At 39.4% G+C, this 72089-nt stretch overlaps 1 protein-coding gene across 1 annotated transcript; it reads right to left on the reverse strand.

Annotated features, from left to right (window-relative positions):
* Positions 1–4156: 4156 nt before the first annotated feature.
* Positions 4157–30789, reverse strand: CHODL (chondrolectin). Its single transcript, XM_059823280.1, has 7 exons — positions 30699–30789; positions 14736–15048; positions 13814–13971; positions 10616–10663; positions 10149–10232; positions 8337–8439; positions 4157–4274 (listed from the first exon to the last, which is right to left on the reverse strand). The coding sequence occupies exons 1-7, from the start codon at positions 30787–30789 to the stop codon at positions 4190–4192; spliced, it is 882 nt and encodes a 293-aa protein (XP_059679263.1). The 3' UTR covers positions 4157–4189.
* Between the last annotated feature and the right edge of the window lie 41300 nt (positions 30790–72089).

The raw sequence follows: 72089 nt of genomic DNA on the forward strand, positions 1-72089 counted from the left end.
CCCAAGCACAGACTTAAAATACTGCGACTTCATCTCATAAAAAGTAATGTTTTTTAAAATCATCTGACAATAATGAGTATCAGCTCTTCCTGGGGAATAAAAAGTAATAGGGTCCCTTTGATATATTTCATGCTTGTTCTGTACTGGTGACTTTTAATACTGATTTTGAGCTTTGTATAAAAACTATCATGATACCCATTACAGCATTCTAAAGGGAAAAGAATATGAAGGAAAAAAGGGTTTTTTATATTCTTCTGCTCTTTTCTAAATAGATTTCTATTAAAATATAATTATCTACTTGTTGAAATGCTTTAAATTCAATGGTGTCTTAATGTAATATGACACATTTCCTTTATTTCTGTTTTCAGCCTAGTGTAGGAATTTAATATATTTTTAATTCCAAAGTACTGCCTGAAAATACAAAATGCATTCTAACTTACTGTGTATGTGTATATGCACATAGATGTTCGATTTTTGTAAGGAGCTCCCGCATTTTGTCCTTACAACGCTAAATGCAGATATGAAGTGCTCAAAATACAAGGCTAGCTTACAAAAACAGGTTGGCAATGACTGATAAAAAATATTAAGACCCAAACTGTTTTCAGCTCTTCATAAGCATTAGAGGACTAGGTCCAAGCCAAAATATTTAGCTTTATCAATACATCTGTTACCACAAGGAACACAGACAGATGTAATCAAGCCAGAGAGAAGTTAAAAGGTGTTTTAGACACCTTCTTTCATATACACCACAGTTTTTAGCATTACAATGTTAAAGTTGCAAATCCTCTCTTTTGTAGTGGACTACTGTTTCTCCTGTTACTCTCCTTCACTTAAAAACAGCCACTGAAAATAAAGTGCATTCTGCTATCAGTATAAATTGATTCAGATGAAGCAATTATGTTAAAATGCTTAATTAAAATGTGATATGATTTCTGCATTATTTACCATACATCACTATTGTAAATGGTGTTTCAGTCTGTTAATGAAACAGAAGAGCCAACTCAAAGCAGATCCAGTTACTAGAAAATGTGCTTCCCAGAAATACAGTAATATACTTCTATTTATGCACACTTTTTGCTTCCTAAAATGCAAAGCATAGATGTATTTTAATGTACATATTAATAAACCATCCCCTCAGACTAAAAAATTTCCTATTATAAACTCTGGTATAGAAACATACATGTAATATAGACTAGTATAGTTAAAAATAAACATTTTATTTCCACTGATTTATGTCTAGATAAAACTAACATAACCTTAGTCAACCACATTCTAGCCTTCATTCATCATCCATTACTTCATTTGCCTGCATATTAACCTGGGGAGAAAACAACTGTTACTATGTTAAAACATGTGGGCAGAATGGATTATTTTCAATTGAGTCACAAGTCCAAGATGCTTTGAAATAGGCAGTGAAAGCTTGATGCTGACTTACACTTGCTTGCACCCAAAAAGTTTAAAAGATTAAAGAAGGAAAGAAGAGCTTTCTATCTCAGATGCTTCTTGCTTGCAAAAGGCCAAGATCACTATGGAAAAAAAGAAAAATTGTATTCCCTGGGGAAAATAGGGGTGGTGGGCGTATGTTTGTGAAATGCCAAACTGAAGCTATGCCATCCATCTGAGGACTAGCTAAGATTTACTGTTCATCCTTCAGTTCCTTGCCTCACCTACTGCTGCCATTTGGAAGAGATTTAGAGAGGTAGTGAGCAGAAGGCAATGTGGTCACTGCAAGGAAACCACATAGCTGTACGTAAAAGTCAACAAGCTTATTCAAAGTGGCTCTAGTTGATGAAAGCTGTCACCTGAAATTGGAAACAATTTTCCTTTCTCCATTCTATAGAGTTTATTGTGAATATGAAGGACAGAGAGGGTTGGAGTTTTTGTTGTGGGTTTTTTTTGTTTTTCTTTTTAAATAGCAATTCTGTTGCCACTAGTGGACCATGTCATGTAAATACCTGATGTTGTTTTTCCAGAAGCCCCAACAAAATCCAAAGGAAATCCCAGCATAGTCTAATTTCTAGGTATTCTCTCTGCAAGTGTGAAACACACCTATCTTTCCCCCTTTCCTCTTTTACCCTTACTCCTGTCTCCCTTTTGTGTGTGGAAATAAGGGAAATAAAGATGAGAGAATTTGTGTATGTATGGGATTTTTATGTTTTGCATGGAATAGAATCACCTACTTAAAGGTAGAACTCATAAGACTGGAAGTTTGATCTGCACTGTTTGCAGTCTTCTATGTAGGATTCTTAAGATTGTTTAGATTTTACCTGGTATATAGGAACAACATCTTAAGTGAAGGAAATACATGGAAGGAAACTATTTCCTTCCCCTACGCAGGTGATATCATATGGAAATATTTTGTCCCAATAATCAGTATTTCTTATTTACATATAGAATCTGAGTTCATTATAGTAATAGCATTGCATGCCACTTTCCATTCTTCTTTCACACAGAGTTTTAAGACTGGTGCATGCTGATAACTGCCCAGCAATTGCCTTCACCCTGTAAGAAAGGCATCTGAAGGTACTTGCATTCTCCTAATTGCTGCATGGAGATGACTTCTGTCACTTCTGCTGCATTAAGCAGAATATCAATTGCTACACCTTTACATGTCCTTTGGAAGCACAACATATCAAGAAATAGATTTATGTAAATCTTCACTCTCCCTCCTTCCCTATTTTCTTTGGGGAATTAATCCTTCAAGACCACAAAAAAGAAGTTTTTTATTGCAACTGTTCCTAAGAAAGAGGAATCTCTTGCTCTCAGTTGAGTTAAGCAATACTGAAGTCAGGAGAAAAACAATTCTGGTCTTGGTAATCATGCAGGATCATGGTATTTTCTCTCTACAAAGGAAATTGAAGTAAGGGATTGAGCAAAGAAGGAAGTTGTGACTGACTGGAAGAAACTACAAAATGTTGTAAGTAGGAATAGCAATACTTAACCTGAACTACAGAAGAAGGCTTCTTCAAAGAGAAAGTAAAAACATGGCATAACAGCAACTTTCAGATGCTTCCAAAAGTACTTCAGCAATAGCATTGCACAATTAGTATTAGTGGTATTGAACTTTAAATGGTTTTGCTTTCTTTCCTTTACTCAGAAAAATTGATACACATTTGTCTCTGAAGTTCAAAGCTATGGTCAACGTTAGCTAGCACAGTGTAGGTAACCCAAAAAGTAATATGCTTTTGCTTCTGTCCAGCTCCCCATAACTTTCACCCAGTGGTAGTTTTGCATCTGTGTTAATGGAAAGCCAACTAGCTTGAATACGTGCTCTTGAACTCTTGCTGCAACTGCAGCAAAACCCATTAACTATCTGTTACAGCACCAGAAATCAGCCAGAGTGCTATTGCTACCACCCCAAGATCTACTTCTAATGACTGGCAAAACCATTCTTATAGCACAGAAAGCTTTTAAGGAACCAAAAAGAATGGACATTAAATAACAACTAATGGATGCCTTCAAAGGACACCTCATTAATGAGGTATCACTTGCCAAGTGATTTATGTTGACCTTGGACCAATAGGACAAGAAGTTATGGTCATTCCCTGGCAAAGTGGATTGACTATATGACATCAAATTCTTTTATGAATCCTTGAGTTTTGCCACATCAGATCAATGTCACAACATGGTGGCTATCTCTGCTAGTGACCATGTTAATATGTAATAAAATAACTTGCATGCCTGAGGATCAAAAACTGTGTTAAGTGAGCAAATAAATACTAAACAAATATTTTGTATCAAACATTTATGCAAAGATAAATAATTGTTACACTGTAAAATTGTCAGTTCCATTTACAATACATCAGCTACGTTACAATGCATGAGAGACTAAAAGAAACAAAGAGGGTTTGTTTAGCTACAATCAATCTTAAAACTGATATACATTGTAGATATTTCCCCATAAAAACTTCAAATGCTCTGTTCATTTCATTGCTCACAGCTAGCTAACTTACATCTCTTAGCAAAATAAACACATACCCTTTATTTAGCATGGCATATTTTGTTACTGAATTAATAATCAAACGTTATATAAAAATGATCCGAACATTTGCCTCAAGGGGGAGCTTACAGTTCATTCTTGTAGATCCTTTGCATTTTCAAGCCATTCCAAGCTAATGTTCTTTGATGACATTATAATACAGCCTGACTGCAAAATGTTATTTTTGCTTTGTTTTCAGTCAGTAAGTCATTATACCTCCATGCTACTGTCCTTCCTAGGCGTCTTTGAAATCCATAGCGTGGACTGGTTTGGACTGGTTTTCGTTCTTCCTTTACTGAAAAATAAAAATATAAACTATTTTCAGTGCATGTGTGCCTTGGCAGTCCTGATTCAGGTTTGTGATCAGACCTGGGTATTTCATCCCCTATTTGAAGGCCATCTTTGTTGCTTTCATAGCATAGGTTCCCCATCCACAAAAGGGTCGTGCCCATGCTGCACCAAGCACAGCAGGGCAGTGGTTGGTTGAGGTAAGCAACTGTTACCAAAGTTACCAGACCACCCTGCTTAGCAGCGCTCCTCCCAGGAACTGAACTGACTTGGCCCATTTTTTTTATTTTTTTTTTTCAGTTCACATTCAACCACACCTACTCATACAGAGTGGTCTTTTCAGAGATGGGTGTGGACACTGTTTGACCAGGGTGGTGGGAGGCTGGGTGCTTCCCTTGTCTGGGGGGACGTATGGGGGACGGGAGCGCACACGCCCCAGAGCCCGCGTCCAACATGCTCAGGGTGCAGCCCGCCCGCCCCGGGGGGCTACCACAACCCTGCCCATGCACATCCTGGAGCTGCACCCCCATGACCGCGGTACACTAACGGGTACCAGTGTGTACTGGTATGCCAGAAAGCCTCTTCCCTTCAGGGTTTGACCTAACTTCTAATGAAGTAATGGCACATGAATCAGACTCCTAGCATGAATGACTGGTAGAAAGCTTCCTTAGGTCTAGTTTTCATTCAAAACTGTCAATAGTAGTTTTTGTGTTTGGGGTTTTTTTAATAAAAAAGATATAACTGGTTCCAAAAGTATTTGCTCTGCAACACTGCAAAAATGTTCACTCTAATCTTTACAGGGAGCCCTGTAAGTTGATGCCAGTCTTTCCATGACTAGCTACGACTGCCACAACACACCACCTTTCCTCACTTAGATGGCAGATGACAGTGCAGTGCAGTCTATGGAAAAGAAAAGGCACTTCATGAGCCACTGCAGCTGCATTTCAGTCAAAATGTTTTAGTCTCTGGCTAGAATATTTCACACCGATTTTTTTTCCAATTAAGTAAAAACCAGAGGAGATGTAGACCTACATAATTCTGTAAGTTGGAAACCTGAGAGTCAAGATCCCAACAGTCCTATACATTCAGTTTTATTCCGTTCCTGGTGTGTAAATGTAAGTGAGTCTGAGTTGATTTAAAATGTACTTTGAGGGAGCTGGACGGTACAGTAGTTTTTAGTTCCTCCAGACTTACCTCTGAAGTCCTACAAAGTAATGCATTATGTACCTGAGCCCATTGGAGTAATTGAAAAGACTCCCATTGGTTTCAGTGGACTTTAGATCAGGCCACAATGCTATAAACAAAGCAATTGTAATGAATCAAGTAGCTCCAGCACTTTTTTCTTTAAGAAACTGAGTCACTACTTCCTTCTAGATTAATACAGCAAAAGCAGGCATATTTTGTAAATTAATGATGAAATGCTTTGAATGGAGAGTCCTTGCCACACAGCAGGAACAATTTCTAAATAACTTGAATCAGAACTTTAGCTGTGTAAAATGAGCTTATCTTCAGGAAACCTATGCTGATTTTCAACAGCTATACATCTGGTTCAAGAAGTAGGTTTCAATAAGAAAGGTAAGGAAGATGCAATAAATAGCTTGAGCATATCGCTGTTTTGACCATCAAATGCAATCATAGAAACTGAGAAATATACCAGGTTGGAATTTAAACTTTCTGCAAGGCATTCAGATGATAATGGAGATGGGTCTTTGAAGCAGTTTCTCCTTGCTTCCCTGGAAGAAATGAAAGGGAGAGCATCTAAGCATGAATGAGCTGATCATTTCTACTAGCTACAGGGAAGATGTTTTGCTTTGCCTTATTACTACCCTTTAAGAGCCCAACGCCAGGCAAAATTAGTCATGACCTTTCAAGCTAGGCATGTCCTGGTTGGCCATGGATTGTGGCTTTCAGAGGAAAGGTCACCATGTTGTGGAAGCCTAAAAAAGAATGAGAAGTCAGGTTCATTTGGAAAGTTGGGGATCCCTCCTTCCCCAGCAGGACAGAATCCCTTTCCTAAATCTCTACAGTGTCCAGATGATCAGTTCAGGCAGTTGCCTCTTTTTTTTATTTGCTTTTTACCCAAGAACTGCGTATTTGTGATGAACCAAAATGATTTGCAAGGTAGGTCATATGTGGAAATATAACTGAAAATAGATGGGGAAATGTATTTTAAAAACAAAGTTCTGTTTCAACAGATAAAAAAGAAAATACTTTATTTTTGGTGATACCAGAATATCCTCTTTTGACTTAAATGAATTTTAAAGAAAATTTGTTTTAATTTCTTTAATTAAAAGCTTTGGTGCAACCCAAAATGAACATTCTTAAAAAAACACCTGTTTTGATTCAAATCCATTTTCTCCCTGATTTTTGTATCATTTAATCTACCAAACTAATCGGCTAACAGCAGAAGTACAATCTTCCAAGCTGAATTTCCAATAGCCATATCATGCAATTTTCAAGTCTTGGAAGTTCAGATGTATTACTTCTGGATGAACTGCTATAGCATCAAAGGCCTGATCAAAGCCCACTGAAGTCAACACCACTATTTCTATTGATTTCAGTGGGCCATGAATCTCTCATAGTTTTCCCAGGAGTATTCAAGAGCTGAACCTTTCTGGGGAGAGAAAGAGCTGCCAGAAAAAGTATGAACACGTATGTCATACTTACCAAGAAATCCAGATCCATTGTAATAAGGGGTTCAGATTTAGATTACTTATGTAATTGCTATTGTTATACATATGATTCCTTTATTACTCTTTTTGCTTTGAGTTTCCAACCTTCTACAGTCCCAGCGCTGAGGTGTGGATACAACCTTTCACAACAATGAATTTGCTTGCCATAAGACAGGTTGGAAAGTGCACATTTTCCTTTTCTTTATAGGAAAGTGCATAACATAAAGACACAATCTAGTTTATGATGCAGACCTCATAATATCTTTTCTTTATGTTCACTTGTTTCAATGAGCGACATCACTAAGGAGTGCTGTGAACATCAGAATACACTCACTCATATAGATATAAGCAGACTTGACATTTGGAGTGTTTTCTCACTTGAAATAAGGTATTTCAGCTATTTGCAGAAAATGCTAAATAAACACCACAAAGAAAAAATAAAGACTAAATGTGAGGAGGAAATTCTTTTTTCTAATTTCTTAAAACAGTGATGCCAAAATAGTGTTTCTCCATAAAACTTATTTCAGTTTAAACTTTTCTGGATTACATTAACTTGAGAACGCTTCCTGGAAAAAACCTGCAGAATGAAAGATATCCTTGAAATTTTCAGAAAGATTAGTTCAGGAAAAAAATATGTATGTTTTCATATCTTGGTATATCACATTTTGAGAAAGATGAAAAATCCGAAGAATTTTAAAGCATGGACCAGAACATATCCTGTTTCATAGGCTGAAATGTTTCCTGTTTGCATAATAACACAACTGTGTGATACTACATCTATGTTTACATGTCTATTTACTTTATACATCTTCTTTGACAGATGCATGATGTACAAAGGAGTTGCACTGGCGTGTGGCTCAAAACATGTTTTTGCTTTTTGTTTTCAATTTGCCTGCTCCAGTGGCTCATCTGCTGTACGTATAAGGTGTGCACTGAAACATTAAAAAAAAGCTGCTGACCCCTCAGATTTATCCTTGGAACAAGCTGCACTTTTGGTCAGAAACTGAGGTGAGTCCTTGAGTTTGCCCTCTATCCGTGAGGACACCAGTATTCTTCCCCAAAGCCCAGATGCTGTATAGGTGGTACTCATGATGGAGGAGGTAAAGTAGAAGTGCTGCCGGTCGCTCAGCCTGTTGAATGGTCAGCAAAGATACCTTCTTCAGAAACAGATGAAGTCCTAGTGGCAATATACTTTGAGAGACCTCGAACTATTTCAGTGCATTGTGGAAAAGCCTGATGGTGAATGTTCAGCTGTAAACTACTTGGATTTTAATAGATGAAAAAGATGCTTATTTGCATATATGGGGACAGATGTAAGCAGTATTTCAGTACAAATAGCTTGCCAATGGAAACATGAATTCTGCATTGTAAGACCATTCTGGATTAGTGTATTTTACCTTTTATGAAGCATCTGGAAACAGCAGGTCCCAAAAGCCACCAGTATCAACAGCAGTAGTGGTATAGTGGGTATTACAACATAAATTAGATTCGGAATTATACCTACAAGACAAAAAAGTTCTCATGAATGTCTCCCATGTTGAAATACTCTTAACCACGTGAGTAAAAATCCAGAGTAAAATATCAGAAATACATTAACTTACACAAAAGAACATTTATACGTTCCTTCTATAGGATAAGCTCCAAAAATAGAACTTAATAATATCAAGAATAAAATAGTACTTCTCCAGCGATGTGCAAAACATATCTTAAGGACTTAAGTTCTGACATTTTCTATGTGCATCGATGCAAGATTTCCGATTTTGTAATTGAAAATTCAAATATTTAAAGAGAGTACATTTTGCAGCCTATTATTTTTATAGTCCATATATAACCTGTCTACTCAGTTGCCCTTGCGTGTTGTATTCCCACCAATGCAGGACCACAAGAGGAACAAACTGGGCTCTTGTGTCCCCATTCCCCTTAAAAGACAAAGGTACATGGTCCTTGACTAATGAGGAGAGAGCTAAAGGTAGTCCCCTGAAGGTCTCTGGGCAAAAGGAGTAGGAAATGGTACAAGCTGAGACTCTCTTATCTGCCTAGAACAGAGGATGGGGTCTACAACTTCCATAAAGGGTCTGCCTGTTTTTCAGTAAATATATGCCCATGTTTTATAACAGTACAAATTGTGGACACTTTCTTACCCATTGTCCTCTTTTGAACATATTTTCACTAGTAAGAATAAATGTGAATATTCAGGTTGGGTTTGTTTATGAGTTTTAGATACAGAGTCTTTGCATGTTTTCTATAAATATACATAATATATATACACAAAATATAAATATTATTGATTTCAAAATACAGTTAATCAGTATATCCATTCCTCTGGAGTTACAAACAATAGGAACACCAGTTAGGAAAATGGCTCAAATCCAGCCAACAAGCATGGAAAGGGAATGCCTGTTTTCCATAATCCCTGTAATTCTATAAGATCCTGAGTTGCTCCTCAGAGACGTTCAATTCCTTGAATTAAGGCCATGCTACAACTCTTCATGAAACGCAGGACTCCATCCAGGACATAAATTGTGAAATGAAGTAGCTAGGAGCATTACAGCAAGCTCCCAGGCAGTGGGTATCCATTTTCAAAATATCAAGAGCCACCTCTGCTAGAAATCTCAGCAAAGCATTTAACTCCTTTTAGCACGTGGTGTTCCTTAAAACACAGGGTACTTGAGGGAGCTATGGCACAGTGCTTATTCTGCAGATAACTGAAAAATTCATGCCCTATCTGTTAGGAAAGATTGATTTGTGCTTTTATTGTGAGCCCCAGGTATCAGATATAAAAGATAATGTATGCACCATATGTTTGTTACATACGTTGGGGAAGAGGTCGGGAGGAGATGGAGAGAGGCAAGGCACCAGTTACCACAGCCTAGAAAGAGACACTCCACAGCTGGGTGAACACTGGTGAAATCTTGCATCTTGACAGAGACTCACCAGGGTCAGAGGCAACAGTGCAGATTTCAAGGACTGCTAAACTGTAGATGTGGATCAAAGTTTGGGGACACATGGAAATAATTTGTTTCCACAGTTACAAAGAGGACTGACTAAAACTCTTGAAATGTTATTCAAAAGTATATTTTTTCAGGGTACTTCCTGGCGAAATAGACTGCTTCCTCCCACTGACAATAGTGGAAATTGCTAAAGATTAATTTAACTGAATTCACTGTTAATATTTTTACCAGAACACTAAATTCCTATGAACACATTACCTGTTTCAGTAGCAATAACATGATACTGATCTTCTGGTTTGCTTGTGTCATAAGGATTTCCTGCTGGCACTGTTGGAAAAATACCTGAAAAGGATATAAGATATTTTATTAAAACAGTGAGTACAAAATATGGCTGTTATGTTGTTAAATAAATTAATAGTAATTACATCTTAATTTATATTGTAAAAATGAACATTTTCAGGATTAATTACACTGCTGAATATAAACATGTAAACAGGATTTTATTGCAAAATTGAGATTACATCTGGAACAAGAATTATGACCAGTGCTATTCTGAACAATAGCCATGTATTTGTAGCTATTTCTCTCTAAAGGATTAATTTTTCATATGCTCCAGTTCTAAACTATGCCTGTTAAACTTGAGTAATTTTGGAGGTTCCTGTAAGCTATCCTTATATTTACGTCTTTACCATTGCAACTCAATTTAATGTTTCAAAACTTCTTACCATAATCTGGCTCCGCTCTGTCTCCTAATTCTTTTTCTAAGACATTATCTGTTAAATCAATATTTGAAATCAATTGTTGAAGAATGAAAAATGCGTGTAATAAAACAGATGCTTTCATTATTTTGCATGCACTATCACAGAAATAGATACATTCTCCAAAATAATAATTGCTTAATTCTTCAGCATTTAATATTCTTACCAAAGACTATTTGCAAACTAGTGTCATATCACTTCTAGTTCATATTTTTTTGCTTCTTAGAAAAGGCCTATAGTTTATTCTAGTTCCAATTCTTGGTGGCTTCTGCTAGGTTACTGGCTAAATCACTGAATTCCTTAATTTCTTGTGCTGAATAAAACTCCTAACATAGTCAAAGTTTCATTTGTGCAGGCGATCCTAAAACAATATAAGAGAGGAAGAGTCCTTGATTAATACTTAAATCTTATTAACATTTTCAGACTAATGCTTACAGAGTGTTGGCTATGAAGCAAAACACAAAGTAGCACAAGTTTTTGAGGTTAGAGGTCAGCTTCATGTAGTTTGGTTTTGCAACAGGCAGCCCTAAAATACAAATCATGGGCAGTGGGACCTAATACATCACATAAGGAAGTGAAATTACCAAAAAAGGAATGACAGTATCAAATTTCTTGTAATGCATCAGAAACTGGAGAACGAATTCATGGCCTTGAGCTGTGTTGCAGAGGCTTGCAAGTTTACTTATAGCTATTGTTACAACTAAGAGTTTGCAAAGACTACAGAAATAATTACCTTATATTTAAAGGATGGGCATAGGAGTGGAATCTGCATGATTGTTTGAATACCATTCCTTTCTCACAAGCATATATTAACATAATAGTGCTATGAGCCTGCAGTTCCGAGTGTCCTGATAAACACAAAATGCTGGGAGAAATCAAAGAAGCAATAAAGCTACTAGAACAAAGGCAATTATTTCATCTACTGGTAAAAACTGGCTATGTTTGGCCATATATAAAGAAAGATATCAAAATACCACAAAGAACTGAGCTGCTGGCTCTAGACAGCAGAAGAGGAGATGAGTTTTTAATTTGATTGCATAATCAAACCTACAGGAATGGGACAGGAACTAAATGTGGTTGCAATTACCAAACTATAATTAAATTTAAGATCACTGAATGATCAATATGATCTAAAGCTAGACTGAACATCGCAATAGTAAATGCTGTCAAGGGAGGTACTATAAAAAGGGCTTAGAAAAATGAAAGTGACTACCAGAAATGTAGTTGCTGCTTGAGTAAGACTGTCTAATAAGCACTGCCCTGAACTTGCTGCTCATACAATCAGAGGCAGCTTCATCATGGTCATCTACAACCTCTGCGTTTTGGCCTACAACTGGTGTCAGACACCAGATACTCAAAACCGACAGGGAAGTTGTGAAAAACAATGTACTCAGATAACAAAGTGAAATTAATATGCCTGTAGTACTTGAATCGTCCTGGTAAAATGGATGTATTTTGTATTGCAGATGGCTGATGTTGAAGTTATTACAGTGATTTGAGGGGGAAAAAAGGTCACTTGTAAGTCTCACCAGGTTTTATAGAGCAAATGTAATTTTCTTACTAACACTGTTGTACTTTCTTCAGGCAGTGAAAGAAATGTCATATACCTATTTATATACATTTATACATCTACTTTTCTTCTCCATGTGATAGAAAAATACATTTCTGGAGAATAGTCTGTTTTGCTAAAGAGTGCAATTCCAACAACTTGAAAAGTAAATAGCTACAATTCAGCAGTACTGTATTTAGCTGCATAACAATGTCAGTCGCAATAATAATCTACCTATATACTGTTTGCCTTGTTATAGGCTTCATTGTACACTACTAATCTATTTTCACATAGTGAAAGAAATGTAAATTCATTTTCATTGTTACTATTATCACTTTGTTTTCTGCCAATCCAAAATATGTGGCATTTTTTCAGATGGTGAAAGCAATAGGAAAAAACAATTCTTTATCGCATCACAACTAGAATGGTAGTTGACAACTGATCACCATAAGACAGTGATGGTAACTAATAATTTTAAAAACAGGAACAGATTTGGGGGGTGAGGGTGAAATGTGTGGATATATCAAGCCTTCCAAGTCTTTAATATTTGTTTGCAATATTAATTGCCAATAATATCCCCATTAAGATATTAGACAGTGAGAAAGCTATCTATCCACTAAAACTGGAGGAAGAAAATAGCCTGGATCTCTACAGACAGATGGATCTCTACAGAGAGTGTGTTTATTGCTAAATCATAAGTATAGAGAAAGCAGGTAGGAAACTGCAGAATTAACTAGGTCAAATAGCTGCTAAGAGTAGGATTTCATATGCATTCTAACTTTCAGATTAGTTTTTGAAAAGCAGACATACCATAAATTATTTGAAAATATTTACATGATCCTGCTGAAAAACACATTTTCTTTTACTGTAAGTACCACCAAAAGTAGAAACTCTTAGAAGTTCAACTTGAAAGTTTACTTTTCATGTCCTTTTTCTGTTTGCACAAAGTTCTAGCTTATAGTTAGTGTTTCTTCTACTGATATATACAGAACCTATGTCATGTCTGGAAGTACAGCCAAATTGCCTAAGATCTGGCTTTTTCTGTCACCATCTGAATAGTGTGCATCTGCTTTTCATATCTGTAAAACTACATGCATGAATGCAGAATTTTCTTCCTGCTGTTCTGAATTCTGTTTTCTTTCTTCAAGCCAAAACTTTTAGAAACAGCCATCACACTTAAGTTGGTATAAAATGCCAGAGGTCTGCAACTACAAGGATAGTGTAATTATTTTACAGTAGGACAAAGAGATGTCTTGATCATCCTGCTTGATAGAGAGCAAGGGAAGTAGAAAACAGCTGCTTAAAACACTTTGTGGAGAATAAAATAACTAGTGAATGACTTAAATCAAAGTAAACCTGTGAATGCATGATAGTGAGGCTAACCTTGAAAACATTCTTACTGGATGCGGATAGGTTTGCTTAAATTATGACTAGATTTGATATACTACCTCCCTTCTTCGTGTCAGCTCAGCCACTCACACACCAAAAGAATCAGTACCACAGGCAGGTCTAATGGTGTGGACACAAGACATTTGCAGATTCCCTCACAAAACAAGAGGCAATTGTTTGTCTAAGAAAGCGTCCCACCTGTGAAATATAACTTTAGTTTCACCTACCTGGTCCATACTTGCAGATAAAATTGTGCTTCATGTTGCATCTATCATCATTCCATTGATAAAGATATGGTCCTCCCAGACCAGGGTTTGCAGTTGGCTGATGATACATCACAACACAGGCTTCACTTCCACAGGAAGGCTCATCTGTATACCAATTTCTAGTGGCACACAAAGAAAAACTTTCAAATTTTGAAGGTAAGGTTCATTAGGATGCCAAGGAAAGGAGTTTACATCAATGAAAATGTCTCAATCCCAATGGCCCCATCCTCTTCAAAGATATGGTGCATTTCCCACAACTCTGTGAGAGGAGTTTAGGGCCTGGGCTCCACATCTCTGGATCTTAAAAAAAATCTGACTTCTCAAAGCACCTCTGCAGAGATAACACTATCCTGCTCTGTTACCTGTTTTCCTTCCTAGATGACTCTTACCTGTCCTGTTTTCCTGAGTCCTGTGAGCTGCTGCTACTCTGGCCTTTGGCTTAATCAGGAAATTAAAAGCTTTCCAAAAGACAGGATAGAAACAGAACTATTTACACTAAGTAACGTGCATTAATTTACTTGCTGGCTGGCTCTCTGATTCGAGGTGGCCAGAGTCTTGCAGAATTTGTCTGCCTGCTTTCAGACCACATCCTAAATCCTCTACGCAGGGCAGAAAAACCTCCAAAAGCCATACAGAGGCAAATTAATGAGATGGGAGCAAAGAAAATTGTAGGCTGAAGCCACACTATGCCATCCTTTTACAGCTTCAAATTCAAAAGTCTGGTTGCCAGCTCCCCTTTATCTGGAGAAGTTAAGGAGGGATGCTACTAACTTCATGGGGCAGCAAATCTTCAAGCTTCTTTAAAGAAGACTTGGCTTGCCAGGCATTTTACTTTCCATTTCTTTCCATGAAACCTTCCCAATAAGCAGTTTTACAGACTTACCTGAATGGTGAAATACTTCCATCAGCCCACTGGTAGAGGTCAGGGCAAGCACTTGAGGTGGCTAGTCCATCACCACTTCTCCACAACCCAATCCAGAAATCACCATCAGAAATCCCGGAGCCTGATTTAGTGAGGTTTTGCAACATGTTTTCTATTAGCTGCTGCTCAGCTTCACTTTCTAAGCTCAGTAAAGCCCCGCCATCAATTTCACAAGCTTGGCGGGCCTCCTGAAAGCCCACACGTCTAGACAAGTCCTGGAAATAGGCTAACTTGTAACAAGAGCGCTTGAAGTAACTGTAGCACACCTTTTGACCTGAAAAATATAAATATGAGACTGTTTAGAGTATAGTCATGAATATCACAACTGCAAGAAAAAATACAGCACAGCATGCATACAGTGATGGAGAAGGACAGTATATTTTTTTCTTGTAGCCCTGTCTGAAAGGACTCACAGTGATACACCGACACTGCTGAAAAACTTAGCTTTAATTTAAGTTGCAAATATCATACAGTTCATAGGAATCTATGGCTTTCTTCCCATGGCCTGCAAAACTCTCCAAGACACTGAAAATTCCCATTAACTTCTAGAAAAATGTTCTCTGCCTTAATGACTGTACCATCAGGCCCCTCTGTTAAAGCCAGGATCTGTTTGGAGGGCATTTTCTTAACTGTTTCATACTAATGGACCAACTCCACTTCTATTTGGTAATCAAAACTATCTGATCAGGAAAAAAAAAATTAAATTATCAATTTTAGTGGCAAGAAGAAGCTAGCAGTTTCTTGATTCTGCTATATAACCTCGAGAAGGTGTATTCACAAGGACCTCATAGCTACTCTTTGCTATAATGTGTCTAAATACAACCTGTAAGGGTGTGTGGAAGGAGAGTGTCTGCTCCTTTAAGGGTATCTAGTCGATGACTTTTTTCAGTGCAAAAAGGAATAATAAGAAAAGGAACAAAATATACAGACACACACCTGACAGGAACACATAATGGAGAAAAAGACGAGAAAAAAACCCACCTCATCAGACACACTAATTGGTGGGCTATCAAAAAAATGCAGGCAAACAGAACTTTGCAACTCCATAGGGATGCACACCTGGGGACCCGGGATGTTGGGGGCATTGGTGGGCCTATGCAATCTGATGAGGGACCATGCAGGGTTAGGGAATGGGGAGGAATGAAGGGGGAATGGACAGAAAGGGGTGTAAAAGGGGTTGCTGATGTGTAAAAGGGGGGGTGGGGGGGGGTGGGCAGGGAGGGTGTCTGGACGTGTGCCTTCCCTAGTGACCTTCTATCTCTGCCAGCCGACAAGGAGGAGGGGACTTGGCTGTCTATGTCTATATGGGTCCTGCATGTGGGTGCTGTTGAAGGCAGCGCCTCGCATGTGGCAACCTGTGCGACGGCCATGTCAGTGTCCTGTCTGTGTGGCACTGGGACACCTGCTCAGCTTTGCTACTGGTTGAACCAGCAAAGGGGAAAGTGGCAGCCACATCCCTCAGATGATGTGGGAGAGAGGCCCTGGGTACAGGGGTGGGCACGAGCGGCCGGGCAGGAGGGAGTCCTGCGCCTGGAGGAGCTGGACAAGGCGGCCACGCTCTTAGCACAGCCAACAGAAACTCCAGCTATTAGCAGGTGTCACAATACTATCCAGATACCATAAAGAAGCCCTGTGATGCTTTCAGAAAGCACTAGACCTACTGCATTTGCACTAGTTTTCCCTTGCCCTTCAGAGTTACGTCTGTGGAAAGAATCAAAAGCTAAATGATGAAATAATGTTTATTCCTTCTGGTTCTTTGGCTGAGAAAGACACATGCCTTTTTCCTAAAAAGGAAAAATAATCATAATTTTCTTCAGCTAGTGAGATCCTCTAGAGTTTATTCAACATATACAAGATGTGGAATGAACAAACTCACTACCAGCTGCAACTGAACTCCAGTATGTTTATTTAGGGACAGGAGAAGGTTTCTAAATATAAGGAAATAAGCTAACCATCTCTTAAAAAAATCAATTTTTTCAGAATGAAAATTTATCATTGGAGAAGAAAAGTAGGAGAGCTTATTTTGCTAAGTAAGAATTACTGAAGGATACCAAAGCAATAAGAACTACCAGGCATTATCTAGATTGTTTAGAAATCAACAAATTTTATCATTTTACTGGAAAATTTGGCAAGGACAGTATTTTATTGTGCCATTTCAGTTTTGCGTTTGAAAATCTTGTATTTACTCCCACTCTTAAGCAAACCCAGATACACAACTCATATAAATAACCCTTTCGCTTTACCTTTGAACAGGTTTTATCCTGTTTTACCTTCAAAAAAATTGGAATTTGTCACTGGGAAACAGCAACATCATCCTATAACTTAAGCTGTATTTAAGCTTTTTAAGCCAGTGTTTTTCTATACACAAAGAATAAACAAAAAACCTAAAAGATACAATAAAGTTAATTCTTCTTGCTTTAGTGTTGCTTCATTTTTGTATTTAATGACGAGTAGCATACTTCCCATAGCAGATTGCATACAGCACAAGAGATGACTGAAGACTCCTCTATATTTGCACAGAGCATAGTTTCAAGAATTTGCAGAAAATAAGCAGACTGTATCAAAGCTACATGAACACAGGAATGTAAAAACAGGATCATCTCATGACTTTTAGCTAAATCTGAAAGTAATTCTTATTTTTGGGATCTTTTTTTATTGTGGAAAGCTACATTATAGGGGCAGTAGGGATAAAGTATGTTTAGTTTTCTAGTGTTTCCTATGATTCTTGCAATCTTTCTCAAAAAAAAAATCTCTGAAACATTTTCTTTGTGATACCTTATTAAAGTTCATCTGGGAGAAGGACTGTCAGTAAGAGAAGCATCTTTGTGGTCTCATTCTTAGTTAGGCTTGACAGACAGACATAAAAAGTCACTTGTTTATTGGTAGTTAATCTGCCAACATAATACAGGAACAAGAATAACCTAATGTAAGGACAAGCTTGTGCCACAGATATCCATGGAAAAAGCCAGGCTCTGAGATCAGGAAGAGACCACCTATTTGGACTTTCTCTGATAATGTCCTGACAACGTTGTGTATGTCCTGATTCCTTTCCTGCCATTTTCCTTTATTCATATGGGTTAAGAGCCCTGCTATCAATGAATGTAGTAAAAGCCATAGTCCTAGATGAGCAATGGAGGTGAAGAATCAAGGGGCAGACCCTTTGTTAGAGATGCATATAAAATAATGGGTTTCTTCATAAGACTTCTTGGAACAAAAAGAAAAAATACCCCTATTATCAAAGTTACAAAGTGATAACTCTAAATGCTCAGAAGTGGGAAGTGCAAGACTGAAAGCTGCATGTGAAATCACAGCTCATTCCCTTCAACTATAATGCTGCAATTCAAATTTTGTTAACATGATTATTACCTTTTTATTTTCCGCAGAAGCTCTGTCTCATTGACAGGATAGAGTGCACAGTGAAGGAAGAGCTGATCAACATTTTGATCCTCACCCCTGGGTGAGTGACAATGGCTTATTGCCAGAGTACACATATGAACATAACAATGTAAATATCCAAAGGCTAGCACTGAATTATATAGGACACCAACCATTTATAAGGAAAAGGGACTACACGTCTCCCTGTAACTAAAGATTGGATTCAAAGCATTAATTCAAGATGCATATGCAGATTTATGGAGAGTCCTTTGTCCATTGTCTTGTTCTTTTTATTTCCCAGGCAATTTTTACAAATAAACTCTTTCATGATTGCTTTAATTCTGTACACATACTCTTCCTTGACACCAAGTAGTATGTTATGAGCAAGTTCAGGTATCAAAATATCCCTGTCACCATTTCAGTCATGCAGGAATTGTCAACCCACTGAGATGAGTGGGCTGGCCACTACCGATCTCAATTTCTGTGCTGCGCCTCCCTTTCATGGGAAAATAGCTAGCTTTCCATCCGTAACACACGCATCTTCCACATGTGTTTCTCAGGTGGCTGAAGTGCCTCCCTCACTCTCGGTTCTCACGCACATTCTCTGCTCTTCTGTGACTCTCCCAAAACCTGAATCAAAGGGGTCCTTGCTGGCTAACTGACCAAGCTTCTTCAGGGTACTTATCTCCCAGTCAGCTGCTGCACGGAGACTCACGTTGCCAAGTGGCACGTGCTATTTCTGAGCTGCTATAAGGCTCATGTCCACAAGCCATGAGTTGTGCTGCATACTGGTCCAATACGGAGGCTGCATCAGTGTCAAGGCTCAGCTCCATCACCCACACCAAGCTGAGAAAACCAGGTGGGACTGTACAGAGCAGGGAGGAGAAGAACGAGCAGTTGTGATGCAGAACAGCAGCAGAGCTGCTCAGTAGGCGCCATTGCAGCCCCTAATATGTGCCCAGTAACAGCTTGCCACTCTCGTGCACTCAGAGCAGGAAGCCCTCTTGGAGCCATCCAGAATACAGATGTGAAGGCCCCATGTGAACCCAAGGGTTGATCTAAAAGGGTTAGTGAGTTAAAACCTTGAAACTTTGTGCGAAGACTTTTTTTTTTCCCCCTAAACTGACCCAAATAATTTTTGAGAAAACCATTGTTATTGCAGATCTTTGTGCAGGGTTAAATAACTCTAAAATCAAGTATTATAAAGTGAAAGAATTGAAAAAGTGACAATTTGTGTACAATCCAACTCCTAAATTACTTCTCTTTTATTTGTTGCTCTCTACACCTGTGGCAAAATAAATAATTTCCTCCTTACAGGCTGATCATTTGTGCAAGAATATACCTTTAGAAAACAACAGAGAAAACAGCGAGAAACCAAGAAATATTTGGCATTAAGACCCATTCAGTGTGAATGAAGTATGTGATACAGAGTAGTAAGCTTTCTGGAAGAAGCTGTGAATTTTTTTTTCTAGTTAATTTGGTCCCTGTGTTTATGCAATGACCTACTCTGAATCTTTTCTCTCTTCTTTTGAAGGGGACTTTTATCTGCTGCAGCGGAGCTAGTTCAATATGTTAATGGAAATCTGCTGTTGTGCCTTAATAGCTGGCAAATCAGTTGACATTTTAGTGCTCTTCTTGGAGCATGCTGAGATGTCAAGTTTTCAAGCTTCATTTTTTACAGCTTTCTCTCACTACCAATTTCTGAAATACAAAGCAGAAATAATTTACCAGTGAAAAATGACAGAATGGATCACATTGTATAGCAGACAAGGTAAATATGGAAACATTAACTACGGGCTATTTTACCTTCTTCTAACATCTTTGCAGCAGACAAGACTCCACTGTTAATTCTAAAGCAACATTTGCTATTTCAACTGTATAAATTGAATTCCAATTTTTCTGTCACAATTGAATAGAAACTAGATTTGTAAGCAAGTCTATTGGAATGAATTGGGCTAAGATACTATGCAATGTAACTAAATATAGGGAAGTTAGGCCTTTACAACCTTTCCACAAAATCTGCCCTGTGCTGCTTGAGAGACGAAAGAAAACGTGAAGGAAAATATTGTTGCATCACAGGGTATCCAGAAAGGCAAAAAGAAAAGCATTTTACTGTATTTAGTCCTCCCTTCAGCATGAGATCAAAGATCTAACTAATTTAAGAAGATTTAAGAACTCATCCTTACTGTTTTCCCTTACAAATGCTCAGACAAGTGAAGGTTTCAACCAACCCTATCTGACTATCTGCAGATGTGAAGGTGGAATGCTTATATCCTTCCTTTCATGGAGTGTATCAGCTCCTTAATCCTTGACCCACCTTCCCTCACCCAAGCAGAACAGCCCAGACCCTGGTCAGAAGTAGGCATAGAAATAGGCAAAACATGCACTTGGCTTAGTGTCATGAACCTACACCTTACCTTTTCATCAGCAATTGCTTTCTTGCCTGCTAAGGGAAAGTGCTATGTTGAAGCAACAACTAACTGACAGAAAGACTGTTCTCTTTTTTCCCAGTTGCAAAACTGCAAGATTGGGTCTCCCCAGTTTCCTTAATGGAAATGTCTCCAGGTTTGTTCTTTCTACTTCTCCTGCGTACACCAGACACACAACATAGCTCTGGCCCTGTTCCCTCAGCCTTAGCAGCTCTAGTTGCCTACTGCAGAGAAACTGAACTGACTGAAATTCCCTTGCACTCACTTGGTCTCACCATCCTGTTAGATGAAGAAAGCAAGTGTACAGTACTTGCTCTAAGAAGTGCTAGCTACCATTTCCATCCATATGGATCAGTCTTCATCTTTGGGTGTCACACAGCAGCTCCATAGCAGAATGTTTTGATATCAACATTAAAGCAAAGGTAGCTTTTAGCTGAAATACTTGACACTTAGTTAAAACATTTCTGCAGATAATTCTGCAGGAAAAAAAAAATCTCCTCCAAGAAAAGGAGAAACAAGCAAATTCTCAGCTGGTATTTCAATCAATTATGTCTCCATTATGTTTCAATAATGATGCTTCATTAAACAGAAATAATAGGTTCCTTTAGGTCTGTCATGACAGAAGTTACAGCAAAATGTCAATTAGAAGCAAAATGACTCATAAAGTACCCAGCTCAAAAACTCATCTCCCCAGGAGCATCAGGCTCAGTCCTAACTACACCCCCATGGGCCATGAGGGGCACAAAGGTTATCTTGAGTAACAAACATGACTTAGCTGGAGGTTTTGAAAATGTCAGGTAGAAGACAAGCTCCCTGCTGGCAAATCCCATCCTTCTTCCTCTTGAACCTCATAAACTAACCTACAGTCCAGGGTCCACTACCATTAGCATCCACCTAGATTAGGGGGGAACAGCAGCTGCATGTGCATAGCATATGTGAGGAGAGAACAAAGGAATGCACAAAGCCTGCTCTAGAAAAGTCCATTATGTCTTCATATGGTGACTTTTTTCTTCCCAAGATAATGGATTCAGCAGAAAACACAGAGGAGCATTTGGTATCAAGGAATGTGAAATATTTTACACTAACCAGAGTCAGCATAAGGCTGATGGATGCCTCTGAAAATCAAGTAACAAAATGAAGACACAAAGACCTAAGTGAAAGTGATCATCAAATAAAAGCAAGACAGAAATCTACGTAAATTAACCAAAATATTCTACTGGCTAGATAATATTTCTCTGCCTGCGTTTCAAAGACTAGTCTTGGTCTTGAGCTTGTGTCAGCACATTGACGTCAGGCGCTGTGTAACCAGCATGCAGGACACTGGCTACAATTTGTTTTCACCTGTCCCCATGTCACAGGGTGCTCCATGCCAAGTCCCAGTAATGCACTTCAGAATGTGGCCAGTAAGAGGCTAAAAGGTATTAAAATTTCCTAATCACATTTTGATTCAAAGCTGATGCATCCTTTCAACTGACCTTTATATTATCCAGTCAGATTTTGATTGGGTTCAGCTGCTGGTCATGTTTTGATATATTATGTTACTGCTGTTGATGTTATACTACATTATATTTGTGTCCATCTACTGAATTTAATTTGGTTTTTTTGATGATTCATATTACTTTTAAAAAAAATATTACTGTGATAAGATTTCATAATTATGTTCTGTCTTCATTTATGATAAAAGCAAATTGCCATCTTCTCTCCCAAAGTTTGTAACACTGAAGACACATCATTCTCTAGTTGAGTCAGTATTCAAATCACAGATGTTGCTCAGCTCGTGCTTCTGAGCAGCTTAAGGAATTCCATGTACTCACAAATTTGCCATTCAAATACAAACTGCTATACAGATCATATGACAGCCTGTATCTGTACTAATATCTTCATAGCTAACTCTTCCATATCTTAATAGGTACTTTTTCCTCCCACCCCTCTAATAACCAAGTCTGCAGAAAGGAGAAACATTCATTATTGATTTATACTTTTTCTGGATTAGGGTTTATGCCTAATTGCCATAATACAGTTTCTCTAAAGTGATTTTTCTTTTGTGAAAAACTTTCAAAGGTTCCAAGTCCCTTTTAAGCAGTTATATAAAATAATTGAGGGACACATTCGCCCATTAAGTAGCTGTACTTCAGGTAGATATGTGTACAGGCAGTTTGTATACATCATATCATATAGTCATTAGCATGTAGACAATGTCTAAGGTGGCTTAATAGAGGCTGGCCCCAACCTCTCTTAAGCAAAACTCATCTATTAGCCAGACTTCTTACAATACTTGTCATAATGGAGTCCCTTTCTTGCTAAATTGTTAGGCATTAGCATGTAAAAATTATACATGTATAGATAGCATGTGTAAAATGATAGGTAAAAGGCAAATTCTTTCTATTCTCTCTCAAGCATGGGCCAGATAATCTATCTTTAGCCATTAAAGCCATCCCATATCTTATGAATTAGCAAAGATGATGATAGAGGTCCTCAGACACCAGCCAAGCAGCCATCTCTAGGATTAGTGCAACTCTTGCAGAGAGAGAAAACAGGGGACGATGGAATTTGTAAGTAAAAAGGAAGTACTGTATTATACCATTCACACAGACATTTAGTACAGTTATGCAGGATATGAAGCTACACAAGAAGCATTTGTCCCAGTTCAGTCCTTGTCTTCTTTATTTTCTCTTTTGCTATGGGAAGTGATTTTCAGTTCATTTATTGCTGAAACTGAGTTTTCACCTGTATGTCAGCCTTTACTAGTTATGCTATTGTGTTTCCAAGTGCTTTTGGGGACAAGGAGTTGACTTGGTTGTTTCTGAATAACAACTGTTCTCAATAGACGCGCAATAGCTACACTCTTACAAAACCAAGCAATCAGAAAGGAGACTGTTTGTAAAGGAGCATTGGGCAGTGCTGATTTGAATATTAAAGAATATTACTTGTCACTAGCACCTGGATTTTGCCATCTGGCTGAATACAAATGCAATTAAAATGAAATCTGACAGCTTCCCTGCATATTGCAGCAAGATAGCTGGTTAGTAAAATAGGTGGTTAAAAAATACACATATGAACACTGATGACAAGTATCAATCTAAATAGATTATTTTTGGGGAGGTTTGTTAAAGCCTCTAGGTACTCAGAACCTGTACTGTTCTCGGTCTTGGGAAGATGCAAGCAAGGATTCCTTGTCCTGCAAAACATAGATAAGTTTTTCATTGTGTTGAATGAAGCACTGGGAGGATTTGTCTTCCCCAAAGCAGACTACAAGTTTGTCTGGATTTTCAAAATGAGGGACGTGGTGTTTCAGATGCAGGCTTGTTCTTGATGTACTGGGAACTGGAATACCTGCCTGCATGAAAGGCTGCCACCTTCACCAAGCAGTGATAGGCTTACTCACTCATTTCACAAAGCAAATACACACATTTATTTCTTATAGTGAGCTTCTCAGCCCTGGCACATATGGCAGGGATCTTAGGCCACTGATAAAGGAGCTGTAAAGAAGTAGCTTGATGTCTAAATCTCATCAAAAGCTAATCAACACTTCACCATCCATAATTACCCTTGCAAGCAAACATACAATTACAGTTATGTAAATCAATACAGGGTAAGTGTCTTCAACTGGAAAATAAATATCCATTTTTATGAAACAGTTTTAGTCACTGATTCAAGTGATATATTAGTGTAAAAAAAAAAATCTATAAAGTATTTCCCAAGTGCTTCTTCCCCCCCCCCCATCAAATCATTAAAGCCCTGACAGTTTTTCTTTCTTCTAAGTAAAACATACCTACTTTCTGGCGTGAGCTCTGTTTCAGTTATCTAGCACATCATAAATTTAAAGCCTGAGATCCATTTAGCTTTTCCTGTAATAACCGTTTTCCTCTCTTCTGATCATGTGAACCTTATGGATATATATCACAGGGCTGATCATGGCAGACAGCCACTTGCTTCTATAAGGGGCCAGTGCACAACTGCACTGTCCTAGGGGTTCATGCAATGTGCCAACATAGTTGCTAAGACAATCCCCTAAAAATTGCAGGTTGCCTTCCCTTTTCCCATGTTAAAAAGGAACTGAGATTGGTGTCAGACCTATAATTTTCCCCTGTCTGTCTTTGAGAGGTCTATCAACATTGTCACTGTGAGCAATGCAGGCTCCTTGGCATCACCAAGCATGATGAGGACAATGCATTTAGAAACTTAGCGCTGGCATCCACAGAGATGATAGGCTTGCATTTCAACATGGCACAATCTGCATCTTTTCCACTGGCAGTAAGAAAAAAGTCACTATGAGCATAGGACGTGGAGCATAAACATTTTCTTTTGCAATATGTACTCAGGACTTCAGTTTCCCTAACAATGAATTACGTTTGTTAAAAAAATGCAAACCTACCCAAAGTATAACACTTTTCATAGGTATAAATAACCCTATTCAATTCCACAGACACAAGCAGACAGGCCAACAATAACACTCAAATGTCAATGGAATCTATTCAAGCCTATTCTAACACATTGTATTTCCTCTTATTTTGAAAGATCTACACATCTACAAGTCTGCTCCAGGATGTGGATTATTTAGAAGGACTTAAAAAAACCCAAAACAGTTACTGCTGAAGCTGTTAGCAGTGGTTTTGCTTGATTGTTTTCATTTTTCTGAAAAGTCTTATACACACACTAACATAATACATTTTTTATAAATCACAGCCTAAAGATACACCAAGAGTGTTCCATCATTTCAGCTGTTTAATAAAAAAGCATAAATACTGACACAAACACTGATAAGACTAGCAAATTAAGTCCCTTCATCAATAGTTTTCTGTGTAGCTGTGAAGACCAGAACAGATCTCCCAGATACTTTTAAGACAGACATAATATGGTAGCTAGTAAGTTGTTGTTAGCATGTTGTGGAATAGACTTGACAAAAACTGTAGAGTCCGAACGGCTTAAGTATAATGTGTGCCAGCCTAGGGGAGCAGGGAATATTCTTATTCTCCTGTCCCAAACCAGCAGACATTTTCACACATACCTAATTATATACACATCAGTAGACTCCCTCAAAAGGATTTCTCACAGGCATAAATTCAAGCACTTCTGAGAGTTTCTGCTGATTGCTTGTTCCTTATTTTTGTCTCTAGAAAGAAATAGTTCTTAAATCTCTATTTATTAAAATATGCTCTTCATCAATCATTATCCACAGCAAGCGTCATCCAGTCTCTTATTCTTTTTCAGTGACATTTGAATGCCTTTTTCCAAGTAAGTGTATTTTCATGGATTTGTTACCAAGATACTGGTATTTGCCACAGATGTAAGTAAAATTTATTTTTGTATATATGGATGTGAAATTATATTAATTTCCTTGGTTTATGGACTTAAAGTTTCCTAGGGTGAAACACCTTATATGCATCTCAGTACAAGAGTGCAATAGAGTGCCCATCTTTTTGCAGTGGTACCACAATTAAAAAAGAAAGCAACAGGCAAGTCCTTGCTCATCCACCTTCTGCTAAAAAAAGTGGGAAAAGCCAATCCACATGGGATCTTAGAATTGGAGACAGTTCACTTAAGGCAAAAATAGAAGGGACCTTTGAGGGGAGGAGAAATAAGTTAGAATATTTTTCTGCTAGGGTAAATTATCCTTTATAATAAAGTGAAATGGAAACATCTTACAATCAAGAGATTTGAACTACACAGGATGAGACCTGAACTACAAAGTAGTAAAGTTAAGGTATAGAACATGACTTCAACAAGGCAAGAGACTTCTTTGCACCTAGCCACTACACTGGGACAGCACACCAGCCTTGTCTTACTGGGAGCAAGAAAAGCGATGTGAAAGACAAGCAAACTATCCAAACTGTCCCACATGTTATTTATCATAGCTCCCTCCATGGTAGGTATTTTCTCTTGGGCCTGTTAGCCAAGTGGGGTACCGGGGCTTGGCAATCATGAGTTTGAGAACTGCAGTGCGTTCCTCTGTCTTTGAACAAGATACTGAGAAGGAGAAGTTGCATTCCTGGAAAAGTAGCATGCTCACCTGAGACAAAATGCTAGAATTTTTCATCACTCTTTCCTTAGCCCCTGAATAGAGCTGAAGTCTGGCCAACCTGCATGACTCTCCCCCATAGGCAAGGTAAGCTTTACAGGATTGATAAAGGGGGATCGCCTCTTATATAATCCTGAAACTGATTTAAGTACTTTGGTATTTCTGCCCTGCTATAGAAGGACTCATCCACCACCACGCATCTCAGGTTATCAAAACTATTTCTCATCTACGAGTCATAGCAGTTTACCTAATACAAAGTATCATTCCACAGAGTATTATGGAATTTCTTGCTTAGGAGCAAGGTGTGTTTAGTAGAAACATGTATTATATCCAAGAGTCATCACCTCATTTCACTTTAAGAACCTAGATCATTGATTTGTCCCCAAGATGACATTGCTCAGAATAGGTGCATAAGAAGAGGAATTAATAAAGGACTCTAGGAGAGTTAAGTGCCCACTCTCCCTTGCAGTTCTCAAAGTCTCGGCTTTAGTGATTACCAAGACCTATAACTGAACAAAAAGATCTTGTACCATGTGGGCATGCATGCCCATTAAAAGCTTTTCTAGTATGGAACCGAATGCTTGGCATTCACAACAAAATGTTGTGTTCAATACACAACTGTTGCATGTGTATCCAGTAGATGAGACTGGCAGTGTTTTTTCAAATTATACTTTCTCAAATTCTGAGCTAGAAATGTAGCTTAACATTAACAGTCCATGGCCCCCCAAAAAAGTAGAAGGTTTCATCTACAGAAAATACTTGAAGTCTGACGGACAAAACTCAGGTGTAATAAGCAGGCCAAGCCAATTGGACTAAACTGAATTGTGCCTTTTGAGAAAAGGTTTGTTATCTCTATTAAATTCATTACCCATGAAGATACTTCTTTAATTATCTCACTTTACAATATTTTATGACCAACTCAAATCCAGTCATAAGCTGTGTGAATGAACATATCTACATCCTTAAAGTCATCTGAAGCAAATAAGCCTATAGTTTAGAGGCAACTCTTGTTGTTTCATGACCCACCAAATGTTTTTCTTCATTTACTGTTTTATATATCCAAACACTTTCACACTGAAATAGATACATATTGCTTTAAAATACTGTATCAGTATTTAATCTGCTATTGATGCATAGAGATAGCAAAGAGCAAAATTTAAAAAGCCATAGAAATACAAAAAGACAGCAAACAGCAGTCATTAAAATATAACGTCTATGATTAATACATAGGCTGTTAAATGATTAGTAATAAGATTAGCTTGCATCTTTCCTGCCCAATAGATACTTAAAGTAATTGCATCTTTGCAAACTGCATTATCATCACTTCATGTTCTTCATGATGTCATGGGACAGCAAGGCAAACTCAGCAGTTTCTCCTGAGCCTGCTTTGATTTCTTTCTTTAAGAATCAATTCTCTGGCAACACTAGATATTCTGATATGGAGGCTGTGAGCCCTGCTCACAAAACATCCATCTAACTACACTAAAAATTCTAAAGCATTTGTATGACTTCTCTCCGATGATTCCCAGATTATAGATGACAAAGAAATAACACCCAAATGTGAATTTTTTGATACAAATAATAATTTTAATTATATCCTAGGAAAATTAACATACTTGGGAAAAGAAACACAAAAACTTTCCCTAAGGAAATGGCATTTTGAAAAGGTAGACCCTTCCTTCTCTGCCCTCTTGACACTGTGGTCAAAACGGTTGCAATTTTGCAATTATTGCTAAGTCTGCTGCAAACTTACTGCAATAAATGGGAATCTTTCCACAAGGTCCAACCAGCACTCAAGTCACTTTCAGGAACAGTTTCTATGTGAGTGACAGGAATTACATATTTAAGTTATTTGGAATGAGAGCAGTGAGATTTCCATTTATTCCAGATTATCATGATTGAAACATAAACTAGCAATTTTTCAGAAACACATCTGTTTAAGATGTAGACTTACGATGTTAAATGTAAGCCTGTTTAAGTCCAGACTGTTGATTCTTATATAAGATAGACAGATAAACTAGATAGAAGTCAAGTTGACAGCACACACTGCCCAATAATTCAATAGTACTACCTCTTGTTTGAAAGAATGCCAACTACTGCTAGTACTAGACCTATCCATGTGCATGTGGCAGGATAGGGGTGTGGTCCTTGAGAGAGAAAAATAAAGAAAAGGAATATTCTGGCATAAGCGTACTAAATATCGTTGGCTGTTACTGTCTAGAGAATCTTTATCTAATGAATACAACTTCAGCTAATACACCTGATAGTACATAAATCGTTCCTTCTGTAAGTGGCTTCAAGTCCTCTCCCGTATTCTACCAGCCAAGTATTAGCCACATAATACAGTGACATGAGACTTATCACATGCTTTGAAGTGCTTCAGGGAAAAATGGGGTAGAGCCTGTACCCTTTCAAAACCCCAAAGCCTTATAGGCATCTAGAACAGTTTGACTAAGCGGTATACACTATTACACGTTGTTTTAAAACCTGGACTTCTATTCAATTTGTTACATATGTCACTTAAATGCAGAAGCTTCAGCTAAAAGATTAAGGGACTGGATTTCCTCAGCCACACATGGACTCCTGCACTGAGACTACTAATGCAAAGTGCATCTCGTGGATGAGTAATCTTCACTATTCTTTAAAATAAAGAAGTGTTACATAGTTTAACAATTTATATGAATACTAAGAGCTTTGCTGTATCGTATATGACTGTGCAATTCACATTATAACAGAGGTAAATTAAATACTTCAGGGTACACTTCAGGCAGGCAAGCTTTTTCAAAATGTTGGAAGTACTGCTATTTAGCTACTGTTTCCTCGAAGATATAGTTTCACCAAAAGCTCAACAGCACATCTCAGTTCTGCACAGGAACTTGCTTCAAATAAGACATCACCAAAATGGTCAGTGACTGTACCCCATCAGCAAGTAAGGAAATTATCTGAATCCAGCAACGAAATGTTTGCTGCAAAAAAGAACTACCAAAAAAGTTTTCTTGACATGCTACTGTTACAGCCTCTGAAACAGTTGTATACAAATAATTTACATTGTTCTGGAATCAGTTTGCGAAGAGACATGTTCTTAGCTGCATATACAGAGATTTACACAGGTAACTCGTTAACAAGTGCCGTCAAGTGTGTAAATCTTTGTTTCAAGACATGTATGGATCTGCTTGCACACGCAACATGCCTCTGAGAGCCTGTTAGCTTCAGCTTGGAGTGTTTGACCCAAAGTGCAATTAAAAATAGCCTTTTCATTAAACTTAACAGCTTCTGAGCATATGCACTTGTGTGCTGGAAATACACAATGTGATCCTACAGCTCTCAGATTAAACCTAAGCTCAAATGTTAGATACAGGTTTCTGAAGCACTGTCTTCCTCTCAGTTTTGAGAGTTGTAGATATATACACACATAATGAAACTATTTATGCTGTATGCTCTTAAAAGTTTGCTTTTTCCTCCTGACTATACTACAAACAAAGAAGAAACGTTCCTGTATAGATGCAAACAAATCTCAACGTATAGCAGTTCCTCAGACAGACACTGTAGCAAGTACATGCTCTGCCTTTTTAAAGAATTAAACCAGAGCTTCATTGTGCAGGCAAGCAATCAAATCTAAACATCTGCCTGTACAAGACAACACCGTGTTGGCAGGAACTGACTTAAGACGGCAGCAGGAGTTTGACAGCCTAGCCTTCTGCCTCTGAAGACCCGAAACTACGGTTGCTCCCAGCTGTGAGGGGTGCCCAAGTCCCAGGTGAGCCTCGCCGGGCCAGGACGGGCTTACTAAAGCTCACGCTGCCGCGAGAGCTTCTTAGGAGCCGCCGAGGCGGAGGTGCGCCAGGTCAGCTCTCGCGGCGCGCTCAGAAGGAGATTTCACGGTTCGCCTCCAACACGCGGGTCTTTTAACGAGTGGGTTTGGTCCCAGTTCTCCCCCTCCGTGGCTGTGCTCCTGTGCGCGCTGAATTCCCTCATCGGTCCCCGCACCGGCGCCGGACACGATCCGGCCCCGCGACCCCCGGACTGGGACCGGGACCGGGACCGGTAGCAGCGCCGCCACCGCGTCCCCCGCCGCCCCCCGGCCCGTCCCCGCGCACTCACCGCTGAGGACGCGCCCGGCGAGCCCCCCGGGCCCGCACAGCACGGCGGCCGCCAGCACCGCCGCCAGCCCCAGCCCGCCTCCGGCCCCCATGGCGGCGGTCCCGCTGCCGGCTCCCCTCCGAGAAGCGCCCCGGGCGCTCAGGGCAGGCCGATGCCCGCCGGCGGGGAAGGGGCGCCCGCCCGGCTCCGCGCCGCTGCCCGCCACCGCTTCCCCTCCGCGCCGCGGCCCTGCCTATATCTGCTCCCCCCGCCGAGGGCCGGCCCAGGCGGGCGGCCGGGACCGCCCCCGCGCCGCCCCCCGCCGCCCCCCGGCGGGCCCCGAGGGGGGCCCGGGTTGCGGGGACAGGGCCCGGGCGTCGGCCGCCTGCGCGGGGCCGGCGGGGGCGCGGAGGGCCCCGCCCGGCGCGGGGGGCGCGGATCCCGCCGCGCGGCAGCCCGGCTGCGGGCGGGCAGGGACCGGTGTCCGACAAGCGCCCGCCCCGCCTCGCCGGCGGCCGTGGGGCTGGGCGGAGAGCGGCGAGGGTACCCGGTGCGCGGCAGCCGGCTGGCTGCCGTCGGGCTGCCACGGTCCGCTCCGGGTTGGGGCTCTCGGAGGGGCGGCTGCCGCCAAGCCCCACGCTGCCGGGTCCTTCGGGGTTAGTGACTGTCTTACCGGCTGGTGAAGGTGATCAAGACCCAGGTCCGTCCGGATTCCAGATCTGTTAAAGGTTTTATAGACTTTCCCGGCCTGTGCTTTCCCTAGCAGGAATGGAAATGTACTACTGGCAACTTAAAAATGTATAAATATGTATGCATATATACAGGTACATATTCTGCAAAGCTCCCTTTTCTCACTGCCCTAGAAGATAATGTAGTCAAATTCACATTACTGTCACTCTGAAAACACACTGTGGTAATTCTTTTGCACCTCTTCAAAGGACCGCTTTAAAGACTTTGTTCTTTGGAGTCATGTTGTTAAGGTTTTTTCTACAAATACAGTTTGTAGATTTATTACTTGTGTACTTGTGAATGCTTTGCTTTTAAATGGGATAGCTCATTATAGATAGGTTTAAAGGACAACTTGTATGCAAATTATTTGATGGTTTGCCAGTCAACTTCATCTTTCTCAGAACTCAGCTAGAGATCATACATGTATGGCATATTGGTAAGTCATTTTCCCTTTGGATGTTTAAGCCAAGTTTTGAAGCCAATACATCTCCGATTACTATGGATTTTAAAACACTTGATGGATTTCCTAGCTTCCTTAAAGCTACTTGAGACCAGTTTCTTACTAAAAAAAACCCTGAAGTTTATAAGTAGCAATGGAAAATTTCAAGCACTGCTGTGTTTTGCTACCAACTTTTTCGATTTAATAGCAAAGTTGTTTATTTGTTTGACTGATACACATTTTTTCCATGTGGATTTTAGGCTGCCGAGTCTCTAACTAATTTTTTCTAAATCTATAGGTAAGCTGAGCTCTGGTCTAAAAGTGGTCATACCGAACAATACATTCTGAAATGGAGAAGTTACCTGAAATCTCCATGGCATCTGATATTCAGCCTTTTCTTCATGTAAAGCTGATGGTATGCAGAAAGAGAAGAGCCTAACCAAACCCTATAATTAATACAATGAGAATTTTAAAACATCTTTGGTAATCAATGCCTTTCAGCTCTGTATGTTTTTAACCTACTCCTATGTTGCAAATATGAGGGAGTTCAAGTTTGTCTGAATTATCCTGGATCTCAAGTGATGTCTAGCCAAAGGAGATGGGGAAAATTAGAAAGATGTTACAAGTTTTCCAGAGTGTAAAGTCTCCTACTGTCTCAGAAATTACACCCTCCAAATCAGTGGGACTCTTATGTTGAATACCAGCCATAGACACTGAAAAGGTCGTGTTTCTTTTTCTTATGCCTTTGCAAACCTTTGTTAGCTTGCCAGTTCCTAAAGCTGCGTTGAAATGAAATTGTCGTATATTCACACAGCTAAAGAAACTCTCTAGGCATCCACACAGCCATCTCTTTTTCAGTGGAATTAACAGCATGCAGAGGGAAACAAAACAAACTCTGTCTTTAGCAAATTATTCAGCACTTTTTTGACATGCTTTATGCTGGTTTATTAGCCAAAATTGTATACACAGTGACTGTTCCTGTCATTCTGCTGATCTTTGCTGCACTTCTCATCACACAAGTCTCTTGGGAAAAAAAAAAAAAAAGAATAAGTGCAGTTGTGTTGAGACCAAACTGCATTTTCATAATTATCTGCAGAAACTTTCCAGGCTTGTCTTCATCTTATTTGCAGCTACTTGCTGCTTTCTTTCCTGCAGAAAGAAAACACAGAGCCCTGTGGTACTGCATCAGAGGAGCTGTCCTTACCGGTGCCAGTTCACACCAGCTAAGAAGGTACCTATTAATCTGTCTACTTCTCCCTGTCCCTTTCATAGTTGAAGTATATTTCTTTTTTTCAGGAAACGGTAATTTACTTTCCGTTAAAAATAATTGCTTCCCAGACCTGGCAACTGCATAATTTGCAATTGTTTATCTGGGCCTTATAAACGAAAAGGACTCACTGCCGGGACCAGGTTTAAGGTCTTTATTCACTTTATTCACTCTGTTGATACTGTAGTTTCATCCGCAATGTATGTCCCATCTCAGAACTGCACATAAGACACGGTGGCACTGTGAGGTGACTGAGCAACCTAGAATTTTAACAAATTGCAATAATTGCATTACAACTCAAAAAAACTAGCAATGCATATTTCAAAGTTCTGGTACGCAGAATAAAAATAACTTCTAGTTCATCAAAAATCTATAATGATTATTGCAAAATCCTAATACCTTATATGTCCGCAAAGCAACACTTCAAAAGGTGGACTGTCTTTTCTCTGGCATCATTATTTTGCCACATTTACAAGGTTTTATTTCCTAATCTGGAAGAAACTAAATTAGAAGGAGGATATTTTAGCTGAACATAAAGCTTTCAAAATATTGCTATCTTCAAATCAGGGCTAGGTACTTTTCTTAGGTAAGTTTTAGTCTAAGTCAAATAATTTGCCTAATCACAGAAGAAGATGGGTAAACTTGAGCGCCTTTGTTCCATAAGGTGGTTAAATCATTGGATAACTTAATGGTATTTAGCCTATGAATTTGTGAATAAGTATGATCTTTAAATGCTGATACATTTCTTCTTATTGCTTTTTAAATACTTTAAAGACCAAATTTGGCCAATCTTAAAATAAGATTATTATTTAGTATCACTACTCAATTTTCAAACAAGTCTAGAAGAGGAAAAAAGGAAATTAAGTGGGAATAGTTGCCCTTTGGTGGCTTAAGGATTCCTCTATTTCACCACTTACCAAAGTGGTAGTACTGTATCCTTTGCTTTCATGAAGTATGGTTTAAAATCTGAGTTACAGCTGCTTGCTCAGTTCATTTCTCAGCAATGATTATTTTAATTTTCTTTTTAGTTTTCCCACTTGTATCTCAAAAATTCTTCTGTCATTTGCGCATGAGCCTAGATGATGCAATCTCTAAAGCTGCCCTGGTATACAACTGAAAGTAGGAGGAGAAAATAATTTTTTACATTTACCGTATGCAATGGCTTGCACATGGATAATTTATTAAATAACTTTGCTAGAGCGCTATCAATTTGATATCTCATTGGCTTCCAAAAACAGTTTAAGCTGCATAGCTTCCCCTGCCAATTTTCTTGGGCCTGTAATAGCATTATATTTTTAATGTCTTTCTTTTCTGTAGTTATGGAAAAGAATTCAGTACAGATGCTAAAAACATTTGAGAAGATGTAAGATGTACCAGAGGAGGGAAGGGATTAGAGAAATTTTAAGATTCCTTCACCTCCCTTTAGCAGCATCTGAGGTACCATCCACCACCCAAAACGTTAATGTGAGTCAAAGGAAAAAGAGGAGCAGGAGAGAGGACAGAAGAAAGGAAGTGTACCGTTGTTCATTATTCAAGTGTCTAAAAATATATGTCTAGCCTGCACAATACAGTGCCGCTTAGAAATTCCCAAACTACCTGCGAGTTAGTGGTCCGCGTAGCTGGGGCCAGCGAGGAGTGCTGGCTTGAATTGCAATACCCCAGTTAGAATGGCACTGTTCCCACCTCGATCTGTCCAGCTCTGAAGCCAGCTAATTCAGCGCTAACTCAGGTATTTCTGCATAGTGCTGCATTGCACAGTGCAAAATGCCGTTGTGGCTGTACATGCAATGCAGTATGACTGACAGCTACACCAAGTTCTGCCAAGGAGGACCAAAGTAATTTAATTTCCTTCGATTATAATCCATTTAGATGTAACATATAGCAGAAGCAGCTTTAAAAAAAATGAACAACACATTTTAGATAAACAGGGTTTCTTAAAGGCCACAGGACATTTTTTATGTATTAGCAGAAAAATTTTAAGTGCATACATTTTTTAAGCGTTCTTAAACTGTGATATCTTGTACCTACTAAAATAACATGTTTTTCCTCCCCCTTAAAATCCCATTAAAGCTAGTTCTTCAACAAAATCTTCATGGCTACAGACCCAATTTATTAATATTTCTTGGGTTTGGATCAGACTAATCAGTAGAATGAAATGTTAATTAAGCCTGATTCTCAAACCAGATGCAAAATACTAACTCTAAGTGAGCAGTGGTTCTGTCCCAAACCAAGATAAGTCGTGTTTTGAAATGCCAAGATAAGCATTTTGAAAACTTTAAAGCTTTATTATGAAAACACATTCAAGGCAAGGAGGTAATTGAAAACAACTGTTGTTGGAAAAGTCATGTTTCTGGGTAAAAATAGTGGTTCACCAGAATTCACAACTGAGTCAAATTTCTAGCCACTTCTTCCTCTGTCCTCTCAGGGGAAGCAGCAGTTGTGCAGCGATATTCTTTCAAGATGTATGCCCAGCTTCAAAATCCAGGTGGCCTCTACTGGAGGAGATTAAGTTATATCTTTGGGTGAGCACAAGCATCTGTATATCTTTACTTGATTTGCCTGAATGAGAACTTAAATTCTGATTATTTGTGTTCATCAAATATCATGTAGCAAATTTGTGAGAGTAGAAGTATTAAGATCAATATCATTCTTTCACTGTGTTACCCTGTTTCCCTGTGTACCAGAGATGATGATAGGACTTCATTTGGATGCTAGGGTCTCTATGTGTTACAGATACCAGCAGTATTTATGTAAGCCTTGCCACTGTACCCCGCATGAAAGATGCACTGTGCATTTCCTTTTTGCTGTGACCTTTGTGATTGTCTAATCTTATTTTGTGCTCATATATTTTACAAAAATCTTTGCTGTCTGGAATTTTCTATAGACTTTCTGGACAGCAAGTTTGTTCAGCAAAGCCCAGCTAGAACTCAATCTGGCCACGGTCATAAAGGGATAACAAAAAATGCTTCTATAAATACATTAACAACAAAAAGAGAGCCAAGGAGAATCTCCATCCTTTACTGGATGTGGGGGGGAAACATCATCACGAAGGATGAGGAAAAGGCTGAGGTACTTAATGCCTTCTTTGCCTCAGTCTTTAATAGCCACACCAGGTATCCTCAGGGTATTCAGTTCCCTGAGCTGGAAGACAAGGATGGAGAGCAAAATAAACTCCCCACGGTCCAGGAGGAAGAAGTTAATGACCTGCTATGCCACATGGACACTCACAAGTCTATGGGGCCTGATGGCATCCACCCAAGGGTGCTGAGGGAGCTGGCAGAGGAGCTTGCCAAGCCGCTCTCCATCATTTATCAACAGTCCTGGTTAACAGGGGAGGTCCCAGATGACTGGAGGCTTGCCAATGTGACGCCCATCTACAAGAAGGGCCGGAAGGAGGATCCGGGGAACTACAGGCCTGTCAGCCTGACCTCGGTGCCGGGGAAGATTGTGGAGAGGTTCATCTTGAGGGCGCTCACAGGGCACATGCAGGACAACCAAGGGATCAGGCCCAGCCAGCACGGGTTCATGAAAGGCAGGTCCTGTTTGACCAACCTGATATCCTTCTATGACCAGGTGACCTGACTAGTGGATGAGGGAAAGGCTGTGGATGTTGTCTACCTGGACTTTAGTAAAGCCTTCAACACTGTCTCCCACAGTATTCTGGAGAAACTGGCAGATTGTGGCTTAGACAGGTGTACTCTTCGCTGGGTAAAAAACTGGCTGGATGGCCAAGCCCAGAGAGTCGTGGTGAATGGAGTGAAATCCAGTTGGCGGCCGGTCACAAATGGTGTTCCCCAGGGCTCAGTTTTGGGGCCGGTCTTGTTTAATAGATTTATTGATGATCTGGATGAGGGGATTGAGTGCACCCTCAGCAAGTTTGCAGACGACACAAAGTTGGGCAGGAGTGTTGATCTGCTCGAGGGTAGGAAGGCTCTGCAGAGGGATCTGGACAGGCTGGATCGATGGGCAGAGGCCAATTGAATGAGGTTCAACAAGGCCAAGTGCCGGGTCCTGCAGTTTGGCCACAACAACCCCATGCAACACTACAGGCTTGGGGAAGAGTGGCTGGAAAGCTCCCCCACAGAAAAGGACCTGGGGGTGCTAGTTGACAACCGGCTGAATATGAGCCAGCAGTGTGCCCAGGTGGCCAAGAAGGCCAACGGCATCCTGGCCTGTATCAGAAATAGTGTGGCCAGCAGGAGTAGGGAGGTGATCGTGCCCCTGTACTTGGCACAGGTGAGGCTGCACCTCAAATACTGTGTTCAGTTTTGGGCCCCTCGCTACAAGAAGGACATTGAGGTGCTGGAGCGTGTCCAGAGAAGGGCAACGAAGCCGGTGAGGGGTCTGGAGCACAAGTCTTATGAGGATCAGCTGAGGCAACTGGGTTTGTTTAGTCTGAAGAAGAGGAGGCTGAGGGGAGACCTCATCGCTCTCTACAATTACCTGAAAGGAGGTTGCAGAGAGGTGGGTGTTGGTCTCTTCTCCCAAGTGACTAGTGACAGGACAAGAGGAAATGGCCTCAAGTTGTGCCAGGGGAGGTTCAGGCTGGATATTGGGAAAAATTTCTGTACTGAGAGAGTGGTGAAACACTGGAACAGGCTGCCCAGGGAAGTGGTGGAGTCACCCTCCCTGGAGGTGTTCAAGGAACGTGTGGACATGGCATTGTGGGACATGGTTTAGTGGGCATGGTGGTGTTGGTTGATGGTTGGACTTGATGATATTACAGGTCTTTTCCAACAGTAGTGATTCTGTGATTCTGTGATTCAGAGGGAGTGGCAAGCGCTAGTATTTCTGTAAAATTCCAGATTTCTGGCCTACTGTCTTTCTGGTTCAGCTGCTGACAACTGGATCCCAGGGCAGCTGGATCTCAGCCTTTCTGCCTGAGCACCCAGTGTTTCAGACTTGCGTACTTTTGCGCTTTTTGTGTATGGATACAGTTTAAAAGTAAAAGGTTTCTGTAATGAAGTTGGGTTGCTTGTATAAATACAGCTTGAGAAAGAGGAACAGGGTGGGTTAGAGAACAACTTGGAGTTCAGCTGGTAGCTAGCTGCAAATAAGGTAAAACCTGCAAAAGCATAGACTTGGTAGAGCAAGCACACCTAATCTTTAGTATTCCAATTACAGAAAATGCTCAGTGTTTGCACAGTGAGATAATCGCCTTTTATTTGTATCCTGCATTGCTGTACCTATGGTGTTCCCTGCCTTGTTTACTGGCCTTTCAGCATTTCATTTGAAAGACTAGACAGTATGGCTCCTTAACATGATCCAGTTCTCTGGCTGGAATCAAATGAGTTGTGATGCTGAAGCTCCGGAAGAAGCTAAACCAAATGTCATATTGCTATTGTAACCTAACATGTAACACTAAACCAGTGATCTCCATGGATTTGTTCTCTTGAACAAATGGTGGTGTTTTCCAGATGCAAGGTCTGTTAAGGCTACCTACACCTTGGGGGATTGCTTCTCTAATAAGGGGTAACTTCGTCATAGATCTCCCTTCAATAAGAACTACCATGGTCTCATAACTTTCAGTAATTCAGATGGCGGTAACAGGGTGTCAGTGAGTCCTCACTGTTTCATGATTCTAATTCCTGGAGAGCTGGGATTAATTCAGTTGCAGATGTGAATTGTTGCTAGTTCAGCTCTGCAGTGATAAGGTGGCTGATTCAGCAGGAAGCAGAATTCATTTTCTTTTAGACACATACTGGTATCTCTTTTCATGAGTTAAGCTATTTGTGATCCTCCCTACCTTGCAGAAGCAGGAATGCCAGTTATAACTACTGTTCTTGCATTCCCAATGAGGTCTAATCAATGCTAGGGATGCCAGGAACTCTGAAGGCTTGGCTCTCATGCTTCTTTCCAAATCTGAGCTTTGGCAACTGATACATTCTGAACATGCTACTGATTCTAAATTGTTCTGGTTTCCTCCTTTCTTTTCATTCCCTTCTCCCTGCAACTGCCTGAAGTGAACCACTTGGGGAGGGGCGAAGTCAATCCACACACAAAACACCCTGCAGCAGCTAGTTTAATGGATAACATGCATGAAATACAAAATCATCCTCTCTAGAAAGCCTAATCAGTAGATTTTTACTTCGTCTTTACAGAGAAGACTGAGTAATCTCATGAGATTACCTTGTTGAATTAAAGCATCAAGGGTGGAAGGTTTTGTTCAAGGAGGAAGGAAAGAGAACTGCTGATATATGCAGCACAAAAAGAAATCTAGAAATTTAAGAAATAAGAATTCCTATATGAAAAGTTTGATTAGTAAAAGCCTGAAAAAAAAGTGTGTAGCTTTATAGAAGGAAAGAGGAGATGATTCTGTTCCTAGAGAACATTTGGCAAAGGTTATTTTTATTGCAAGAAGATATACTACCCAGGATACTACTTCAAAAACAAACATCTGGGGATTTCTTAGCTAAAGCTAAGCAAAAGCAAATACCGGCATGCCAAGAATGCCGGTTACACTTGCTACAATGAAAGCTGTATGTAATAAGCTTATGCAATACATACTCTGACTTTAAATATGTGGAATACCTTAAGGATATCTGCTCGTTAAAATGATTCTTGTCAAACGCTGTATTGCACAAGCTGACCCATGGCTTCATGAGTTTCCAAACTGGGAATGCCTTCAGCTCTCTAGAGTTGAATGTCAAATGACAGGCTGTTACCTATGAGGGGATGGGATGGAAAATGCTTCACGATGTCTTGGAGGAAACTCACTGCAGAAAACTGATTTGAATGTTTATTGTTCCTTTTGAAGTCACCTGGCTGTTCCTCTGTATGTGGTCTAAACTCTTAGATTTAGTTTTGTAACAGGTATTAGGGAATGTATGTAGTGAAACTGCATGCAGAGTTAGTATTACTGGCAAAGCTTGCACCATATGGCTAGTCCACAGGCAAGATAATTAAGGATTACTCCTAACCTTTTCGGATCATCTTCCCAAATGAAGGCCACATCAATTAGTCTCTGAATGTGCTTGGATTCTCTTCTTTCCCAAAATCCTGCTAGCAAGCACTTTGGTGACGTAAATATATTACTTAACCAACAAAAAAAGCTAGTTACTTTTCATAGCACAATGAAATAAAATTAAATAAGTAATTATATTAAAATAGAACAAAAAAGGCTAGAAGTTACTATAGAATCAGTCTTTGGTGTCTATTAGCTTCATACAGCTTAGCAATTTGCAAGCATCAGACTAGTAGAACTGCTCATGAGAACTGAAATTACACCTAAAAGCAGCAACAGAAAACTTTTTCATTAATCTTTGAGAGATCACATTATGGACAAAATCTCTGCTTTTTTGGAGTTGTTGTTTTATTATGATTGCTTCAATAGCAGAAAAAGCTTGAAATTTTTTTTTTTAGCAGTTAGTTTCAGGGAGACCCAAACTGTGTCAAGGATGGGAGAATATATATTATATAAACATATATATGTAATAATATAGTAATATATGCTAATGTTTTAGTATGTATTTTATATGTGTATATATATTAGAGTTTAATATTCCCCTCTGTCCAAGTAGAGTGATGATAGCTATAAAATAATCAAGTGCTGTAAGCATGAGTTTATCTGTCTCAAAACAATGCAAAAACCTGCTAATTCCTGTGTTCTACATAAGCTGCTTCAGTCATAAAACTGAAAAAATCTGATCATTTCATTTGGTGCATGTATCCATCTTTTTGCTGGAATTTATAGAGTTTCAGAGACATATCTGATACAATCAGGAATGTTAGATTGCCATAATTTCCTAGCTTACCTTTAGTCAAGTGGTTAATGGTAGGTAGTTGTGCCTTTTTGAAGTGTTTGGATTTTTTGTTTAGGTTGGGTTTTTTTGGGAAACTAAAAACTTAACACACGTATAACTAATCAAATTATTAAAAGATCAAGAGTGTGCCTGTTTGGGTTTGGGGGATGGTGGCAGGAAAGTGCCTTTGTACTTGTAAATGCATAACTACTACTTTCTTATTCCTACCTCTCATTATTTCTGCCAAAATATGAATATCTAGCTATTTTCTTCTCCTTTCTTTGTAGATTCTCCTTTTCCTCCCTCCTAGATTTTTACATGAGACCAGTCTGTTCTCCTGTCTTGCACTGAAGTTGAGCAATCCCACTCCCAACAGAACCATACAGTTTTATCCAAGGATTTCTTGATTTTTCTTTCTTTCATATATCTTGTTTAAACTTTTAGTATTCTTCAAGTTAGGACTAAATTTCCCACTCATGGAGAGAAGTCCACTCAATACATGGTAATCTCTCACTAGTCGAATCTTTTCCTTTGGATACTGCTTTATCTGCATTTTACCCCCCTTCATTGTCCCAACTTCTATTCCACCGATGTTTGTCACATGCAGTTCCCTACACATGGTCCTCTTTCCTCTCTGTAGAGAGAGAATGCTAATAACAGAATCTTCCTTTAGAAAAGCACTGACAATATAAGGTTATTTTGCCATAGATGAAAGAAAAAAAAATCATTTTGCATATACAAGGTGCATGTTTCTGGTCTCTGAGCAGGGAGCAAAATTTATTAAAACATTAAATGCAAAACATCTTAGTGTTTGTGGCTGTTCCAGCTGCCTAATACGGAAAACCTGAGAGTGTTTGTTAGGAAGATGGACTAAGGGATTGCAGCCAAGTGGCTGCATGGGAACTGTCCTAGAAGTAGTGGTCTTAGTTGGCAGAACTGGCTATAGGTATGTTGTGGTGCTGAATTAGCTCAGGATAGAATTGTTTTTCTCTAATTGTTAAAAGCATTAGAAAAAGGTATAAGTTAAATTACATATACAGTAAGGTACTGGTTTTTAAACGTTTTCCTAAGCATGTTAAGGAAAATAAAATAACAGCAAGGTATCTGTGAGAACTTACAAATGTTTACAAATAGTGCTGTAGGAATATCTGAGTAGAAAAGAATTTTTAATTTAAATTTTGTTTTTCTTGTCTCTCTTTAAGTGTTCTTCCACAGTTGTCCATTCACATCAAGATTGTCTCCACCTTGAAAGCACAGAAGCTAGAAATGAGTGGTTCTGCTGTTTGTTATAAGAGCTGTATTTCAAAGGTTTTGAGTATCTGAACATATTAAAAATAATTTTGCTGATCCAGATGTTATAAACAAAAACTGAAAAATCTCAAAGCATACTATTCTGATCTCATGCGTGTTTCAGATCTTGCCCTACTTGCCTTAAGGCCCATGAGAGACTTGCTGCTGACTCGAATGACCCAAGACTTGGGAATCCTCTTTCTACAAATATTACAAACTCAGTGCCTCTTCAGGGGCTTTATTGATCTTGACTGACATGATGTCACTGAACTGTACCCAAACTTCTAAGATACTTTCCCAGGCTGCCATGACCTCATGGAGCCATATCTGGGATTGTCCTGAGCCACATGATCTGTCCAAAATTGCTGGTAACCTTGCAGGAAAGCCAGGACTTAATTATGTGGTCTGCTTTAATTTGGGGTGAGTATCTGAAAGATGTGAAGTACTAAAAGTCATATTCCACAAATACCTTCGCTGGTGCTCCACTGATGTGAATGCACATTGCATGTTTGGGTAGCTGAAATGTCCAAGGTCCTGGGGAACAGAAGGAAGTCTTCTGGAAAGGGATCGATTCCTCTGTAGTGAATGTGAATAAATTCATGGCACAAATTTTATTTAAAAAAAAAAAAAATGATATAAAAGCATTGCTGATGGAAATTGGACAAAAATGTTGCCCCACTACCGAGTATTTCCCAGAGAGTCCTAGACTGCCATCTTCTGGGGGCATGAAGGGAAGAGAACTAAAAGAGTGACAAATGAGCAATGAGGAGCTTAAGGAGAGCATACTCTGTTTTCAAAGGCTGAAAAAGCTCCTCATTGACTTCTCAAACCAGTTTGCAGAGTCCAGGAAACAAGAAGACTGCTGAACTCCATTTTGTATCTTCCTGACCTCTGAATAACCTGTACACTTACATTTCTGATGATTGAGTACTCTTCTCTGCTTAAGATTTTTGATCTGACTGTGTGGTATACAGACAAATAACCAAGAGGGTCTGCTTGCATCTTTAGGCCTTTGCTAATAAAATATTGTCATAGTTATGATAGAAGCTGGCCAAAGTAACTTTGGAAAAGTTCTTAATTTTTAGTTAAAAGCCTATTTGAGTTACAAGTTTAAGAAGTTTCACTTCTGCTTTATAAAAAAGAATTTATTTTACAGAAACAAATATTTATTAGAAACATCAATCTGTGGAGGCATATTGGTTGAAATCCCCCACAAAGTAAATTCAGAGGAAACTATTATGTAGAAAATCTGTTTGGGTAAAATCAATTTTTACCTAATGATTCTAATTGCAATGAATCTGGAAGCTGATTGTCAAGTTCTCTTTTAAAAACAGCAAATACTTAGTTTTCCTTTCATGTTTCTTCATTCTGTGGTATTGACTGAAATTGCCCTTTTCACATTACTACTTTCACATTAATACTTTCCACTTTATGACAAACTAGGTATTCCACATTAAGAGCTTTTTACAGTTAGAGTCAAGGCTTCAGAGAATCCTAACACCACAAGGAGAACTGTATTTAACAAAAAAAAACCCCAAACCTGTTGTAATAGTGTGTCAAAATAAACCTTTGCAGTTTAGCATACTTTCTGCAAGTGATGGACTTTTCACCCTGTTATGAGATCATCACATGTGGTCCATATTCCATAATTTATATTTCATCAAGTTTTCAGATTTCAGATCTACTTGCTTATCCATGAAAATCAATATAATTTCTGTATCCATTTATTAAGTTGTGATGGACAGGACATGAGTCATCACTGGCTAACTTTACTTTGTTCAATATGATAGAGCATCAACTTAATAGCCTCTGAAGATCTTGTCATATTTAGCTATAGACCACTACTGTGGCAACCACTTCTCCTTTAATAGTGATTTGTATGCCTTCCCCTTTCCAATGCTATTAACGTGTTTCAGTTGTTAATAGCTATATAGTTCTTCAGGTGTACAGTAGGTGTGCTTCTAAGTGTATCACTACAGATGCAAGGTGCAAAACAAAAGTGGCAAAGGAATATAAACATTGATTTACTTCAAGGCTTTGTTTGTCTGTATTTGTAGCCAAAAACAAGACTGTGTGTATCCTTCTCCAAACGTCACCCTGATATCATCTTCACATGTTTGTTTAGTGAAAAAAAAAAATGAATTGCAAGGACAATGGCAAGGTCTGTATAAGAATAAGTATGATCACTTCTCTGTATAAGAAATAGCAAAGTAAGCAATTGTAATTTTGTAAGAAGATCTAGAAAAGGGTTTCCCAAGCTTCTAGCTTAAGCTTTAGATATGTTTACCTCTGTAACTGACTGAAATGCTTCTCTGAACTCATTAAGTCAGTCTGTTGAAAGATCGTCCTAATGAATCATCCTTAGGAATACCTTGGATGCCACATTCAGAATTTTTGTACTACTTAAGTACCTTAGATACCCTTGTGATTCACTGATAAACTTGAGAAGCTCAGCGAGGCTGTCATAACAAAAAGGGCTTGAGTCTTCACTGGCTAACTTTTAGGACGTAGAGAGATTTTAGTGAGAGAAAACCCTTCAGCATTGATCTCAGCAATAAATTTAGCCATCATAAAGAAATTTGGGGTGTGCTAGTAAGTTCTTTATGAAAGCTGTTCATGTTTGTACATTAACAAGATCTGAGATTCTCCTCTTCTTTAGCTGAGGGACAGACCAGATAGTAAAAGTGCAGTATTGAAAGTAAGCTGGACAAGATGAACAGGAAACCCCAGTTTTGCAATCTGTTAAGTGCAACTATCAAGTTACTTCAGTTGTAGATGCTGAGAATTGGTTACTAAACAGCAAACAAAGCTGCTAAAGACATCTCCAGATAGATAGACTTTTTTATGAACTTTGGATTATTTCAGGCAAGGGAACTAGATCAAAACTGTCTTAAGTCTTCTGCAACGACTGTGTTGAAGGCCAGACAAAAGGTGTCATGAAGCCAGTGGAAACGCTATTATTCATTTCACTGGGCTTAGATCCATTCGGTAGCTATTTAACCTGATCTGCACTCATTGGCATTACACTGATACTTGCAGCCAGGGCAGGTGAAATCTGATCTAATGGGGGAGAAGAACTATGCTGTGTCAGCCTCACACAGGACCACACGTTGCACCAACTGGCATTACTGGATAATTCCTCACCTGCTAACTATCTTGCCCTTTTGCAGTATGGAAGCATTCGTCCCCGTAACTGTTGGGAATTATACCATGCGGATGACATCCTTGAAAATTATACCATAATGAGTATTCTGCTTTTTAAAACATACTTCCTGAATAGTATTATGTGAGCAGTAATTAATTCTGGTAGGCTCAGAACAAGATTATGAAACTACTGTCTAGTCTATCTAATCAATTTATTGCATCAAAACACCAAATAAAGAAACAGAAATGGGGAAAAAATATTCTGTCCACAAACTAGGTTTTCTTGTGCTGTGAATAAAAATATCAATTCCCTTAGGAGGAAGAGAATTATGCTGCAAGTCTGCTGTAGCGTTCATGGTACCAGAGCTAATATAATAATCATTACTCACATCATCTTCGTGAAATAGAGGAAAAGAACAAAGGTGAACTAGATGGTCATAAAAAGTACTTGAGTTAGGGAAGGTGCGCTTCTGGAACACAAACTTCTCTGCATGCTGTGGATTTAATTTTGACAATTTGAAATAGACTTGATCAGAAAGCAGAATTTTCCCTCTGGAGCAATAGTCTAATTTTTCTACCTGGAATTTCTAAAATGAAATGTGAATGAGAACATTCAAGACCAATAATTGCAATAACAACATTGTAAATGTATAAATACAGAGGTTTGTTTTCATTTCAGATCTGATCAATAATACCTTACTTCTAGTTCATGATGAAAGTGAAGTATTTAACCTGAAATTGAACACTGCAGTGGTGTCACCTACCAAGAAAATCAAAACAAGTAAACTTTTTCCTCCCAGGAGTGAATGACCATTTCTGAGCCTCTACCCTTGCCAGTGGCCAAATTCAGGGAACAACATTATGAAAAACATTAAACACAGACAAAACAGTTGCAGGAGGGTGGGAAGGGACAGATCCTATAAGAACCTAAAATCACTTTGGGATTGATAGTTAGTGTATGTAGCCCTTTTCTAGGAAACGTTTAGTCTTAAGTTTGTTTCTAAGGGAACATGGTCAGGAATTCGGGGGGTTGAAATGAGGATTAGGAATGTTCTCTCTTCAGCCTGTCTCCCTCCTTCTCAGAAATCTGTGCTCCAGCACTTTAAAAGCATCCCAGCCTGCAAGGCAGAATGCCCTGTTGCTGATGCTGGGTCAGATTATGCTTCATGTTTCCTGCCCAAGTATGCCCTGGAACCACAGCACACTGCTGAGATCCTGAAGGTCTGTTACACATCTGTGTTGTGCTCAGCAGAGAGATTTTACTTTCTCTTCTCTTTTTTGTTTTAAATTTGCCTAGAGATAATGTCCAAAGTGTGTATTTCATTTCAGGCCAGCATAATTACTGAAAACCTGACCCTAATTAGTTCCTATTTCGATTATCCCATTCTGTCACAGTTTCTCTCTATTACCCTTCACCCTCCTCACTTGCTTATCTCTGCATATTTACTTCTCTGAAGTTCACTCACACAGTGTCAACTCACAAAGCTGAGTGTTATTACTTGCATTTAAGGTCAGAATCCAGGAACACTTGTCAAGATGGGTGTCAAATGTTTTGGCAAGTATCTGTTCCCTATTTCAAAGTTTGAACAACTTAGACCTGCTAAGGAAGGCTATTTCCCTAAGTCAGCTGGGCTGCTGTTCATCTGTAAGCTGGTGTCATTGGGTAGAAGTTTTGTAGCACCGCGTAAATTGTATTCTGTTCTGATTCCTAATCAAAGCCTAACCTTAGTAATACCCAAACATCCCCTATTCTGATGGGAAGGCTTATAAAGGGACTTCATATGGGACCAAATGATTTGAAATGTGTAACCAGGAAACTGGATACCCAGTTCCCCAGGGTGTAATAACAGTATTTTAGTATTCAGATGACCAGATGCAGCTGTCAGCCCGGTTTCTGTTGTCAGTCTTGTTCTAACAATAGTTAACTGAAAAGCTGCTGAGAAAGGGTAGTTTTGTCACCAAGGCTGAGCTTTGAGATGGGCTTGCTTTCTAGCTTTCCCAACATCCTGGAATGTATCTAGTACTATTTCAGATCCCAATCAGTAAAGTTGTTATATCAGTTATCTATGTTCTCTTTTTAAAGTAGTCTGCTATTTGAGGCTGGCATGGTTTCCTGCTGGATCATACTAGTAACAGTGGTAACAATAATGATCGGAGCTTCTGGGCAACTGAGCAGCACAAATAATAATGCTGAGCACAAATCATTGCAGCAAAGAGCTGATGAGTATCTGCTTGCATGGAGATTCTGAGGAACTTTTTGCTTCTTTTTTATCACTAGTGATTTGTGTGTATTGTCTTTGCTAGTGCATTGTGCTTCACTACTGTAGTCGAAGCAGAACATTAGAGCAGAATACTTTCTTTTGATAAATTTCATCTGCAAATTAATCAGCCTCCTTTCTCCTGAAAGAGAAAAATGTCTGCTTTCTTCTGCCATTTGGGTTGGCTGATAATTAGTCTTCTAACCTGTGTCACTGGGACATCATCAGCCACTTGGAACTCTTGGCAACCTCTTCAGCTGATAGATAAGGCAGTAAAAAGAATTCTGTTTTTTGGTTGTCTTCAATATTGAAAAATCTCAATGTTTACAATATTCGTAAGTTAGTTACTCAGTATTCATATATCTGTAGTTACTTCCCTACCGCAGCTCTTACCATAATGTTAACCAGTGAAATTATTTTTGTTTTGTTTTGTTTTGTTTTTAATAAATTGTATGCTGTACTTACAGACCTTGTGCAGCATGCGATTTACACAAATAAACTCAGTCTAAAAAAACCTGAAGGGATCAGAAGGACTAGAAATGGTAACAGCATTCTGTACTAAAAGAGGCACTGTGTTAAACGCTCTAGAAAAAAATTATGAACTTGCACAGATCATTGTCAAACTACATGAAGTGTTACTAAGAATTTGTCAGAAAAGTGATTGGAGAAAAAGGCTTCTGATTTTGCTTTATCTAAGTGTTCCTGTTGCACATCTAAAGGGAGTAAGTGTTGCAAGGTGTGTGGTTTCTTTTTTTTTTTTAATCTTTGTACCAATCCAAAAGGAGGATGGTTTACATCTGGTTGTCAGTTCCTACTTTCTCATGTGCTATTTCCAGAATTTTGAAGGGGTTGGGTTTTTTTTTTCATTTTGACACACAGTTGCAGCTGTGGAAATCCATTGCCATAATGTATTTGGCTTTATATGTGTAATCCCCTCATCTCTCGCACCTTCTGTAGAATTCACAGAATCACAGAATCACTGCGGTTGGAAAAGACCTTTAAGATCATCAAGTCCAACCATCAACCAACACCACCATGCCCATTAAACCATGTCCCACAATGCCACGTCCACACGTTCCTTGAACACCTCCAGTGATGGTGACTCCACCACCTCCTTGGGCAGCCTGTTCCAGTGTTTCACCACTCTCTCAGTACAGAAATTTTTCCTAATATCCACCTCCCCTGGTGCAACTTGAGGCCATTTCCTCTAGTTCTATCACTTGTTACTTGGGAGAAGGGACCAATACCCACCTCTCTGCAACCCCCTTTCAGGTAATTGTAGAGAGCGATGAGGTCTCCCCTCAGCCTCCTCTTCTCCAGACTGAACAACCCCAGTTCCCTCAGCCGCTCCTCATCAGACTTGTGCTCCAGACCCCTCACCAGCTTTGTCGCCCTTCGTTGGACACGTTCCAGCACCTCAATGTCTTTCCTGTAGTGAGGGGCCCAAAACTGAACACAGTATTTGAGGTGCAGCCTCACCAGTGCCAAGTACAGGAGGACAATCACTTCCCTACTCCTGCTGGCCACACTCTTTCTGATACAGGCCAGGATGCCCTTGGCCGCCTTGGCCACCTGGGCACACTGCTGGCTTATATTCAGCCGGCTGTTGACCAACACCCCCAGGTCCTTTTCTGCAGGGCAGCTTTCCAGCCACTCTTCCCCAAGCCCGTAGCATTGCATGGGGTTGTTGTGGCCAAAGTGCAGGACCCGGCACTTAGCCTTGTTGAACCTCATACAATTGGCCTGGGCCCATCAATCCAGCCTGTCCAGATCCCTCTGCAGAGCCTTCCTACCCTCAAGCACATCAACACTCCCGCCCAACTTGGTGTCATCTGCAAACTCTGATCCCTTGGTTGTCCTGCACGTGCCCTGTGAACGCCCTCAAGATGAAACTCTCCACAATCTTCCCCATCTCCATAATCTTCTTCATTGAAGACCTTATCAGGGACAAGACTAGTACCAATTGAAACTGGGGTGAAATTAGGCCATCAGAGACCTCATTTCTACTGGAAAATGCATGAGCTGGAAAAAAAAGTAGGTTGGCTTTCAGATTTTAGGATGCTTTGACAGAACTGGTAGTAATAAAATCCAAACAAAACACCATTTTGCAAGTGAACTGAGCAAATTTTAGGTGAAAGTTACTGATTCACATCATAAACCATGACATCCAGAAGCCTGAAATCAGTGTGGAGTGACATGGACATATGGCCTGTCTGAGGGAAGCTATTTGTAATACCTAAGTCTTGCACACCATTCCTTATGTACTATTTTAAAGAAAACTCTTTAGAGGTTCTATATGAAAAATGAACAGAAAATGCCTGCCAGGCAATGGAAATGAGTTGAGGTGGATCAGCCTGATCATAATAATACTTCAGAAATATATATGTGTACCTATTCATCTGCCTATTTTTTAATGCACTTGTAATGCCTGCTACAGATGGTATTGTGTTCCCGTGAACAACTTGATGGTTCCGTCAGAATTTTTTACAGAAGGCAGCCTGAAGGTTGTCTAGCCAACCGCTCAGCCCACACACTGAGAGTTAAGTCCACCAAATGTATCCCTTTACTGTCTGGGCTTTTTCATTTCCCAGCAAAACATTTGAAAAAAGTACAGTTGAACCTTCCTGCCAACTGCATTAGGTAGTCAAAGGATTGCTCTGATAAGGCAAGCTTCTGGCCTGAATGCAGCTCGTTCTGGCTTATGGTGGGCTCTCCAGATAAATAGGAGAGGATACACGCCATAGGTGGCTGTGGGTATCTATTTTACTTCCACAGCTATCTTCCAAATAATTATTTTATGTAACCATACAGTTTCAGTAAGTCTAAGGCTATTAGGAGCAAGAGGTCTTCATTACAGATCTTTTTGTGGAAGCTCTGCTAACTATACAGATTTTTTTTCTTTATTTTTGAAGGAAAAATAGATAAAATGTGTTTCCCATTTAATTTGAAGGAGCAATTCTATAGGGATGAGGTTAAAACAGGCTAAGGTATCTTAGGATACTTTAAAACCTACATTTATTCGAACATAAAAGCACCCTTTTATTGGCTCACTGCAGAATTTACAGTTACAGTTAAGAACATTACCTTACAGTATATTTCAAAGAATTCTATTATCTGTACTGTAGTACCTTAGCTGGTAAAAACTTTGCTTGATGTATGTACATTACTCTATTGACTTGCACTTTACTCCGTGATAGATTTATTCCTTTAAGTGACACTGAAAGTAATAAATATAAGACTTCAAATGAAAAATATTTTTATTGGCACAGTGGAGAGAGAAAGAAAAAGCAGTGTGTAATATCTTGGCACAAGCAGTCTACACTTGTGAAATGAGGCCAAATTAGTGAGGAAAAACAGTTAGAACGGAACTTCAGCATACTGTTCATTTTCTGATAGTTTTAAAAAAAGAAAGACTGAAGGCCTGGATGTGAATTTTTCACTGAAGTGCAAGCGGTAGTATGTTTTATTGCATTATGGAAAATGGAGCGGTTTTCCTGGTTCCAAAAATATCCCACTGCACTATTTGCCACAATTCAGTACTATCGTGTGTGCTGCTCAGAAGTGTACTATGGGTGTGCAGTTCATCGTAACAGTTCATCATGCTGTGTAGGAGGGTTGAGAAAAAACACAATAGGAGTGGGTTTTAGTGACAACTTTCACACAGCAGATACCCTGAATGGTTTGCAGTTAGATTTGTTGAGATTACTAACACAGAGACAGAGGTCAGATCTTCCTTGATGCATAACGAGAAGCTCAAGGGCTGTTTTGCACTGAGAAGTTGCCAGTTCTTTCCACATCCCATAAGAAATTCACAAGCACTTGCAAAGCATATAACTACTCATTAACAGCCCAGAAAAGGTGACAGCCAGTTATAAAAACTTATTTCTGATGCTGGGAACCCCAAGATGGTATGGTATCAGGTGGACCTATGGTCAAGGCACAGCACGCTGCGCAGATCCCATCCATGGTGAGGTTCACCAGCTCTAAGATCACTGGTATTCTTACAGGGTCTTGGTCAAAATACAGATTTCTCAATCAATGACAGCAGTCAGGACTGGAATATGGACTTAGCTTTGAAGAGTGCCTTGGACAATGCACTCTAATATTCTTATATAATTAATAAAGCTGCAATTCCCGAACAGGTGCACATAATATTTCAATTGAACAGGACAATATTCTATACATATACTTGAGATTAATACTCTTTGACTACATGTACATCTACTAACTATACATTGAATGTATATATATTGACTAAATAGCAATCACACGACATCTGGTAGAGAGGCATACACCTAGATTAACCATTATGTGGATCACAGACTCCTTGTACAATATTCTTCCAGGCTAACCACTGCAAGGGCACTTTGATCATTCTTGTTGAGATCTGAAATAAAGGCAAGCTAGTGTGTACAGACAGGAAGATTGAAAGGTTTTGGGGAACTAGAATTTCCAGTTTAAGTTAATATGAGCTAACATTACAGTTTTTAATTTCTAGCCATTAGTGATTTAGTATAATTTACTTCAAATTTGGTTTTACCTGGTGATATCTATATTAATGATAGCTATATTTTTCAGCAAATCCATGAAGTGTCCTGAATTTTCTGTTTTAAACTTGATCACTGTCTCCATACCTTACACACTGTCCTTGATTAACTCCTACCCTCCTTCACTGTCTTAGAAGTCTACCATGCAAGCCAGTCAGTAGAAATTAGTCAACAGGAATTAGTGAAGAGAGGTCTATGTCAAATGACAGTGAGAAAATATCAGAGATACTAACTTCCCATATTTTCCTCCCTGCTGATTTTTTCCTCTTATGTCTTCGTCCTGCTGCTCTTTCACCACCATGCATTTGAGTACTGGCAGTGTGGTGTCATTCTACTTTCTTATCTCTTCTAGCTCCGCTCTCATCCTCAAGTCCTTCCCTTTATTCCTATTGTTCCTGGGATTTCCTATTAAACTTTTCTAGTTTGACAAGATATGAACCTGTATTGGGTTTGTGTTGCAAGGTTTTGGTAGCAGGGGGGGCTACAGGAGTGGCTTCTGTGAGAAGCTGCTAGAAGCTTCCCCTATTTGCGATAGAGCCAATGCCAGCTGGCTCCAAGACGGACCTGCCACTGGCCAAGGCTGAGCCCATCAGCAACGGTGGTAGCACCTCTGTCATAACATATTTAAGAAGGGGGGTGGGGGGGGAAACCTGCACAACAGTAACTGCAGCCAGAGAGAGGAATGAGAATATGCAAAACAACTCTGCAGACACCAAGGTCAGTGAAGAAGGAGGGGGAGGAGGTGCTCCAGGTGCCAGAGCAGAGATTCCCCTGCAGCCCGTGGTGACGACCATGGTGAGGCAGGCTGTCCTCCTGCAGCCCACGGAGGTGGAGCAGATATCCACCTGCAGCCCATGGAGGACCCCATGCTGGAGCAGATGGATGATCAAAGAAGCCTGTGACCCCGTGGAAAGCCTGTGCTGGAGCAGGCTCCTGGCAGGACCTCTGGACCCATGCAAAGAGGAGCCCACACTGAAACAGGTTTGCTGGCAGGACTTGTGACCCCACAGGGGACCCACGCTGGAGGGGACTGTTCCTGAAGGACTGCATCCCGTGGAAGGGACCCACGCTGGAGCAGTTAGTGAAGAACTGCAGCCCATGGGAAGGACTCATGTTGGAGAAGTTCGTGGAAGACTGTGTCCCACAGGAGGGACCCTACACTGGAGCAGGTTTTCTGGCAGGACTTGTGACCCTGTGGGGGATCCATGCTGGAGCAGTTTGTGAAGAACTGTAGCCCAGGGGAAGGACTCATGTTGGAGAAGTTCATGGAGGACTGTCTCCTGTGGGAGGGACCCAGCACTGGAGCAGAGGAAGAGTGTGAAGAGTCCTCCCCCTGAGGAGGAAGGAGAGGGAGAAACAGTATGTGATGAACTAACCACAACCCCAATTCCCCATCCCCCTGCGCCGCTGGAGGGGAGGAGGTAAAGAAAATCGGACTGAAGTTGAGCCTGGGAAGAAGGGAGGGGTGGGGGGAAGGTGTTTTAAGATTTGGTTTTATTTCTCATTACCCTACTCTGATTTGATTGGTAATAAATTAAATTAATTTCCCCAAGTTGAGTCTGTTTTGCCTGTGACGGTAATTGCTGAGTGATCTCCCTGTCCTTATCTCAATCCATGAGCCTTTCTTTATATTTTCTCTCCCCTGTCTAGCTGAGGAGGGCAAGTGATAGAGTAGCTTTGGTGGGCACCTGGCATCCAGCCAAGGTCAACCCACCACAGAACCAGTCAATGAAAGGTTTCATATGGACAAACAGCTATTGGCAAGCCAATATATCTTGGCCAAAATGGATAGATAGACATCTGCTAGAGAACAATCATGGTTCAACATTCCTGGTGTACAGCTCTCTTCACTTCCACTTCTGTCCTGCTGTTCATTCATCTTTCAGCAGCCAGGCATGTGACACTGGAGTGATGGTCAAGAAGGAAGTGTACATCTTTTGTGTGTAACAGTCGTCTATTGGAATCTAATACAAATGGTCCTTATGTTTAGAGGGATAATAAAAATAATATATTCAAAAATTCTATCTTTCCTTAAGGAGATCAAACCAGACCAATTTAGTAACAGCACATAAATCTCTCATCCCTTTTAATATTTACTAGCCAAGGCAGTAATTCATGCAGTCCTTTGTTATCCTGGCTTGAAGGCTGTGGGAGTTTTATTAATGGAGACTTCTCTGACCACCCGAAAGGGTACCATTTTGGGTCATCTGAAATACAGATGCTTGCAGCGATGTTTCATTATGGTCTTTGTGAAAGTTTGGCTACATAAATTGATCAGTGCCACGTGTCAATTTTTATTGGTTAATTAGACATGATTATTTAATGGTTAATTAGACCATGCCAAATTTCCTGCTTTAGCTAGGTAGTTTCTAGCTTTCAAATCACCTTGTTTTAAAGCTGATTTAAGTATCTCTGCTAGCATAAAACCTGTACTATGCACACACTGTTGAACAGGCCTAACAGAATTCAAGAATCTGGGTTAAATAAACAGTAGAAATTCCTCCTACCCATTCCAGCAACCAACCAATTATATTTATTTTATTGCCTCAACAATTATTGTAATATTTTTTAATATTTTTAAAATGGCCTTCAAAACTGCAAAGAATCAGCAGCATTGAACTGGGAGCACCACTGTAGATTGGTCAATGTGATCTGGTGATAATCTCATGTAACTCTTCCCGTAGCCTTGTAAATTGGCCTGATCTGCTCATTCTCGTTACATATTTGCAATGATACAGATAATCCTGTCTATTTTGTTTACTGAAAGTAGTGATGAAAATTATCAGTTGTCATCAGTGATGACAATTGACAATTGCTTTTTCTGTTCATGGATGATGCTCATTTAAGGAACGTATTGAAATAACAGACTGCTGTTTCATTGGTTATTTCATTAGTCTTTAATCCTGAATCAGCTTAAATAGTGAAAATAATGAAATTTCTATCTTATGAATCAGATATCTCATGACAGTTTTCCGTGGGAACATTGAATTGTGCTGTTCAGCTATTTCTGATTAAAAACACTCAGATTTGAGATTTTGAGTTGTTTTGTGGCTGAAATGGCAAAACCAGACATCCTGGCATTTAGAAGCATTCTTCCCATATTGAATCTTACGTAAACTCCCTGTCTAGCCTAAATCAGTTGTGATGCAACAGTCAGTGTCAGTGGGAGAGTAAGGTCCATTATGGTTGATGCAGTGTAGCATCCTAGCACTAGCTCTCCCTTAGAAGATCCTGGCTCATGGGACAATAAATAGGTTATGCAGCTAAATTGCTTTACCCATGAGGTTATGTAGTAGCTCAGAAGACATTACAGGGGGGGAGTGTTTGGGTTTTTTGTTTTTTTCTTTTTTGTAAAATTGTTTCTGGTACTTATTATAGCCATAAGTAAATAACTTTTTCAGAGTCCAGATGGATGTGAATACATTGATCAGGGAACCTTTTTCCTTTTGACATCTCTGAGCACATCTGTATTTCCATCACTCTTCATGGACTTTCCTCCCACTTGTATGTCATTAATTGTGGTCTATCCAAACATAAGTTCACAAGTCTGATGGACATATAACGCTGACTTCTATATATAGATACGTGAATAGGACATGCTTTTGCTGGAGAGTCATAGCCATAGTCAGCAGTTAACATATCTGCAATGAGGAAAGCAGGAATTTATGTTTATTGAATTGGAATTGAGCTTTGCAGGTGCCAACCCACAAAAGTTCACTGAAACTTCATGGCCAGCAGCCACGGAAATTGAGTATCTGCTGAATAGGGTGTTAAATTAGCAGGGCTGCTGAAGCAGGCTTGCTGATACAACGTTGTCATATTTTAGTCTGTCAGAACTGTTTTGTGCATGTTTCTGACAAAAAAGATGAATTTCACATGACGGATCTCTTGTTTGGAGAGATGCAGGGTGATTAAGCTGTTAATACAGTTTTTTATTATTCCTTTAGAAGTATTCAAAGAGTATTTCTTTAAATACAGCTCAACGTTGTGTGGCAAAGGTTGAGGCACCTGTGCAGCAGTGAATGAAGGCTATCTAAATATGAATGACTAATTATCAGGGAACGGGAAAACACTAGTTTTCTTTCATAACTGAGATGGCTTCATCCTATTCAGAATAATCTGTTGGGAAAATAATTAGCATAAAGAAGATGGAGTTTTGATAAGTAACTTTGATGTTCATAATTATAGTAATTTTTGTATAATTTCTTTCATTTATGCTCATGTTTTATTTCAGTTTTTCAGTCATAAAAGCTGATATTAAATTTTAGATTAAACCTATCTCTCTGTAGACAGCCTCCTTAGGAAAAACTGTTGTCTTTGTATGATAACAGTGGACTTAGCACAAATTTGCTGTTCGGATTTCTTTCCATCTCTCTGAATTTGCCTTCCTTACCATGATAAATCATGCAGATTAATGTGGCAGGAAGGGTCTCAAAGTATTAAATTTAACATGGCATAAAAAGAAACCTTTTTCACTTTGTTTGTATAATGTTCAATGTTTTTAACTTTATTCTAGACAAAAATGCATCATCCGAAGTGTTGAGCAAAGAGTGGAAATATTTGGATTGTTGTGCCATCTGAAAAATAAAGGAGAATCTTCCTGACTTAGCTCCCGAGTCTGAAGGCGTAGTGTCTGTGAGAGGTCTCTGAAGGTTGCCAGCCCGTACCATGCTTGTTCTTGTGCTTAGTGGTTTAAAAAGGTTCTTATTCCAACCTAGCTTTCTGTAAGGCTCTATAATGTACTTCAGTCAGCTGAGAAATCTAATTTCTTACACAACATTTCTTTACACAAAAATGAAAAAAATTAGCTTAGACATTAGTAATGCTTTTCAGATCTATTTAAATATGACTCTATTGAATAATTGCCACATCCCTCCTCTCGTTTGCTGTCTAAGGAATTAACTACTAGGTTCTCCTAGTAGCTAATTTGGTGTTAAATTGCTCATATTGTTCCTCCTATCAGGGAACAGTACTGATAGGGAGGCTTTATTTCTCTTTTCCACTTATTCTAGTATTTGTGTGCACATGTTGTTTAGTAGGAATGCTTGGAATTTGGGGTGCTTACTCTCTGAAACCCTGCTTAAGAACACCATATTGTTGTGAAGTACATTCTATCACTTTTTTTTCCACAAATTCTATTATGTATAAAAGGTTAACAGGGTTCTCATAGATTGTGTAGTTAAACTATACTCCTGACTGCTCACAGCTCAGTGATTCTGGAGATACCTTTTTAGATGGCTATAGCTGTGCTACAAGAGGAAGACACACAAAATACAGAGGTGTTGAAGGATGAACTGTTGCATGTGTCCCACTGAAACCCAGGGAGACATTTGTGCAATAAAATTATTGTCCTGCAAGAGATAAAGAGTTCTGGTCTGCAGCTGTGCAACTCAGCTACAAACTGTTGAGCAAGGCAGGGAACTCATGACAGAGCCCCGGTGCAAACAGGCTATATATTGAGGATGCAAGCAGGGACAGGCTACAAAGGAGGAATTTACCAAAGCTGTCCAGGCATGAAGGGATAGTGCCAGGAAAACCAAAGTTCAGCTAGAGTCAAGACCTATGAAGGACGTGAAGGGCAACATGAAGTGTTTCTACCACTACATTACAGTGTCTCACAGACCCCTGCTCTTAGTGGCAGAGTTCAAGGAAGAGAGCTACCAGCAGTGGATGAAGATTGAGTCAGGGGTAACTCAACTAGTACAAGTCCATGGGATCATCCAGGGGTGATAAGAGAACTGGTCAATGTCTTTGCAAAGCCACTATCATATTTGAAAGGGCATGGAAATCACAGGGACACCTCTGATGAATGGAGAAAGGTAAATGCCACACTCATTTCAAAAAATAGCCAAGTATTCAACACGGAACTGCGGACTGGTCAGCTGCACTTCAGTCCCATGGAGCAATCTACACTGGAAAACATTTTGGGGCATATAAAGCAGAAGGTGGTGATGGGAAACAGTCATCACAGATTTACCAAAGGTAAATCGTTCCAAACCAGTCTGATTACCTTCTAAGATGAAATGTCTAGGTTTGTGGATTAGGGAAGAATAGCAGATGTCATTTACCTTGAATTTAGCAAAGCTTTTGATGCTGTCCTTCACAATATTTTTGTGCTCAAATTATGGTGTTATGGTCCGGATGGTCGGACAGAAATGACTGGATGGTTAGGCTCAGAGAGTGATGTAGTAAGTCCTACTCTTAGTGTAGGCCAGTAACAAGTGGAATACCAAAGGGGGTTATCCTGGGATCTGTCCTGTTTGACATCTTTGTTAGTGACCTGGAGGCGGTGATGGAGCGCATGCTCAAGTTTGCAGCTGACATCAAATTGGGATGGGCATTTGATACTCTTGAGGGCACGGCTGTCATCTAGAGACACCTAGACAGGCTTGAAGAACGGTCCAAAACGAACCTTATGAAAATCATCAAGGACAGATGAGAAGTCCTGCCCCTTGGAAGGAAGAACCACTGGTAATAATATAGGCTGGTGACCGCCAGACTGGGGAGCAGCTCTGCTGGAATAGCCCTGGGGCTCTGGCCAGCAGCAAGCTGAGCACGAGCCAGCAGCGTGCCCTGGCAGCAGAGATGGCCAACAGCATCCTGGGCTGTATGAACAGTAGCACAGCTGGTAGATCAAAGGAAGGGATTATCCACCTCTGCTTGTACTTGACAGAACAAATCTAAACTGCATCCAGTTTTGGGCCAACCAATACGATCCCAATAAATTGGAGAAAGTTCAGCAGAGGGCCACCAAGATGGTCAAGGACTGGAGCACTTGCCCAGTGATGAGAGGCTGATGGACCAGGGCTTCTTCAGCCTGAAAAGGTGAAAAGACAGCTGGGGGGTGACCTAACAGCTGCCTGCCCATACTTACAGGGAGGTCACTGAGGAGGCAGATACAGGATCTTTACAGCAATGCATGGCAGGAGAATGAGAGGCAATGGGCATGAGTTGAAACAAGAGAGGTTCATAATGGATATAAGGAGAAACTTCTTCTCTGTGAGGACAAGTAGACAATAGAACAGGTTGCCCAGAGAGACTTCACAGACTCCATCCCTGGAGGTTTTCAAGACCAGCCTGGACAAAGCCCTGGCCAGCCTGTATGATCTTGTAGCTGACCCTACTTTGAGCTGAAGATTGGATGACAGACCTCCAGAGGTCCTTTCCAAACTGAATTATGCTGTGATCTTAAGAATGGGTTTTGAGATGCTCAGTTACAGGAAATCATTGGCAGAATGATCTGTTAATAGGTGAATTCCATTAAATTCTGTTTTTCTGTGATCTTGATATGGTTTTATTAATTGCAAATTACATATTTCCCTAGAATATGATAGAAATAACATAAGGATAGGAAGACATGTGGCAAATACAGTATTTGATGCTTTTTCAAAGAGTTGATTCAATTCCAGTTCTTTTTTCTGATTTCTTAGTGGTTTGGACATCACAGATTAGGAAAACAAAAGATCTATTTGGCTCTTTGAAGCCAGATTCCTTAAGCTTGTATAATTTGCTTTCCAGAAAACCACACATTTTCTTACTTACTGTTTCCTATGCAACAGGGCAAAAGGACTTTCTGCCACTCATCATCATCAGAAGCCTATGGTAAAAAATATTTTTCATGAAAATGAAAATAATGTCCTTAATAATCAGAATAGGTTCTTTATTTTTTATTTTTATTTATTTTTATTCCATTTATGTCCAATTGCTACCAGAAGAAGTATGCAGTGCCTTCTTAGGGACTTGCTGCTACCTACTAACTCTTGCCAACTTGCAACTGGCTTCTCAGCAAACTTTTTGGTCCTTTAAAATAGGAATATCCCCCCATTTCTATAAAAAATGCAGTTTTAAGTTTTCGCTCAAGACGTACTTGCTCAGAATAATTTTCCTGAACATTCAGTTCCAGTTTGGTATTTTTGATGTGTTTGAGACCTCTGTACAGGAATGCTTTGATAGCACAGCTGCTTCCTAGTGGTTCCAGATTCCGGACCCTAGGGATAAAGTGAAAGGTCTGGAGAATATCATCAGGGAAGTTGCTTTTATTTCAGGGTCTGTTTAGTAAGAAATAATAGGAGGGGTCCCCACTTGTTTTCCTGTGATGGAGAATCATTTCCCTCTTCTATTTGGTTTTGTGACAGGATAAAATAGCAAAATAAAGCAGATTCTTTATCTGACTACAATTTGAACAATTGTGTTTGACAATTCAATAACTTTTGTTAATAAAATTAATAAGAAATCATCAGTCACACTGCTCTGTAATTCCAGCTGATTAAGTTATTGACACCAGTGCAAAAGAAATGCCATGAAAAGAGCACAGATTAAAAATTCTGCTCATTTTCATCAGTTGTGACAAAAAATGTAAATGTATGATAAATTGACTTGTGGGTAAAGTAAAGGCATATTCAAAGCATCCAATTAGTGAGTCTGACAATGATATTAAAGAAATAAAGACGAGATGAAATGTTTGAAATGTTGGCTAAACCATAGCAGTGAGACAATTAGAAACTGATGTGGCAAATAGATCCAAGCCTTCACTAAAAGCTGCTTCACCACAGTGATGAGAATCTATTTGATTACTATCCTTAAGTTAACCCTAATCGATTGCCTCCATCGGCTGCATATACTGAGCCAGCATCAATAATTGCCACACAGCTGAGACTGGTCTTCAGGCACACAGTGTTGTGGTTGTCAGGAAATCCTACAGGCAGAAAAGGGACCTGTCATGTCTCTGTTTTCATTTTTCAGATCATTTACTCTTTCTCAGCATCCTAGCACTTCAGTCCCCTAGATACTTCCTATTTCTTCCCTTCTGTCATCTCTATATCCATGTGTTCATTTTTCTTTTCTTCCTCTCTCTGCATACTAATCTCCAACTCAGCTAAGACACTTGCACAAAGACTACTTTACCATCTGATTTGTCCTTTCCCCTAACTGTCACATTTTAACATTCCTCCATCAAAATTACTTCTTTCATTTGATTCCTTTGCCTCATCTCCATTCTACCATGATGCTTGTTTCCACCAGTGACATCTCAACATCTAAAATAAAAGCATTATAGTTCTTTAAGCAACATTGGTCAATTTTAATAGTATTTGATTTTTTGAAATGTTTATTATACATGCCTTTTTAATGGCATTGTATAAGTAGAGTAATGTCTTTTGAACTACTTTGAGACCTCAAGGTTCTCATGGTCTTCTGTCTGACAAGAAAAATAAAGAACTAAAAAGGCTGTATAATGTAGCTAGTCAATATAATACGTATTAGTCTTTGGTTTTGTTTGGCTGTGATTTTGGATCTTTGTGTACATTGCTTTTTCTATGTAAAAACCAAAAGAATACAAATCTCAAATGTTCTGGGGCCATGTAGGGAAAAAAAAGACATGCAAGTTGCATGATTTAAAAAAATAATAATAATGCAGCAAAGTAGAGACTGTAATATTTCAGGTCTAGATTTATCCTTCAGGTATTATTTGCTGGTACAAAACTCCAGCACATGGTTCTGGTACAGAGAAAGATGTTTCTGGAATAAAAATAGCAAGTTTGAAGCAAAGTTCCAATACAGACAAGTATATATGTAGACAGGAAAGACTGTCCTTGACGAGGAGATGCTGAGAGGATTACCAGTTGAGAATATTCAGCAATTATCCATGCTGAATTTGTGACTTATTAAAACTTTGCATAATATAACAAATGCTTTTATCTTCATTCATACTCATAGCAGAAGAATCTCTTGCCTTTTGTTATCTGAACAAATAATGGCTTGCTGTAAGACTATTTCTCATGCTAAAACATCATTTATATTGCAACCTTAATATAACTGCTCTGAAACAAATAGGTTTGAACTATCTTGAAAACTGTATTTGGATCATTATGATAAAACTGAGAGAACTGTTCCCTTAAAAGCAGCAATATTCTTCAGTCTAAACACCTGCCAAAAAGCCACCCCATTTTGATGTGTTTATGTAAGATTATTGTCATAGCCTGCATGCCGTATCTGCTTGGTGAATTGTGTTGGTGGATGTCTTTTTTCTTGGTGAGTGTCCTCTTTCTGAAAGAACCTTAGAATGCCAATATTTGAAACTTAAGGATGTTAATTTAGGTAAATCAATTTTCTATTATTCAGTATGTATATTCTATTTGTCTCAAACTACAGAGTTAGATGTCATATTCATGATGCAACATGAGTCAAATCATGTTGCTCTAACTTGAACAATCCACAAATGGTATCAACCAGGCAAAACTGGTGGCCTGAACTCCAAACTTGTATTATACACTTTGGCTCAGAAAATTCATCAAGACACTATTGCAGTGACTTGTCCCTAAACAGAAGCAACAAAGGCACTCAGAGATGCATTTCATATTAGAATTTGACTCTACAGTGAATCATAACTATCATTCAAAGTAATTCTGAATACCATGTTGTCAGACTAAACAATCGCTTCAAAATACATGATTTATTGTTCATCTGTCTTCCCTGATACAAAACAGGGAATCTATTGATTTTTTTGAAGCCAATTGTTATTGTGGTGTGAGGCACCACAATTGCTATTAACTATAATATTGTATGGGCAGTGAAATAGTCAGTGCTATTAGTTAATGTGCAAGCAAATATCGACCAGTAATTTTCAACAATAAATGTAATGATACAAGTCATGAGTGTTTGTTCAGCATTTTATTTTGACAATCCAACTAAAGAAAATCTCCGAGTCGGCATCTAGCTGCCATTAAAATTTATGCAATGATTTCCATCCATCTAGGTTTGGCAAAACTGGCTGTGAGCCAAAGGTCTAATGACTTTAGCTTTAGAAGAAAATCAATGGTATGCAAATAATTATTGAATTTTCATAGACTAAGCAAAGATTTAAACAAAAGGAGGGGTTTTAATTCAAAGAACAAAGACTTGCTATTATTTCCCTTGAAATGTAGGCAGTGTTTGTAGCAGTGGTCTTTTTGTTTTGTTAGGAAAAAATACTGGGAAGCTGAGTGGCAAGCACATTTAAGACAAAGTATGACTACCTCTTTTACCAGGAACCATGTACATTCTCTGATAGGAACAGAAATATTTTACTTTTTGCATGTGAGAGCATTTCTGTAATAATTGCTCTGCCATGCACCAGTGCAGCAATAGGCACTGTGGCATAGAGCCTCTCCTGGTACCCGTTGGTTTCATTGGTGCTACGTTCCCTGGCCTCAGGGAAGGCGGTACCTCTTGGGCTGCGCCCCCACTGATGTCAACGCTGAAGGACGAATGCAGTTTGTAATGCAGTAAATATGATTTTGCCATTGCTACCAGAAGGCCACAGGCCTTGGGCTTGCCTTGGGCTGAGCAGCCTTTAACAGGTGCCTCATGGCCAAGTGAATGGGAATGTCTTGCTCTGGTAAAATAAGGCCTAAATTTACAATACAGAAAGGAAATTCATATTTCTCAGACAAAACAATGGTATAGCTAGGTGAATCTTTAATACTAGAGGGATTGTTTATTTGGTGGCCTCCTTTCAGGAGTAAGTAATGTCCTTTTTCAGATCTGAGTATTGACATCAGGTAATGTTGCTGGAGTCCTGCAGAAAAGTGAGAAATATTTGCTACCTATTTTGTGTAACACAGGATATGGTGAAATGAAGCAGAAAGGTAGCTGACCTCTTTATTGAAAACCAAATGATTTTTCTGTTAACATTAGCCTATACCACTAAAAGATGAAAGATTTATTATCAAATTACTAGGAAACACAAAGCATTCAATTAAGATTTGAATCTGTGGTTGCATGTTTTTAATTCTTCATCACAGGCAGGTCTTTCATGAATCATTCATCATTTATGAAATACATTATGAGAATATGCGTAATACTCATTTTCTCAAAGAAGGAATTAGAAGGAAGTCCATTATTTCAACAGACTCTATATTATTAAAAAAATTATTTCCCATCAGTTTTGTCAGTTTTCCTCAGTGTGAAATTAAGTACAGAATAGTCATATTCAGTGTAGCTTCCCTTCATCTATGTTAAATTAACAATATAACGTTGTAACCCAGTAAGCATAGTTATACTTGCCACTGTTGGGGCAGGCAGCGGGCTGTGGCAGGTCCCAGGGGTGGCTGGGCTGCCCTTGGCCTGAGCGGGGCTGAGCGGGGTTTACCAGGCGCCCTGTGGCCAAGTGCCCATTGCCCAGCCTGTCTGAGCTCCAGCTCTGAGTGCCACCCGGAAGGGGCTGACAGCCCCAGGCAGTCCCTGCTGGACAAACAGCCCCCAGGGATATTGGGGGACTGCGGGGCAGCTTTCACCCCTTCCCTGGGAGCAGGGGGGAGGGAGAAGGCTGGGGTGAGAAAATGTATAATGAAGTGGAATGGGACACGAGACTGAGGACACCACCACAGACAAGGGGTAAATACTAGGAAGGTGGTTTTGTACATGTAATGACTTTGTGTTATTAATGAGGCTTTTTTGCATTGGATGATTTGGAGTATTTGACTGTGAAAATGCTAACTGGACAGGCAATAAATGGCATGCTCTCTTTACCCTTAACAGTATTTTGAGTGTAAGAGTATTTACCACAGTCAATACATCTAATTTACATTATGCTCATTAGTATAACTAATCATTAATTTGTTAAAAAAATGACACCTGTATTTCAGAAAGCGCACAAGTGATTAATTTTTCCCCTTGTACAATGAAGAATAGTTAAAGAAACCTTGTCCCTCAGTTAATTTATGCATTAAGGACTCTTCAGGCATAATTTGCTGTCTGTCTTCCTGTTTTCTTTGAACTGCAGCAAGCCACATTTCTCTTCAGCATCACAAATACTTGACTTCCTCACTGACTCCAGGGCATGTATCCTTGCAAAATGCTTGAGAAACAGGAAAACTACTGCATACACAGAAACGGTGATTTAACAATGGTTCATAGAGATCTGTGGCAGAGTGGGGAATTAAACCTTGGCACTGTAAGGCTCAAGGTTCAGGTCCCTACTGTCATTAACAGCAAAGCTCCTCCACAATGTTATGCATTCCTCACAATATTAGTGACCATAACACTAGTTAGGAGTTATGGGGAGGAACGGAGCCAGCTACAGATCTTGAAAGGATCTTGCTCTCACATTGCTGGTTGCTCAGGAGGATCTCATGGTCTGGAATTGTATCTGGCCATTTACAAATGCAAGATCTGTCTTCAGGACCTCAGAAGTGAGGTGGTTCATGTCCAAAGAATTGTCTGCCTCTGGGCAAGGGGCGGTTTGTGCACTGGACAGTGGTAGTTTTTGTAGCTCTAAGGAGCTGAAAAAATGCCTAGCATGGACAGAAGCATTAGGTCACTGTTGATAAGAAAACACAATATCCTTACTCTGACAAGATCTGTGGTGGTTGCTCATGACTTCACAGCTGACATGATCAAACTTCATAGCTCCCACTACCGCTCTTCATCCGTTCTTTCACCATATTGCTTTCCCAATGGCACAGAGAGAATCAGATGTTTTCCTTTTCTTTCACCTCAGAGTGGGAGGTGTCCTGGCAGGGAAGCAAGCAGATTCCACAGGAACCGCTGTCTCTTTAGCACCACCACACAAGACTCTAGAGAGACATCTGTAAGATAAAGGATATCAAAGGTGATTTTTTTGTCAGGCCCCGCAAGCAGAAGTGCAGATGGTACACTAGTAGAAATTATTTGCTAACAGCATATTCCTTCTCTTTCAGTTTGAAAGCTTTTAAATGTAACAGATGGCAGTACTATCAACTTAATGTAAGATAAGGGACATTGGCTCATACTGGAACACCACTGACCTGATTGATAATATTTATGCACTTGGAGACTTTTTTTTTTTTTTTAAAATAACTTGATTCCCTGAATCAGGCAAGAATTACTTCCAAAGAGGCACTGTTGCCGTCTGGAAGTCATCTGGAAACTATTCAAATGTCACAAAGGTCAAATTAAATGACTGGTCTTACTTCCAGTGAGATATATTTCAAACCATAAGATCCCTTCACAACTGAAGCAATTCTGAGCCTTTGCTTACAGAGGGAGTGGATGTTTCATGAAGAATTATCAGGACAGTTTTCTAAAATCAGGTGAAAGCAAGCTGACAGGGTTGGAAGAATCCCATTGGTGCAGACATTGATTCACTTATTTTGTCTGTCTTGGTTTCAATACTTATTACTTAAGTAATCACAAATAAGATCCAGTCACCCAAATTTTGGAGGATTTCAGTGTTCACTGGATCTGCAAGCCACCATTTTTTTAAAATAGATTATTGTGTATCTGAAACAGTAGAGCACATGGACTAGTACTAACTAGACATACATCCAAGACCACTGAAAACATCAGACTAAAGGCACAATCCTACTTGACCCCTACTTAAAACACATTGCCAAAATTTTGTCTGGATTGTAATTGTTGAGTTTGATTTTTCTTATTAACCTATCTTATACATAATGATTGATGGAGCACTGTAAGATCTTTAAATTTTGACAAGCAAATCAAATATCTTTGCTACAGAATCCAATCTGGAATCTAAACCTATTAGCTTTTTAGGCTATCTCACCAGTAGGAAATTATTTAATCTATTTATTTTAATTTTTCTGCCTGTAGGACATCTCTCTATGTCTTGGAAATAGCATTTGACAAGGACTTCAAGATTATAATGTTAGGATTGTAATAATAATTAGATCCATTTGCAGCATTTCCTAGTCATATTATAATATTATAGTACTGTAGTAAGAACTATTCAGTGTTTGGAAGAAAGAGCCTGATTGTCCTCCTGCAGTTAGTGCCAGATTCTCAGGTGGTGTAAATCAACATCGCTTCCAAGAGCTAAAGATCTTGGCTTCTACTTTTTATACATACTTTGTTTACGACGTTATTTCAGAAGCATTGTGATAGTAATCCTTTCCCTGGAAATTATGATTTTTTCAGTTTGCAAGTTTTCTTTCCTCAATCTCGTTTTCATTGAAATTAAAATGAAGGAGGTTTTTTTCACTTCAGCATTAGTTTAGTGATTTGATACATGATGCTTAGTTAGCATCAATTTTATTGACCACAGGAGAGGCCTTTTTAATTCTATGTTGTCCCAGGATAAATGCTATAGAACCTTGATAAGTAGTAATGATTTTTAATTTCTTAGACAAACTAATAGGTGTTAGACATAATTTTCAGTTCCATATATATTGATATGGGCACTGTGTTAAAATGTCCTTCTGTCTGAGATCTGACCAGTTGATTTTTCTATATATTGATACATACAAAATGAAAGCTTCTACAAGAAGTACTAGTAATGCAAATCACTGAACTTTGAGTTCGTGTGTTGCAGCTAAACTTGTTGACAAAATTCTCTTCTGCTAAACCTTTTCTGTTCATAACTTTTCTGTTAACAGACCTGTTATTAGGTGTTAGTCTCCTGTGCAAAAATCAAGTTTCTTGTCTCCCAGTTCATAGTCCTTACCAGCTTTTACTCTACTTGAAATTCCACTTCTGTATTTTGTGTTGCTGTTACACCTGTTCCCTATACTTCTTCCTTCCTGAAGATCATTTATGTCTTTTCTCATTCTTTCTAAAGAGCCACCTGTTTCCTGAGGTAACAGGGTGGCTGTTTTGCTCCAGTCCTCCATTCTGCTCTGTTGCACTGATTTGTTCATTTGCTTCACATCAGCTGAAACTCACTGGCACATTCTGGCCCCATGCATCTATTCTCTGCTCTCTGTGATGCTGGTCTGCTCTTTGCTCAATCAGGCAAGTATTTTCTCCTTTATGCAGGGAAAATCTTTAGTGATGAGCAAAATTTGACCTAACATAAGAAGTCTTAAAGACCCACTTTTTTCCCACAGTTGGTGTTAAATTAACCTTAATCCCACAGTAGGTCTTTTCAGCATTGGGCTTCCAAAATTATGAACTGAGCCTACCTAAGAAACAAGTCATCATATTGGCTGAAAAAAACATGTGACGTGACACCTGCAGTAGTATATTAATACTGATAAATTGTGAAGACTGCAGAAAATACAGTTTCTTAAATGCAAGAAGTAAGGTCTCCTGCACATTTACCTCTGATGGGATCATTTGCAAGTTTTTTGTTCTAGCCAAAGGCTGAGCCTGGGAAGATGTGCCGAAGCAGCACAACAGAGCAGTACCTGCTCAGTGGGATGGAGTGTGAGTAGAACCCTGTCTTGTATGGTATGAACCCTGTTTGGGAAAGGGTGATTTTGACTCTGACATGGATTTCCACAAGAACAGAACGTTTCACCAAGGGGTTCTGTTCTTTTCATATACTGAAGCACTGCAGCAAACCATATAGGGTGACATCACTGTCAAGAGCAGGATACAAGGATTTGTTATAAATGAAAGTGTTAGCTGGATTTGGCATAGTAAGCTCCATCCTCTCCAGTGTAATAGTAGTTGCTTCATCCAGAACTGTTTAAGATGAGCAGTACTCGAAGACAGTGAGTAGATATTTGCTGCTCTGAAGGTACCATTTCTGGAGCACTACCATATGCAGTACCATCTCCCTGCAGTCTCCCTGACCATCAGTCAGACAAGAACTAAGATGTTAAAGTTGCTAAAGTACATACTCTCAAGCTACTGCAGTATTCTGGATAGCTTAATATGCCAAAGTAAGCAACATCTGAAAAAAGAATGTAATGAACTCTACCTGGCCCCAAAGGACTTTTAAGTACTTTTAATTGTTCAGCCAGTTTCTTCCAACTGTTGACCTCTGAAACAGGTTGTTTGCTGTTCTCAAATAAGGAATGACCTCAGTTAATGGCAAACACTTTTTGTTAACTAAATTTTCTTGAGATAATCAGGCTAATTCTTTGACCTCTCACCTGAAACAACCTCTGACACCCTGAAGTTATTAGAACAGAAAACAATGCATTCTCTTGTACTGAATGCATTTATCACATTGTGCTTGCAAAACTTTAGTTAGTTATAGGATGAAGACTGTAAATTCAGACATGCTGTAGGTCAAATCTGAGTTCCTCATCTTAAGTTGATGGAAAACCTGATGGATTGTTAGTCTCTTCTTTTTTTTTTTAATTTTTTTTTTTTTAGCTGTGTGATTTACAAAGCCCTACAAATCATCACCATTTCAATATATAATCTTGCTGTGCAATTTTGCTACTTGGTCCCTTCAGAAATTGATTGTCAAGGCACTTTGGTGCTTGGTTTGTATGAAGTAGAAGCCAGGTCACTTTGCTAATTATTAGGGATAAGCAAGCCAAGCCAGATAGAAAATATTGCAAGACAGTAATAATAAGAATGATGGTAGTAATAATAGCAATAGCAATAGCAATAGCAATAGCAACAGTAAGAATAGATTGTGTAAAATTGAACGGGTTTCTCTAGTATTAAAGAGCCTTTCTAATGAGTGAGTTGTAATAACCCATAATGTAAGAGCAGAACTCTTTCCTGATCATGTTTTTGTATCATTTAGTGCCTGATAGTCCGTGGGAAAGATGCTGCCCAAAGTGACTACTAACCTGACTAATTTTTACACGCACTCCTCAGCTTGCAGCTTGCTTGTAATGTCCTTAGAATTCTAATGTGTCTTTTGTCTTGTTTCCACAGGGAAAAATGCTGGAAATGTCATCCATTTACCCCTACAAATGCAAGAGTAAGGTAGATTCACAGAGCAAGGTGATGATGTGTGTTTTCAGTCTCTTGAGATACTTGTCATGTTGAAATGTACTTAGCAAAATGCCTCATGCTAACAGAAGAGGCAGGTTGTTGTCTTTGGACTGCAGATATGACTTGGGTGAGGAACCTTGGGGTTGTACCCTCTGTCTTCCTTGTTTCTCTTATGTTGGCTGGGTGGTGGACAGTAATGGACAGGCCAAAAGGGCTATTGTGATGCCGTTTTCCAGCACATTGCACTATTCCCAGCTGACTCCTAAATAGTTTCTTACAACTGCCTGAGGAGAGATCAATAAAGCTTCTTTAAAAATAAACATAGATTTCTATTGGCATTTCTGTCTAATAAATTGTAAAGAAATGGAAAGGAGGTCTTTAGCCACCAAGGAGCCTAAAAACAAACAAAAAGTATTAGAGACAGAGTAGTGACAGCATAGTTTAGTTTGTTGGGTTTTTTCCTCCCTGTTAGTGAAAAGAAGGGTCGAACTGTGTGTTGGAAGACATCCAGAAGATTGATGGCTCATGTATTCTGTAGGGCAGGTATTTGATGGAGCCAGACACCCTGGTTCCCAGATCATGGGAAACCTGTGTTTGCCCTCTCAGTGCCTATCCATCTAGCATTCCCTTCAAATGGAAACCTGAGTAGCCAGGTCTCCTTCCACCATAAAATTACATTGTACCTATGCAAACACTTTTCCAGTTGTATAGATACAGGCAGTATCTGCAGGGTCATAGGCAGTGGCCCTGTTTCTCCACTGTTCTTCAACCCGTGAATTCACTGTAAGAGAAGTTTTCACAAGCATTTGGGTCAAAAAACATGTTCTGAGGATTTACTGTCCCATGTGGCATAAAAGATCAAGGTTCATTTCCTAGGAATATGAAATACTTTCACTGAATAGAATTCATATTACTGTATTCATAAAACCTTTGATGATGGCAGATATCTTAGCTATCCCCACTTTGTATATTAAATTTAAGTTTGTAATAAGGTTTTGGTCTTTTACAACACCTAGCATACCTGTAGAAGCAGAAGAGAGTACAGGAGTGCTAAGTGGCACTCTTGTGGCTCTTTCTGCACTTCACATCCCTTGTTTGTTTTCTGCAAATGTAACAAGCTCGACTTGAGGGCCCAAGCCATTCTTTTCAGGTTGACAAACTGCAAAGTGAATAAAAATGTTAACTAAAGTCTTAGGCATCTCTAGCTCAAAAACGAATGTTGAAGTTCCTCATTTAAAATCTGTCTCCTTCCTTCACACGGTGTGGTTGGAACATAGCAAGAGCAAGAGACAGAAAGCAACAGCTTGTTTTGGCTGTGCTTGACTCTGGGAGAGCTTTTCCTCTGCACAGTTTTACTGCAAAGAAGAAAAATATTAAAAAAAAATATCTTAAAGCCTGGCTAACCTGGTAACAACGCTGTGTATAGAGGGGAAGCTGTTTTGGAGAGGGACAGGGGAGAGAAACAGAAGATTCATACAGAGGAACCTTAGGACTCACAACCAGCGACCGCAAGATCTTGTGACAAGAAATGGCTATCTAATAGTTTGGAAGGGAGTATAATCACTTGTTAGTGTACCTTTTATTGTATAGTATCTACTAATCTTTCAGTGCTGATGTCACAGGATTGGTATCTCCTGTAAGAGGGATACAGGAGATTGTATTTTCCATTAGTTGTAACTAGTAAGGAAGTAATCAGTATCAGTAAAGCAACTGAGAAAATAGGGCATTTCTGTTTACAAAGCAGGGATATCATAACTAAGGCACACTCTAATGAAACACCTTGCATGTCATTAGTTATGCATTGCAGATGGGCTATTGCATAAGCACGTTATGGGAAAGAACAGCATAAAGGAAAATATGATACTGTAAAAAATGATGGGAAAAATAGTAATGGGAAATTGAACTTTTCATTCACCTTATGACTAAAAACATTTTTACACAATGGGACACCTGGTATTCCACCAGAGTGAATTAGCAAATCAGTATTGGTGGAATATGAGAAAGAGAATAGGAAACTGCACATTTTATTTGCATCCTACCAAAGCTGATTAGAATAGCATGTTCTATGCAATGCTAATGATTTAAGCAGAAAAGAGAATATATTTTAAAAAAAGAGGACAAATTCTTGACTCCCTGGCTGAATGAGTTATATGAGCTTTAGCATAAATACGGTAAATACCGATAGGTCCGCATATTACTTATTTTTACACAATTTACTTATATTTTCAGGGAATCTTATTACATTTCAATTATAAGAATTTCTGTATCCTGCTTTTCATAAACGTTACTGCTGATTCCCACAAGTCCTAGTTTCACTGTCTTTTGACAGAGGTGAGGATAACAATTTCACAGACTGAAGAAGGAGCTGGCAATTTGACAGAAATTAAAATGAAAGGAGGAG

This window comes from Gavia stellata, chromosome 1, assembly GCF_030936135.1.
Source record: "Gavia stellata isolate bGavSte3 chromosome 1, bGavSte3.hap2, whole genome shotgun sequence".
NCBI classification, from domain to species: domain Eukaryota; kingdom Metazoa; phylum Chordata; class Aves; order Gaviiformes; family Gaviidae; genus Gavia; species Gavia stellata.

What these genes read in the sequence shown, in the direction of transcription:
- CHODL (XM_059823280.1), bottom strand. Translation starts at nt 30,789, where the DNA reads ATGGGGGCCGGAGGCGGGCTGGGGCTGGCGGCGGTGCTGGCGGCCGCC. An exon ending in CAGAGCGGAGCCAGATTATG is followed by an intron (nt 10,233 to 10,615) that starts GTAAGAAGTTTT and finishes TATCCTTTTCAG; the next exon opens with GTATTTTTCCAACAGTGCCA. An exon ending in TGTTATTGCTACTGAAACAG is followed by an intron (nt 8,440 to 10,148) that starts GTAATGTGTTCA and finishes TTTGTCTTGTAG; the next exon opens with GTATAATTCCGAATCTAATT.